Below are 72,089 nucleotides of genomic sequence, written 5' to 3'. Positions count from 1 at the left end.
ATCGTGTACATTGTTCAGCCTTATTATAGCGTCATTAAGCGTCGTAAGCCTGGCCTTGCAGCCTTTATCACACTGGTTGCACACCCAGTGCGTCTCGTGTTTCTGGTTGAGGTGTTTGGAGCGCTTCTTGAAGCGGTAACCTCCGAGGAGGATGATGGCGTTGCCGGCGCGCGACCAGCAGTAGCGCGGTGTGAGGGGATCTGAGGAGAAGAGAACACGGTTAATACACATGGAAGATACTTAGGGCATACTGAAAATTCCTGGACTGGCCACTTAGAAAAAAAAAAGTCTTCTCATATATCAGAATCCAGATTTTTTTTTAGTATGGCTCACGTACAGTACGTGAGATAAGTATCTAGTTTTTATAAACGCTTCGTCTGTCTGTCGTTTGCCGTCGCTGAAGGAAAGTCAGACCCGAATTGGTTTATAGCCAGAAACACATTCTTAAGGTTTTGTAATCAGTAAACGCCGCGCACTGCGCCCACCGTCACATTTCATAGAAAAACAGCAATATTTGTGTTGTATCTACGTGACGTTATACAGCGTACCGGATACCAGGGCCTATTTAAGCTGTATTTCTGTCACGTTCCACTCTTCTCTAATTAATTGTTATTTCAGAGGTTCATGTCTATAAAGATCATAACGACTTTGTTCGCAACTTTAGCTGTCTACTTAACATAAATATAACCCATAGGTATATTGCAAGGTCACGTTACACGTGAAATAAAAACAGCAACATCAATTGGCACATTTCTTACAGTAATTAATTTAAAAAAAACGTAATAAATAACAACATCCACCAACATGCAGGTACAGTTAAGTTAGACTAATCGATATATAAATAATTTAAAGTATAAAAATGAGATCAAGTACACCTATGAACACCACGTTTGTCACAATTCTAACTATACCTAATATTTCAAATTGAATAAAACAAGGTCACACATATGATGTTTTAAGTGTTAAATAACACCTTACACGAGCGAACAGAAGAAAAGGGGGAACTTTCAATCTTTTGTGTCTTAATTATGCTATGGTAAAATCGCTTCAGTACTGCAGAATAAATGATACAAAACTGTAGAATCTACATCAATCAACTGTAGAAACCCCACAACGACTCAGCCCACAAGAAATATTTATTAACCATGGGCCTATTAAACCCGACAGATTTTAACCACGCATATAACCACTTTAACCACGGTGTATATTCTCAATATTTCAATAAGTAATCCGCCTAGCTTTCCTAAGCAGCACTAACGGATCCATCCCAAAAGCCACACACTTGTTAAACCTACAGAACCTGCACCAATACCGACTTTGCTTATTAATAGCACAAGGAACATTCCCAGTCCCAGTACAAATGTAACTAACCCGTCGACTGTACAGCACCGAGCGTTTAAAGAACTCCTTACAGCTCTTGCAGGCTCTGATGCTGTTGTAAAGGCCTCCGGAGAACTCCTCGCTGCATACAACGCATAAGTACTTGCGGTTGGCCAGGATTTCGCGAAGACCTGAGAAGGTAAGTTTGACTTTAAATAACTGGCGGTTTAAAAACACACTTTAATCTCTATGAACGATCAAATGATGCAAAGCCTCATCCCATTATAAGAAGTCAGCCGTACTGGTTTTAAGGCACCAAGGAACCAGATCTTTGTTTTTGAACGTTGTCCACCACGATTGCTTTGATTATACTTTACTTCTTACCTGATTCGGGATAGCATGGCACTTCCTTTCAGTTCGGTCTTCAATAGTTTTTATCTCATCTTATTACATGCCCATATCACCGAACAGCAAATTATAAGTTTTCATCAAAGAAGAGCCGGGTCGATTTGTCATAAAAAGGTATTGTCCACATGTAACTACTTATACTTATATTAGTCACAAAAAGGGAAACACAAAATAGAGACGGTTAAAATAAACTTAGATTGCTCGCGGGAATAAGGTTTTGTGCGTGCAAATTACATAATGCCGGCTGTACACGCTCGTCAAGAAACCCAGAGAAAGGCCGAGAACGAGTGTGTAGTGTACATACTGCTCTGTTCTCGTCTCGCCCGTATCTGATCGGGGTGGTCTGAGATTCACAGCGAGAGGCTCTCGACAGTGTGTACAGCCGACATTACGATCTAAACAATTGCTATGCTCTGCGCTAACTAGTTTATACTATTATTATATATGAACTTTGAAGAAACAGGTGACGCAGTACCCTTTATCACATTGCACACAATATGACTTAATTTTCTTCACTTTATTGTGTGCCTCTTTACTGCTGAATGTAGCGCGCAGCGTTTGGTAGCATCCCACACAAATTTTCCTTTTGTCGCTCTTTTTCTCTAAGGTGTTTTTCCTTCAAAACGACGTCACAATGCAGTTGATGATCTGCAAGAACAATGTGTTTAAAGACATATTCCATATCAACTGTGAAATATTGTTACTTTACAAAATTACTGGCTCCATGAGAAAAATCATGAGCACACTAAACTTTTTATTTCTGATTTGCGTGTTTTCACTGGCGGGCGGTAAAACTATCCCAAGATTTTTATTTTCTTTCATTCTTTCATAGACTTTTTTATGACGGTAACTGAATGGAAGACACATAGTATTTTATAAATATTGGGACACTTTTTTAGTGTACCGCACAAAACTTTGTTCGCGGTACACTTAAATTATGAGATCACTTAGGTCTTGCAAATCAGTTATTTCCTCTATAAGGAGGAAAGGGGTTCTTGATTCTGAGTATAAACATCATAAAAAATCCCAAATCTAAAAAAGAAGTGTAGTGTGCACTGTACAACTTGTAAAAAATGGCCCAGCTATCAATGATACGTATAGAATTATGCGTTCAACTTTAGTATGAATCACAATTTTCATCGAGGATATATAGTGATGGAAAACAAGATGATTATATGTTGAATTCGTTTTATTTAATATTATCATCTATTAAAAATGACATATGGGTTTTGTTGAAACACGAGAGGCAGTACCCTTTATCACATTCCATACAGTATGTGTTAACTTTCTTGACTTTATTATCTGCTTGTCGACTGCTGAGTGTGGCGCGCAGGGTACGGTAGCATTCCACACAACTTCTTCTTTGATAGCTTTTTTTCTCGAAGGTGTGTATCTTCTTTAAGGCAACATTTTGTTGACGATCTGAAAGCATTTAGCGATTATCAACTTTGGCAACTAAACGATGTCTGCTACTATGACCTTCAAGTCTTCAAGAAAAGAGCGTACTCCAATTTTAAAGACTAGCAACGCATTTGCAACTCTGGTGCAGCAGGCGTCCACGGCCGACGGTAATTGCTTATCATCAGACAATTTGTCTGCTCGGTAGATCATAAATTAAACGAAAATTGAGTAAATGATATAGGTACACATCATTATTTTATTTAACTTTTACTTAATGATAAACTTAAAAATAGTTACATTTCCTAAATAGTTAAAAATTTCGCGGTTGTAAGAACATAAAGAAGTTGTAAAAATATTCACAGATATATATATATTATTGCAACGTCATTATAAGTTTTATTATGTGCTAATTATCAAGTAAAAACGTCAAGATCGTGATCATAAAGAGAATTTAAAATTACAGATCAATGTAACTTTTAAAACTTTTGCGTTTGAACACATATTAAAACATATTTATGCTCGGGTCTATCGTGTATTTATTTTTATCTAATCTTACTTAAACATGATGTGATTAGTTTTCAATTAATTCTCTATGAATATTATTCCTAATGTAGTTTTAATTTATCAGTAAAATTATTCGCAATATCATCAGTTAAATTTGATTTGTTTAATAAGTTCAATTGAGTAGATATGATTAAATATTGATTTATATTGATGTATAAAAAACATTAACACTAATGGCAGTAAAAAGTCAGACCATCTTTTTTCTTTCACAAACTTTCTTACACTAATTCATCAGACCACCAGTTCCAGTCCCTTGATATAAAGGCACTATTTAAATTATAAAATAATAACTTTAACTACCCATAACATTAAACATTGTATAAACATTACATTGCATACTTTTAACAAGACCGAAGTGATCCCATAAGTGTTCCGTGAACAAAGTTCTGTACGGAACACTAAAAATGTATTATACACGGTGTGACATGAGGAAACCGAATAATTTTAACCACGCATTTCTGAGGTCAAAAGAAGTAAAAAATGTAATACGAGTTTAGGTCAATTTCGCCAAAAAAAAAACTTCTTTGATTTGTTTTTTCAGTTTTTTGAATGTATTTGTACATAAAAATAAATGTTATTGGTAAACTTGTCACTTAAAATTGATTTTTAATTATTTTTTTTCGTAGAACCTACTTTTTGCAAAGTGTTACTTGTCACTTTTTGACATCTATCAATAAGGATATTTTTCATATCTCATGCTCTGAAAGTGGGTCGTTGTTGTTCTAAAAGGTGCGCAGAAAGTGATACGTTTATGCTCTAGTGCAGAAAAGTGGTGTACTCCTCTGCGTCCCCGTCCCACGAACAACTGGGTGGAAACAAAATGGAAAAATAGTGTCTTTATTTCCTCGCCTGGAACAATTGGTAATTGTTTAATTTTATTATTCCCACGTTGATCCTTTTTTTATAAAAAATGATATAAGTGAATTGTTAAAAACAAATTATTCTTGATTTATTTCGTTGAATTCTATTTACTCGATTTCATAAGGCGGGAACTAAAAGGAATACACCAAAAATATTTTTTTAAACCTTACACTTGCGTAAATGGGCAAAGGCAGAATCTTATACAGCCACAGTCAAACGTTTGTACGATATTAAATTGATTTTTAAAGATATTTAGCACTATATTCATGAAAATAAAATAAAATACAAGAAAAAAATTATTAATTAAATTGTTATTTAATATTTAAAATACTTTTATTATGTTATTACGTGGTGCGGCGCACCAAGGTCGCGGTGCGGTCCGGTAGTCTGTTGCGGCTTTTAGAACGAAAAAGTATAAAATTAAAAAGTAAGAGGCAATCCCGCTGATTTTCATACTATAATGAACAAATCATTTAAAAATTACTGCAGTTTGTTAAAAAATGTGTGTTTTCGTAAATATTGCAATCTAAATGATTTTCGCTAGGGGTTATTAATCACACCTGTAAAGTCTCCGATTGCAAGTAAGTCCTAAGGAAAATAAATCATGGCCGTAGATCTATTAGGTACTTCCATTACTGATTTTGCGAAATTGCCTTGTCTTGTTTGGTTTCCTCGCATTCGATATGAAAAGTAGAGTGTTTAACTCGGGTGAAAGGCACCATTTCTGTCTCGGGCTATTGGCGCTCTCACTGCGTTCGAGCGCCAAACTACCTCGACAGAAATGGGTGCCTTTCCACCCTTGGTTAACAATCTACTATAGACTACGTCCCATAGCAGCAACATCACCATCAAAAAAACCTTTTACACTATGTAACAATAAAAACTTATTATTCTTAAACTTAATAATATCTCTGAAACTAGGCGAATATCAAAAAAGTTTATAGGACATTTTTGTCTCTAAATATGATCAGGAATACGCTGTTAAAATTATTCGGTTTACTCATATTACACCGTGTATATTCCTTTTACGGTACCCATTACATTTTTTCTACCGGTGCAATCACACTGACCCTCGCCGTATCAAGATGACGTCGAACGATCCAGTACGATTGCACCTTTATCCTAGTTAGATAAAGCTAAATAGTTAATATAAAAAGTGTTTACGTTACGTATTGACCAAGTTTAAGTTTCATTTTCGTCAAGTTTTGGCCGAAGGTTTGGTTCGGCCGAAACTAAGCAAGCAGTTTCGTTGACAGAAAAAAATCCGATTTCAGTTGGACACTAGCTGAAATTGATTAAGTCAACTGAACGCTTTTGCTTCCTTTTGACTTTCTTTCAACCAGATGCGGGAACCGAAGTTTCCCCCCTTGCCTTCCCCCCCTTTCCCCGGACGTCCTCACCAGCTCCGTCATCATGCCAACACGCTTGCATTTCTCGAACCTACAAAAACAACAAAACGCATTTATTTATATGATGAATGATTTACAAAACACGTAACCTCTGAGCAATTAGTAATTGGAGACGCCTTGGCTGTCATTTTCTGTACCAAACAGTCTGCCAATTTTTGCGGGGGAGGGGTACGTCAAATGTATGGCTATTTGTACGTAACGTGGCTGTCAGATAAACGCCAGTTCATACAAAAGCTTGCTCAATTGTGCAAGGTTTTCGAAGCTCTTAAAGGCGACTCCGGTTATTAAATGCTCCAAGCACGTAACACAATTTTCGCTCAGTAAGAAAAATGTCAGAGTGCAGCAGCACCCAACCAGCAGGTTGGGTTCAATCATAGATAATAGTTTTTTCACCACACCAGCTTGGGATGGCTTACTTTGCACTTCAAAAACTGATAGCAAAGTTGCATTTTATTCACATGTGAGGCAAAATAATCAAATGCAAATTTTGAGTTGTTTTCTTATGTTTACTGGTATAATTGACTTTTAAATGTTGATTTTGGATGATAAATATTTAATAACATTCATTTGGATTTGATTTGGTTTGATTTTGTTTGATATTTTACATTTAATATTTGCTTCGAGTTGGTGTGGTGAAAAATTTTGTGCTCGTGCTCGTGGTTCCATTTTGGAATCTTTCGCTTGCTCGAGTATCAATATTAGCACGAGCGGTTAAACAACAACTTTGCCCCCTTGTAAAACAAATAACAATTTATTCCTTCGAGATTGTAATACGAGTATAGTTAGATTGACACATCATGTCATCACCGATTATACATATGTATCGAGTCATTGAATTCATATAATTTAGAAAATCTATTGTATTTTTCGGCGAGGACAGTAGACTTATGTAAAGAGATTTATGTAAAGTGCTCTAAACTCGTGGCTAGCCAGTGCCACAACGGCACAGTGGCACGGAGTGTGTGCCACAACGTAAACGCCAGAGCGGTCGGCCTAATAGGAGATGGCGAGACGAGTTGGTTGCCTAGCCAAGACGAAAATCGTACATCGACAAACGCCAAACGAAAAGTAAAAATGTATCGGGATGATGCTACGAAGTCACGTGACTATTAAGTAATTGTCATTCATTATAATATGTATCAACGATTGTCATCTTGAGTGTCTTGACTAGACCCTCTCGACGCATTTCTCAACACTTGGACAGATATTGCATATAATGGGGAGGATTGGACTAGCATTTCCAATCCAAAAAAGATAGATAGATAGATAGCAAAAAGGACACGTTTTTAAACCTAGATAAAAAAAAGTGTCTGAGACTATTCACTCACCTGCAAGACGGACATCTAGTCCTCGTATTGAAATTAATGCGACACTTATCGGTAGCCCTAATGCACTTGTAGATCTTCTGCTGCATCACGCTGCGTTTGAAGAAGGACTTGCAAGACTCGCACGTGAAGATGCCGTAGTGGTAACCATTGGCCACGTCGCCGCAGATGGGGCAGGCCACTAAGCCTGTAGAATGACAGACAGATGTGTTATATATTGCCTAATTTTTGTCCGAAAACGTAGAAAATAACTAACACAAGCAAAAGACTTGAACTCATTGCCTTCTTTTATGGGTGCGTAATTAAGGCTCTCTTAAATTAGGTGTTATTAGGCTTTGGTATTTAGTAGAAATTCAAAAAATTGTATACATTTTATTAAACATCTCAACTGAAGAAATGAAACAATAAAAACAACATCACATTTATAAAATAAATTACAGAAAACTCTTCAAAGATCCATCTAATTAAATAATTAAGTAGAGATATGATTAAATATAGATTTATAAAAAACATTAACACTAATGGCAGTAAAAAGTCACACCATCTTTTTTCTTTCACTAACTTTCTTACACTAATTCATCAGACCACTATTTCCAGTCCCTCGATATAAAAGGCACTATTTAAATTATAAAATAATAACTTTTACTACCCATAACTTTAAACATCGTATAAAAATTACATTGCATACCTAAAAATGTATGTGGGCCATACTGAAAGTTTCTGGATTCTGATATATGAGAAGACTTATTTTTTCTAAGTGGCCAGTCCAGGAATTTTCAGTATGCCCTAAGTATTTTGTATTCATATTACGGTACCCATTACATTTTTTCTACCGGTGCAATCACACTGACCCTCCAAGATGGCGTGAAACGATCCAGTACGACTGCACCTTTATTTTAGTTAGATAAAGCTAAATAGTTAATATGAAAAGTGTTTACGTTACGTATTGATTGACCAAGTATAAGTTTCATTTTCGGCAAGTTTCGGCCGAAGGTTCGGTTCGGCCGAAACTAAGCAAGCAGTTTCGTTGACAGAAAAAAATCCGATTTCAGTTGGACCCTAGCTCAAATTGATTAAGTCAACTTAACGCTTTTGCTTCCTTTTGACTTTCTTTCAACCAGATGCGGGAACCGAAGTTTCCCCCGGACGCCACCAATTTTGGAGGGGAATGAATGACTTCCTCCCCTTTCCCCGGACATTCTCACCAGCTCCGTCATCATGCCAATACGCTTGCATTTCTCGAACCTACAAAAAAAACACAACGCATTTATTTATCAGATGAATGATTACAAAACACGTTGGCTCAGAGCGTTTAGTAACTGGAGATGCCTTGGCTGTCATTTTCTGTACCAAACTGTCAATTTTTGCGGAGGAGGGGCAAATGTATGGCTGATTGTACATAATTTGTACGTAACTTACAAATAGCCATGTTAGATAAACGTCAGACCTAATAGGACGCGAGACGAGCCAAGCTGGAATTCGTACATTCAGAATCCGACAAACGCCAAACGAAAAGTAAAAATGTATCGGGATGATGCTACGAAGTCACGTGACTATTAATTGTCATTCATTATAATATGTATCAACGATTGTCATCTTGAGTGTCTTGACTAGACTCTCTCGACGCATTTCTCAACACTTGGACATATATTGCATATAATGGGGAGGATTGGACTAGCATTTCCAATTCAAAAAGGATAGATAGATAGATAGCAAAAAGGACACGTTTTTAAACCTAGATAAAAAAAAGTGTCTGAGACTATTCACTCACCTGCAAGACGGACATCTAGTCCTCGTATTGACATTAATGCGACACTTATCGGTAGCCCTAATGCACTTGTAGATCTTCTGCTGCATCACGCTGCGTTTGAAGAAGGACTTGCAAGACTCGCACGTGAAGATACCGTAGTGGTAACCATTGGCCATGTCGCCGCAGATGGGGCAGGCCACTAAGCCTGTAGAATGACAAACAGACAGATGTGTTATATATTGCCTAATTTTTGTCCGAAAACGTAGAAAATAACTAACACAAGCAAAAGACTTGAACTCATTGCCTTCTTTTATGGGTGCGTAATTAAGGCTCTCTTAAATTAGGTGTTATTAGGCTTTGGTATTTAGTAGAAATTCAAAAAATTGTATACATTTTATTAAACATCTCAACTGAAGAAATGAAACAATAAAAACAACATCACATTTATAAAATAAATTACAGAAAACTCTTCAAAGATCCATCTAATTAAATAATTAAGTAGAGATATGATTAAATATAGATTTATAAAAAACATTAACACTAATGGCAGTAAAAAGTCACACCATCTTTTTTCTTTCACTAACTTTCTTACACTAATTCATCAGACCACTATTTCCAGTCCCTCGATATAAAAGGCACTATTTAAATTATAAAATAATAACTTTTACTACCCATAACTTTAAACATCGTATAAAAATTACATTGCATACCTAAAAATGTATGTGGGCCATACTGAAAGTTTCTGGATTCTGATATATGAGAAGACTTATTTTTTCTAAGTGGCCAGTCCAGGAATTTTCAGTATGCCCTAAGTATTTTGTATTCATATTACGGTACCCATTACATTTTTTCTACCGGTGCAATCACACTGACCCTCCAAGATGGCGTGAAACGATCCAGTACGACTGCACCTTTATTTTAGTTAGATAAAGCTAAATAGTTAATATGAAAAGTGTTTACGTTACGTATTGATTGACCAAGTATAAGTTTCATTTTCGGCAAGTTTCGGCCGAAGGTTCGGTTCGGCCGAAACTAAGCAAGCAGTTTCGTTGACAGAAAAAAATCCGATTTCAGTTGGACCCTAGCTCAAATTGATTAAGTCAACTTAACGCTTTTGCTTCCTTTTGACTTTCTTTCAACCAGATGCGGGAACCGAAGTTTCCCCCGGACGCCACCAATTTTGGAGGGGAATGAATGACTTCCTCCCCTTTCCCCGGACATTCTCACCAGCTCCGTCATCATGCCAATACGCTTGCATTTCTCGAACCTACAAAAAAAACACAACGCATTTATTTATCAGATGAATGATTACAAAACACGTTGGCTCAGAGCGTTTAGTAACTGGAGATGCCTTGGCTGTCATTTTCTGTACCAAACTGTCAATTTTTGCGGAGGAGGGGCAAATGTATGGCTGATTGTACATAATTTGTACGTAACTTACAAATAGCCATGTTAGATAAACGTCAGACCTAATAGGACGCGAGACGAGCCAAGCTGGAATTCGTACATTCAGAATCCGACAAACGCCAAACGAAAAGTAAAAATGTATCGGGATGATGCTACGAAGTCACGTGACTATTAATTGTCATTCATTATAATATGTATCAACGATTGTCATCTTGAGTGTCTTGACTAGACTCTCTCGACGCATTTCTCAACACTTGGACATATATTGCATATAATGGGGAGGATTGGACTAGCATTTCCAATTCAAAAAGGATAGATAGATAGATAGCAAAAAGGACACGTTTTTAAACCTAGATAAAAAAAAGTGTCTGAGACTATTCACTCACCTGCAAGACGGACATCTAGTCCTCGTATTGACATTAATGCGACACTTATCGGTAGCCCTAATGCACTTGTAGATCTTCTGCTGCATCACGCTGCGTTTGAAGAAGGACTTGCAAGACTCGCACGTGAAGATACCGTAGTGGTAACCATTGGCCATGTCGCCGCAGATGGGGCAGGCCACTAAGCCTGTAGAATGACAAACAGACAGATGTGTTATATATTGCCTAATTTTTGTCCTAAAACGTAGAATAACTAACACAACCAAAAGACTTGAACTCATTGCCTTCTTTTTATGGGTGCCTAATTATGGCTCTCTTAAATTAGGTGTTATTAGGCTTTGGTATTTAGTAGAAATACAAAAAAATGTATACATTTTATTAAACATCTCAACTGAAGAAATGAAACAGTAAAAACAACATCACATTTATAAATTACAGAAAAGTCTTCAAAGATCCATCTAATTAAATAATTCTCACTGTACTCATTACACATAAGCAACAATATTTATAATAAGACAGTTTTAGAAATGACAACGACAACATAAAATAGAATTACTTACGATATATTTACAAATCTCAAACATTTACTTGATGTATGTAGGTTCCTAAATGATATGATGAGGTGGGATTCTTCTTATTCTTCGTTACACTCTTCACAGAGTGGTCGCGGCCATTATGAAAACTTTTGAGCGACTCGTTTAATGACACGTCGCCATTCCTCCCGTAGAGCTGCTTTCCGTGAGCATTCGCTTACTGTGGCCGACACACTGACTTTGATCAAAGTTTGAATTGGTCGGTCTATCTCATTGGCGATCTTCCCCTAACCCTGTCACCTCCCAATCTTCCTTGCACAACTAGATGTTCTATGGATGTTCCGTCTCGCCGAGACACGTGTCCAAAGAAGTTGAGGATCCGAGTTATCACCGTAGAAAGCAACCTCTCTTTAATGTCAAGCTCCTCAAGAATTGATGCGTCGGTCCGGAACTTAGTCCATGATATACTCAGCATTCGTCTACAAACCACATTCGTGTAAAAACTACAGGAACCAAAATAAACTGTAATGTCAAATTTCATCTCGTTTATTTTAGTGACCCTTAAATCCTCGGTCGAACCCTGAAGGTAACATTCTGCTGGCAACGGCAGCTGCATTACTGTTGCGACACTACTGCTGCTCTATCAATTTTCTTGATAAAATAGGTGACCTTCGCCATTCAATCGGTCGCGCTCGGTGCGCGTATGGATAGCCTGTCAAGTCACATGTTCGCGAAGTGCGCGACGCCCGCGAGTGTGGATCACAGCCGGCACTGCCTCCGCTCGTTACTGTAGTGGAGGGACCTATAGCCCACTGTCGTGATAGATACACACGCCGCAGTCACGGGCCGTGTTTAACGTCGATGGACTGCGCGACGCTCTATGTGGACCTTGCAACTGAAATAGTTTCGCCGACTGCACCGCCCCTGCTCGTTGCTGTAAGGAACCTTTCCCCTGTCGTGATTGACTCACACGCGGTCACGGGCTGTGATTATGGCTGGTGTTAGCGAAGTGCGCGACGCCCGCACGCGTGTGAATCACAGCTTTGCAACCGAAGTAGCTTCGTCGACTGCACTGCCATCGCTCGCGCTCGTTTCGTGTGTAATGGAGGGAGAATCTGTAGCCATCCACTATCATGATGGGCTTCTGGTTGCGGGATATCGCGTAGGATACTGAAATTGAAAAAGTGTTTGAGGGTTTGGACGTTACGCACCGTCGAATCTAGTCAACCGTTCCCTCACTTAAAACTATAAGGTCCCTAGTTGACTACGGAACCCAAAAGCGCGAAATTCGTAATTTCCCTAAGTGATAATCCTTCCGCCCTTATATATTTTAATTTGAGAGAAATGGTTGTCCAAACTATACTAAAAGTTCAAACAATCCGTGAGGAGTCAGAAATGATACAACTCTATGGCTCTGCCTTTACGGCCTGGCCACGACATTGGTCTAAGGCGATCGGCGGGGCGGCGGGCGGGGCGGAAAACGCGAGCGACCGCCAGGCATGCCACGTACTGTCAGTAGCGGCGGCAGCGACTAGGAGCGGCTAGCAATGCACGCACGAGAACTTTCGAAAGTTGCGAAACTTTCCACATGAGAAATTCTCGGTAACTTCTGGGAATGTTCTCGAGAACGAGAATTTATTTATTTATCGTAGTTTATACCTTGAATATTCACGACAGTTTAGGTGTAGTCCTTACCCCCAGAAAATTCCGACTTTTGGTCGTCCGCTTCCGGTCAGAAAAATGTATGACGGCCCGGCCAAACGGTCAGACTTAGGTGGGGGGTGCTCGACCAAATGTCATAGAGGGACCCTGGCAGTTTTTGACGCCACCATTTTTTTTCAATATGGCCGACTTTTTTTTTTAACTTTTTTAATTTTGTCCTAGCGCGCTGAAATTTTGGTCACGGAATCTCGGAGTCCCCTAGATACTTATGAAAAAATTTTTTTTGGAAAAATGCTACAATTGCGGGAAAACTGGCCACTTTTATTTTGTATGGCAACTTTTAAACGGTGCGTGATAGGTGGGGGGTGCTCGACCAAATGTCATAGAGAGCCCCGAGACAAAACAATCTGCATTAAAAAAAATCAAAATGGCCGACTTTTTAAAAAAAAAATTTCAAGTTGGTCCGAGCGCGCTGAGATTTGGCATGGCGGGAGATAGAGGCCTCTAGATGCTAATGAAAGAAAAAAAAAATTTGGAAAATATTGTCGAAAGTAGAAATGTTCTCTGATATAAAGTGAGAATTTAAGCAACTTATTGGTAAATTTATCACATGAACAAAATAGCTAACTGTAATAGACAATAATATATGCATAATAACATTTAGTTTAAAGTTATGCCTATTTAAACTTTATTTCAAGTATATTCTCTTGTTTAAACAATAATTTCCATGTTGCAGGAATGTTCTGAGAACATTCTCGAGAACGTTTCCGCTTTTTGGGAATGTTCTGCAATTTGTACATTGCTAGGAGCGGCTGGGACGTAGACGTATTTAAAAGCATGTTTTTTTTTTCAAAAGTGCCTAGAATATATTTCATTGTTTGTCAATGGGTGCATGGGCTAAATACAGGACGACAAATTTATTTACATCTAGTTTAGTATTTTATATATCGTATATATGAAGCACCCAAAAAAACGAGTACTTACACAAGAATAAGTGTGGAGACGTCACAACATACTTAAATACGCGAAAGTACATTTAAAATTTCAATAATAAACCCTTCCGTCTCCATGACGCTCGAAAAAAAAACAAAATGTTTTGTTCCGTATCGCCCCGCTCGATCCGTCGCGCCACCTAGGCCGGTCGCGCCGCTCTAAAGTCGTGGCATCGCCCGCGCTGCTCCATACAAACGTTCGAGTCGCGCCCCTCCCCGCTCGCCGCCGCCGCCGGTCGCCCGGTGCACGCCGCGCGCGTTGCCGCTCGGCGACAAGGCTCGTGGCATGCATTATGCGTCGCCGGGTTATTGTTTTTGCGACTTACCGCCGGTCGCCGCCGCCGATCGCCTTAGACCAATGTCGTGGCCAGGCCGTTACGGCGTCTTAGTTCGCATATCTTTATAGATAACGGTTAAACAAGTCTTATTTTGCGTGTAATTCTTGTAACCTCTGATTTTTGGCCAAACAAAGAAGTGTTTCAATAAAACGAAATAAAATAACGTGACTTTTACAATAGAGTTTATTGCAATATTGATATTCCACAGACTAAAACTACTTACAGCAGTCTATAACTGTGATGCGAATCCGAGATCTTAAGCTTCATATAACTATATTACATAGCTATCAGCTACCATAAATATTCTTATAAACGTACTATTACTTACATTATTATGACTAATATGCGACTAAATGCGTAGAAATGTTTGTAACGAATGTATAATAATATATGTAAAGAAGTTGTATGTAAGACGTTCGTTATGTACAGTCAGCAGCGCGGGCGAGGTGTTGAAAATTTCCTTGACACGCTACGCTCATAAACTCTTAACAATAAAGGCGCGTCAAGATCATTTTGACCACCTGGCCCGCTTAGCAACTTCTGCGGCTGACTGTACCTATAACAAATGGCACGCGCTGAAGGCGTTCAATCTATTGCTTTATCCTAAACGATTCACAAATACTATTGTATATTTAATGACTTGCGAGAAACGTATGATCTGACACCAAAATGTGGTAATATCAAGGTTATTTTTACGAGTTATAATGATGAAGATAAATATATTGAAGTTTGAAGGTTACCGTAAATGCTGTAATACTTACTTATAATTTTAAGAAATAATAATAAATTTAATATCACAAGACCATGACCAGACTTTAACACAACTGTTGACCAAAATGTTCACCTTAAATAACTATAAGTACAAGAAAAAAAAACAGTCTTTTAAATATTCACAAAAATATCACAACCCAAACTTAAACCATAATTATAACTACCTATCAGTGGCGGCGCGTCCATAAAAGCCGATTCCCACCGGCTTGCCTGTTTTTGGACTTTTGGACATTTGAGCAGAGTAGTTGTGAAGGACATATGTAAAGCCAAATTAGCCCCGGCTTGCCTATGGATATGTTTGACGCGCCGCCACTGCTTCCTATTATAAAATTAATAATCACGTGTGTAACATAAAAATCAAAAAAGTTTCTGGAATTTGCCTTCTTTCTTAATGACTACCATTTCTAAAAACTTGAATAGGTAAATGACTAATAAGAAATGCGCTTTTATCTTATTTCAGATCTATGCAATATGATTTGCTATTAAAAACATACGTTCCAAAGAGACACCTCAAGAATAGACTAGATTTTGACCACAACTTTGTAATATGTATATTCATTTAGGGCCACCCCACATCTAGCGTCCCTCGAGCGTCGGCGTCTGGTCAGCGCCACTCAGCGCTATGGAAAATGACGTCGCTGCGCAGTTGCGTCGACGTTGCGTCGACGTTACGTCGAGCAGCGGCCATAGAATAGTAGACGCCGACGCTCGAAAGACGCCAGATGTGGGGTAGCCCTTAGTCTCTCTCCACACATGTTGCTATGCAACTGTATCGAACCGCAATTAAACTTTTTACAAAATATCCTTACAAAGTGAGCCGTTTTCTCCCGACTACACATGCAGAAAGGTGCATCCACACTGTAGCTAACTTTTGTGGAGCATACTCCCATCTTAAAGGCCGGTAAATCACTTACTGACCTGCTATTGCAGGTCTCCATGAGCGACATAATCGCTTACCATTAGTCAATTCGTTTGCCTCCTATATTAGTTACACAGTTACCGTGTTGCACAGTGTTCTTTCACAAAAGTTAACTGCGATGTGTATGCACCTGAAAACTAAAATCCTATCCCACTATTCTACATTAACAATTGGTCTTCACAAGACTTGACAATAATTTGTTCTGACAAGGACAGATTCAGTATCGGCCTCCCCCTATTAATCAGAAGCTCAGCGGCATCATGGTTATGGTAGCCTTTGACTTCAATGATATTGGTTCCTGACGTCTTCACCACAGCCTTGCAGCATTTGTAGGAGTGAGTAGAGCAGGTCCATCTGACTATGCCGTTTCTGACGGAATGTTTGCAGTAGGTGTAGTTCTTGTATACGATCAGTGGCTTGCCTCGGAGCGATTGGATGAAGAATGCTTCCTTGCCTGAAACATGATGCTAGTCAGATGTTGCATACTTTACCCGAGGGCCACAAAACGCTCAGAGCGTCAGGGGCGTACACGGTTGAGGCGCTGACGTCACGTGGCGGGCGAGCACGCGCGCTCGTGACGCTCGAAGCGTGCTTTCCATGAATACCTACCAATACACTTAAGGGCAATAAAACGCTGCAGAAGTGCATGGCCACTTTATGAATGAATTTCATTTATAATGTGTCCATTTTGCAGCTCGCTGCTCGTTTAGTTTTTACCAAGCAATTTATTCAGTAGCAGCATGGATATATTTTTAACAATATTTCCCTTAAAAAATAGAGACAAACAACATATTAATACATTAATTAACATTAATTACTTTTTTAAATATTTATTTAAAAAGAAATGATAGCAAAGGAACACGAGTATGTAATTAATACTGAATGCCGCTTTTGTACTAATTCTAAAAAATACAAGGCAAGATATATTTAAGAGATCACAATTATCAAAGCATGTATCACACAGTTAGCACCTATACGTTAACTTAACTATTCTTAATTTATTTATACTCTAGACTATTCTAGAGCAACCAAACGAAAGTCAGTTTGTATGAAAATTTTAAAGGAATAAACCACGTTTAATTGCTTTTGAGTGTAGTGTGTTGATATTTTTTTTGCATTTCATGCTAGACTTCATTGCTCTGGAAGACTCCAAAGGAATATGTTCTGATTATACAAATATACTATACCAACATTCCACAAATAAGTGGAAGCGTAAAGCTTTCAATTGATACCGTTCTTATTTTTTATTAATCTGAATTAACGCCTATTGTATAAAAGCAAATGTATAAATATAAAATAAGCTTACAAATTATAAATGGTAATAAATGTTGAGATTCATAACTACAATATAAAATTATTGATTTTAAATCTTCATAAAATGATCCTTTTAAAGTCGAATTTTCATAACAAGTCGTCATCGACATCATTATGAGTCATCATCATTAATTAGAACACTATGCCTTGGCAATGAAGAACACTGGGCTACTCGTACCAGTAACAATCAAAGCTAGTTGAGCCCCGTACAGTTTCCATCTGATATATCGCAGCGGCCAAGGTGCTCACAAATATTTGAGCACGCCTCTATTGTCAAGGCGTTAGAGTTTGTCTTCAGATATTTATATTCATGTAGGCCCGTCCGATGTATCTGACTGTGACTGTACCAAAAATCAAAGTTGACGTTGCCCGTGATTCTTGTGGCCTTCGAGTTCAGGTCTAAACTATTTTAAACAGTGTTGCATAGCATATGACGCGATCATCTGTCGTCAACAACTCGGTCACAGATGAATATATACCACTAAGGGCCACCACCCCACTACCACTAACCCGGGTAAAGCGGTTAAGCCGTTAAATCAGTGTCAAATTGGACTGGTAACCATAGTAACTCCAGGTTTAACCGGTTAACCCCTGGTTAGTGGGTTGGTGCAAGTGGCGCTAAGTAATTTATTATTATTGAGTCTTAAATACAATCTTTGTCAAACAAAGAACTCAGTAGGCAAATGGTTGTGCAGATTTTTCGCGTACACTACTTTGTCCTTGTCGGTGTAGACTCTGGCCGGGCAGCCGTGCGTGTGAGTGTGACAGGACCAGCTCCACTTGTCTTCCGTCTCGTTCTCACCAGTGAACGTGAAGTCTCCAAGTTTGAGGAGACGCTCGCCGTCGCGTGATGTCATGAATTTTACTGAAATATTAGAAGGTATTGTAATTGTTTATTTAGTAAAAATACACTAGCTACATTTCCTTTTATCCGTTTTCAATATTATATCGCCCATTCTATCCATATGATGCGTAAAAGTAACGGCACAGTTTTTACTGTTTAGTTGTTCTGTGCAAAACGTTATGACTTTAAAGATACAGACTCTGACATCATAATTTTAAATAAAACAAAAATAAAATTAAAAACAATTCATTACATTGTTAACAACACAAAATGATTGAATGTCACTCCGCCATTTATGACTAAAACAAAATACATATAATTTGTAACCAAACAAATAAGAAACATTATGCGAAAGCAAAATTGAAATCTAAACTCAACTAAATCTCATAAAGTATTTTCGCCCTTACAAATTTTGCAACAACTCAAATACACTTTAATAACTTCTTTAGAAACATTACAATATTTTGTTTTAATTTCATTATCCATAACATCTTTGTCAGCATGGGAAAACAGCAAATGCATAGTATGAAGAACACCAAACAACTGATCCGTAGATACATAGAACTTGATACAATGGTTTACTTCATCTTTCGGTTGAACAAGTCTTTCTTTGCCATTAATTTCTATAACATCATAATTAGCTAACATTTTGTAATCTTCGTAAGTCTTATGACGCTTCTCTTTGATAAGCTTTATCTCCTTTATGAAGTCTTGGTATCTTTCTTGGTTCATAAGATACACGCTGTTGCTTCTTTTCCTTGATATAATCCTGTCCAGTTTGTTATTGAATTCTGTTTTCATTGGTGCTACGTAATTGGGTGAAAAGTATTTGTGAGCTGAAACCACATTAATAATTAGAAAACTAAAGTGTTTTGACAGAAACGGACTGTCCTGCGACCAAATAGGAATTTAATATGAAAAAATAAGCTTCTCATATTAAAAAAATATTTATTTAATACGTATAACAAAATACTTTAATTAGTAATTTTTACAACCACCAAAAAAATGTAAATAAAAAATAACCCATTAACCACTTATTTAAATAAATAAATAAATACCTGGGGACATCTTGCACAGATCAACCTAGCCCCACAAAGCTTGTACTATGACTGCTAGGCGACACATACCATGACGCATAAGGTTGCTTTTTTGGACTTGTAATTATGAATATTAATATAAAAATTATTGAAACTATTTCAACTTTATTTTAGTTTAGTTTTTTACTATATTTTCTAAATCAAATAAAAAATATCAACAAATATATCATATACATTTCAAATGATGCATTTCAAATTCAGATTTATCATTTATGATAATCATGATTCATCTTGTAACATGTTGTCGCCAGATATTATTTAACGAATCAGGGCCGCTAGCCAAGGTTACAATCGCTATCGCTTCGACAACGAAAAGCTTAATGTCTCTCTGTCACTCTTCTGTATAAGTGCGACAGTGACAGTTGCGTTTCGATCGCTACGGAGCGTTAGCGATTGGCAGGTTGGCTACGCGGTCAGTTACTTGCCCGTATTGCTTTTTGTTGCACTTACTGTTGATATTGTTAGATGCTGGTAGTGTCGATACTGTCGATCGTATTTGAGGTTATTGCTCTCACATATCGATTTTATACTTCACTTTTTTGCCTATCCCTTTATGCTTCACAAGCTTGACCAACGTCCCGTCCCTTGTCCGATGCAACACAGGCCGCTCGTGGTTGTGTGGCAAACTGTTGGTCGTCACAACCCCGTCGTCTAGCTGCACGCTGGCTTTGCAACCGTAGTCGCGGCGGCTGCAGTAGTAGTACTTGTTGTTCTTTTTCGAGTGATACGTGTAACCTTGAACTACGAGGACAGGTCTGCCATTTTGTTTCCGACTTGACTCCATGTACTCGTACTGCAGGCCTAGAGACAAACCATGTCGTAAAATTTTAAGTTCGAATAGGGTCAGCATTTTAGTTTATTACGTATTTAGCCAAATATATAATAAACTGTCATAATACTAAATTTTGAATCTCATGAAATCGGATATGAGCCAATGACTTTTCCCTAAATTATATTTGGTTGCACTTACTTACTGATCAATATGCGGTGAATTGCTGTCACATATCAATTTCAATTAAATAAGTTCTAAGACAACAGTGGTCCATATTAATTAATGTTATAGTAGTAGCGGTTGACCAAAATCAGCTGCAAATGGTGTTAAAGGTATGAAAATCGGCACGATTAATCTTTAGGCCATTTGAATCAATTTGACCCGTAGCACCAAAAAATAAAAACAAACGGAAAAGAGGTATGACGCCATCTTTTTTGTAAGGAAAAATAAAAAAAAATTGTTCAGAAACCTATCGTGTATGGAATTAAATGAAAGGGCGTTTTGAGCCGGTTCTAAAAATATATCACATTATTATATTTCCGTCACTTGCATTCAATTGAAATAAAAATAATTTTCAAAACATACCAAGTTTGGGCTCCTCCAGATATGAAACCGTTGAATTATTTTTTGCAAAATATACCTCAAGTAATACCCAATATCCTCATATTGAACCCCAAGAAATTAATTTCGAAAATATTTAGTTTTAGTATTATTTTTTAAATGTTTATTATTACAAATTGTAATCTATCAATCCGTCAATGAAACGGCCTCCTAGCCTAGTCGATAGTGACCCTGCCTATGAAGCAAGAGGTCCCAGGTTCGAATCCTGGTAAGGGCATTTATTTGTGTGTTCATCATCATCATCACACAAATAAATGCCCATATACAAATATATACAAGCCCTGGTAAGGGCATTTATTTGTGTGATGATGATGATGAACACACAAATAAATGCCCTTACCAGGATTCGGACCTGGGACTGCCTGCTTCATAGGCAGGGTCACTATTGACTAGGCTAGGAGGCCATTTCATTGATAGATTGATAGATCACAATTTGTAATAATAAAAAAAATTAAAATAATACTAAAACTAAATATTTTCGAAATTAATTTCTTGGGGTTAGATATGAGGATATTGGGTATTACTTGAGGCATATTTTGAAAAAAATAATTCAACGGTTTCGTATCTGGAGAAGCCCAAACTTGGTATGTTTTGAAAATTATTTTTATTTTAATTGAATGCAAGTGACGGAAATATAATAATGTGATATATTTTTAGAACCGGCTCAAAATGCCCTTTCATTTAATACCACACACGATAGGTTTCTGAACAATTTTTTTAATTTTCCATACAAAAAAAAGATGACGTCATAACTCCTTTTCGTTTGTTTTTTTTTTTGGTGCTACGGGTCAAATTGATTCAAATGGCCTAAAGATTAATCGTGCCGATTTTCATACCTTTAACACCATTTGCAGCTGATTCCCGAATTTCAGGTTGTACCGCTATCGCTATTAGTGGAACAGAACATAACAAAGCAGAGCAACACAATTACCTAGAAGCGGTCATGACTTTCATATTTAGTTCACTTTTCTACCCATCCCTTTCACCAGCGTCCCATCCCTCGTCCGATGTAACAAAGGACGGTCATGGTTGTGTGGCATAATGTTGGTCGTCACAACCCCATCTTCTAGCCGCACGCCTGCTTTGCAACCGTAGTCCCGGCGACTGCAGTAGTAATATTTGTTCTTCTTTTTGGAGTGGAACGTGTAACCTTGGAATACGAGGACGGATCTGCCATGTTGTTTTCGCCTTGACTCCATAAACTCGTACTGTAGATTTCCTAAAGGATAAATATATATTGTGTATTGGTTGGGGTCAGAATTTTAGCTTAGATTTAGACAAATGCGTATGCAGTAAAAACTAGTTGCGAGTTTTAAAACTTTATTAATTTTAGATATCTAAGTAATAAGTACACACATCTTTAAATATTTCAATATTTATTAGTAAAAACCAAAACATTAGATGCCTAATAATTAATTTTAGCACCGCACTGCCGTGAAGTGGCGGCGCGTCTAGTTTGTTCGTAGGCAAGCCGTAGCTGAGTTGCCCTTCTTTTCTTCATAAGTTTAAAGAAAATGGCCCAAGGGCCTGAATATCAGACAAGCCGATGGGAATCGAGTTCTATGGACGCTCCGCCACGCAGTACATTCAATAAATTACACAATGCTCTTAATTTGAATATTACAAAAGGTATACAGTGTGTTTTCTGTAACATGAGCAATAAATTAAACTGTAGGCTGTACTCCTCAAACTGACCAACATTTGTTCAGCAACTTTAATTTATTGCTCCTATTACAGGAAGCACCCTGTATTATACTTAGAAGATATATTTATTAATTGAAGCATTTAGAATTGCTTGTAAATAGGAACAGTTATAAACGCCATTTTGTAATCTGCCGGCAAACTGTGAATATAGTTTTGCAAGGAACTGATTAAAAACTAAATTATGTGGTTACATATCTATACATACATGGTTATGTATAGATAAAAAAATATACGACAACTATTTAGGCACTTATTTACCGTCACTCTTTCGTAACATTGCGTAATACATATCTAATCCCTTATGACCAGGCCCCAATTTCACATCGGTGACAGGTGCGGCGAATTGTAAAATCACTATTGCTGACGTCACAGGCATCCATGGGCTACGATTACCACTTACCATCGGGCGGGCCGTATTCCTGTTTGCCACCATCATTGTATTATTTAAAAAAACTTTATTATATCGGAAAAAAACAGATATTTCTCCTGCGAAGTTTCTGACAATTGTCAAAGATTTAGAAGAATTGTAGGTAATTCTTGACAGGTAATGAGTTATATGTCGGAATTTCGTGACAATTGTAGTGTTTCTTGTGACAATTGTCATAAACTTAGCAAGAGAAATATCTGTTTTTTTCCGATATCATAAAGTTTTTTTTAAATAATACAATGATGGTGGCAAACAGGAATACGGCCCACCCGATGGTAAGCGGTAACCGTAGTTCATGGATGCCTGTGACGTCAGCAACAGTGATTTTACAATTCATCCCACCTGTCACGTTGGTGAAACAGGGGCCTGGAAATCAAAAACTGAATGCAGAGGGCGCTACGGGTATAAAACCTGCCAGTGTCCAAATTAAAAGAAATCACTTTTACATACTCCTCTTTCATAAATAGCGGTGCAATAGCAAAGAGACTGCTCAGTGCGTATGCTCAACATTAAACTTAGACAAATTATTAAACTTGTCGAATATAACTTTAGCCGGACACTGCATTGACTTCCTCTTGGAGCAGTACCAGGCCCTGGAATTCCAGCTGTTGGAGAATGTGTGGTTCTGGAACAGGAGCACCTGGCGTCCACCTCCGATGGTAAGGATCTCGTAGACTGTGGACCAATCACATTTGTTAAGAAAGGTAAATCTTCCAAATCACCGTAACCTAACCTCAAAATCAACGAAATGCCGTAGATAAACGAACGTTAGTCAATTTCATTCGACCGGCAGCTCGCATATTTTGCTCAATATCAGACAGTAAACCGAAAGACTGGATATACTGATCAAGTACCTATCTATCATACAATAAGTTAACTGCGCGAGCAAGCAGAACCCTGGGCAGAAATAAATTTATAGTAAATTATACAATACAAATACTCTTTATTGCACAACTCATTACAGAAAACAATACAAAGAATACAGAAAAGACCGGTAAACAACAGGCGGTTTTATTTATCGCTATGACAAGTTTAAGGTTAGGTAACTGTGGCAAATTTTACTGACCAAATATTATATACTTGAGAGTAAGATAGATTCAGGAACCAAAAAAATAAAGCCTGCTTTATTCTTGCACCATAAAAAAATTACTTAAATTTAGTAAAAAACTGTATTTAAGAATAAGATTTGAACTGTCTATCGTAGAACGGAGATCGTTTTTATACAATGTAAGTACGCCCCATTTTGGTTTTAACGGCTACAGGAGGAGGATGATTATGGTCAAGATCATAGAAGTCGACTTCCCCAGAATCATTTAGCCTAATCCTCGCACTGCATTTAAACTTGCTGTTCTTTTTACTGCAGTTCCAGTAGCGACGGCCACTCGTGGTCTGGGAGAAGGAATATTTTTGCAGCAATAAACGGGGTTTGCCATAATGCATCTTGACAAACTCGTACGTTAAGTCTGAAAGATACACACATTTTAATCACTTTACCAACGGGGGAGATCACGGATTTTTACTTGCTATGCTACAATCCTGGACACCTATTTCGGATACTTTTACTTTTACATTTTATCCTTTCCCTTCACACATATTCGTTGGTTTAGGGCGCTCTTGATAGGGCATAAGATTTTATTTAGGACTTATCTAATTTTATCTAAGAATCTTATGCATAAACTTTAAACTATTGAAATATTTTAAGTAATATTGAAATCTCATCAACCTTTATTATATCTTATTTATGTCGTAACGAAACACACGAGAAAGGAAATATAAATAAAGGAAGCTTACCATTAATATTATATTGCTTAACATCAAACAGTTTAAAAAGTAAGACAAATACAGCAAAAAAATATTACTAATGAACTAATTACGAAATAAATAATATTGTAGCTACCTGCTTTGTAGTATATGACAATTTAAATACTAAAATATTAGCTAGGATGTTTATGTGACACGACGGCTAATATTTTTACACTAACAACATATATTAGTAGGTATATTTAACTTACACAAATTGTTTTCATCTACAAAAAAAATTGTAGTAATTTACCGACATTTTACTATGAATATATGTTATATTTTTTGTTAAAATAATTGTAATAATTTACCGACATTTTACTATGAATATATGACTAAGTTATGCCATTGTGCACATTTGAGATTCATAATAATCGCGCAAGCCCATAAACTCAATTGTTCAGTATCTAAAGAGTCTAGCGCTGATAGAGATCGAACGACCTGTTAAAATTGTATATTGTACAGTCAGCAGCAGAAGTTGCTACGCGGGCGAGGTGTTCAAAATGATCTTGACGCGACTTTATTGTTAAGAGAATAAGAGCGTGTCAAGGTGGTTTTGAACACCGCGCCCGCTTAGCAACTTCTGATGCCAACTGTAACAGGAAAACCACGGAACGTTCATAACGCTCCTCTTTGCCGCGATACAAAATTACAGCCGCACATATTTTCCAGAAGGAGTCTTAAAGTACGAAGGCGGGGTATGGTTATGTGTCAAATCATGGAACACGATGACGCCAGCGTCGTTGAAGCGGAGTCTAGCGGGACACTTGTAAGCTGACTTCTTACTACAATTCCAGTAACGGTGGTCGCTGGTTGTCCTCGCGAACGTGTGGTGCTGGAGCATGAGTAGGGGCTTCTTACTGCTGCCTGAAGCCAGCTCTATGAATTCGAAGGACAAATCTAAAAGGATATGAAGCGTCAGATGGATGGACAACACTTGAAATAATTTTACAACTAACATCAAAAATAAAGCAAAGCAATTAGAGACATCGCGAGCGTTTCGACCAAAGTTGAACGAGATAGTCGTCAAGTGTCGATTAAGATCAAAAGAAATCAACATTTGAACTGCACTAAAACCACCAGAACTGTAGTAAGATATATATTGACACGAAGAATTGAAAATCAATTACATTTGTGACTCTCTCAAAAACAGTTTGTTACAACTTAATATATTTTCCATCAGCCGTCTTATAAAATTTTGTAGGTGGATGGGCGTGGTTCAGATCATGGAACACTATTGCACCACCTTCATTAAACCGTATTCTAGCAGAACACTTGGCAGACCTTCTTCTGGTACAATTCCAATATCTGGAGTCACGGGTGGTTTGAGTAAAAGTGTAGTCTTGGAGCAGCAGAACAGGCTTCTTATAACCTGCCAACTCGATGTATTCATAGGTCATGTTCATGTCTGTTGATGAAATATCCATTGGTTTGTTATTCATTGTTGATTAAGGAACCGGTGTATAGTAGTTTTAAATATAGTTAAATGTGCGATCCTTTTAAAATAATAAAAATCGTCCTTTTGTTAACCACATTTAATCAAATTAAAGAGCTTACTTACTTAAGCTTAGCTTCTAAAATCTACGGATAGGTCATCACTTTACATTAATTTACATATTATAAGTTAAAACAAAAACACATACAAAATAAGAAAATGAAACTAGAGTCTGACCAACATAACTCTGCACGGCATTTGAAAACGTTAACGTTTAACGTCACAATCATCAATTAACGTCACAATCATAAACAAAAATATCGGCAGTGACGATGTTGATATTTATATAAGTGTAGCTTGTAAGCTTAAGACAGTTCGAGGAATGTGTACATTCTGCTTCTTAAAGCTTTATATATTGTCCTCCTGAAGACTTAAACATCTTCGGAGGATCATGGTTATGTTCAAGAACATAGAACACTGGAACTCCTTTGTCATCAAACCGAACCCTTGCTAAACAATTGGAAGAGTTTCTCTGGCTGCAATTCCAATATTTGTGACCGCGGGATGATCGGCCAAAGGTGTAGTTTTGAATTAGCAGAAGTTGATTTTTCTGATTTGCCATCTGAATTAACTCGTAGGACAAATCTGTAAGAAAGTCATAATATAAACTGAAAACATAATATAAACAAATAACATAATACAGGGTGGAAAATTTCTAGAGACTGAGCTGAATCAAGTTATTATAATCGTAAAGCTGGATTAAAAAGTAAAACAAAATCATTATAATTAAATATTTATATATCAGTAACAACCCTGCAATAGTACATTTCGATGCTAGTGCGGAAGGTATGTCATTACTACACGAGTACCGAGATATATTGCCACGAGCCGCAGGCGAGTGGCAAGACTCGGGACGAGTGATGAATGTCATTTCCGCACGTGTATCGAACGACGTTTTTTAATACAGTTGCGAAAAAATAAGAAAAACATTGTTAATCGTACACTAAACAAAAGTGGTAACAGTGACAGCTCGGTTAGACGTCGTCTTTAAGTATATTATATCTATGGGCGTTTGGCAGCTATTCCGTTCCATTCAGTCAACTTATTAAGAACGGAATTTTCAATATTGAATATTAAAAAATAAACGTGTTATAATGATGAAGAGGTAAGTAATTAAATATGAAATATGTAATATTTTTCATATTCTTACATTAACGGTAGGTTTTTATGCTGATTACGACGTTTAAAGGAAACTAATATTAACACTCATCAATAAGTAGTCGTGAATTGGAACAAGTATAAATTTAAAAAAATTGGAAAAGTAAAAACCACTAGTTCGAGATAACCAACTTTCCGCACGCTAAACAGCTACGTAAAGTAGCACTTTTTGAGCAACTGTATTAAAAAGTTATTTACAATTTAAATCTACTTGCTAGGGTTGAAACATACAGATTTTTGCACTAATGTTTAACAAACTGTATCTTAAAAACGGTAAGAAATATGTACGTGATTAATAGTACGTGACCTAAATAATTCCCCATTTGCATAAAAGTCCCTCATTCTGTTCCACCCGATACATATAATGTGTTGTTTGATTCGGGTTCATGCGATGAATTTAGTCTAAACAGAAATACGGATAATATCAAACGGTTTATGTATTAAAAAAAGATTACAAGCTTAAAGTATTTCGAGGAAGGTGTACCATCTGCTTCTTAAAACTTTATGTATTTTCGATCTGGTGATTTAACCAGTTTTGGAGGAGCATTGTTATGTTCAAGCACATGGAACATTAAAACTCCCTGGTTATTAAACCGAACCCTCACTAAACACTTGGAAGAGTACTTCTGGCTGCAGTTCCAACATTTATGACCGTGGGTTTTCCGGCAAGAGGTGTAGTTTTGAATCAGTAGCAGCTGGTTTTTCTTATTCCAAACCACATCTACAAAGAAAGTCACTAGATAAAGAAAAAAATACGTAAAATGTGATCTTTGATGTGGTGCATGGGATGAATTTAGTCTAAACAGAAATCTGGATAAAAACAAACGAGTTTTGTATAAAAAAATAGTTTCAAATTAATATTAACAGTTTACGGAAAGTTCACCTTCGATTATTAATCTTGACATATAATCCTTCTGCAGATTTATAAAACTTTGGAGGATCATGGGTATGCTCGAGCACATAGAACACGGGGACTCCTTGGTCGTCGAACCGAACTCTTGCCATGCACTTCGACGACAGTCTCTGGCTGCAGCTCCAATATTTGTGACCTCCGGTAGTTTGACCAAAGGTGTAGTTCTGGATCAACAGCAATGGGTTTTTCTGATTACTCATCTGTATAAACTCGTAGGACAAATCTGCAAAGAAATTCACATTAATTAAAAAAACATGTATGATGTCGGGTCCATGGGATTAATTTAGTCTAAACAGAAATGCGGATAATAATATCAAACGGTTTATGTACTAAACATAAATTACAAGCTTAAAGTATTTAACAATAGTAAGAAACAGCACAGGACCGGGTTCAGTGGCGAGCAGTCGTGTTGGAGGCCAAGACACACATTGGATCGAGCGCCAGAAGAGTAGTAGAAGAGTAACGTATTTCGAGGAAAGTGTGCCTTTTCCCTCTTAAACTTTTATATATTTTCCATCCGATGATTTAAACATTTTTGGAGGAGCATGGTTATGTTCAAGCACATGGAACACTGGAATTCCTTTGTCATTAAAACGAATCCTTGCTAAACATCTAGAAGAGTATTTCTGGCTGCAATTCCAATATTTGAAACCGCGGGTTGACCGGCAAAAGGTGTAATTTTTAATCAGTAGCAGCTGGTTTTTCTTATTCCCAATTTGAATATAATCGTAGACCACATCTACAAAGAAAGTCACAAGATAAAGAGAAATACACATAAATTCTGGTGTCTGATTCAGGTTCGTGGGATGAAATTAGTCTTAACCGAAATCCGGATAAAGCCATACGATTTATGTATAAAAACGGGTTTTAAATGAAATTTATAGAATATAATAGAATAGAATATATTTTATTTGTATTAATTGTACATCGTCATATTCAAAAATTATCAATGATGGAAATGTAATTAATAATAAGTGCTAATCTTATCTTTAAAATGTTTTGACGTGTAATGTATCCGTGCATTTACGAAATAAATAAATATGAAATATTTACAATTAGGGGAACAAACATATTATTATAATATTAAATGAATGTTACATTTATAACTTCTAGCCGCCCAGACACCTATAAAAAGGTCTCCGGTTCCATTCTAATTATAACTTTGTGTTGACAAAATAAAATTTAATTTTGCTTGGCAACGTTCGACATATGGGCGGCTAGAGGACATACAAGTCAATACGCTTCAACGCAAGTTAATTAGATTACAGTTTAAGGAAAGTGTAGCTTCCATTATTTAAGCTTGACATATAATCCTTCTGATGATTTATAAAACTTTGGTGGATCATGGGTATGTTCGAGCACATAGAACACGGGGACTCCTTGGTCGTCGAACCGAACTCTAGCCATGCACTTCGACGACAGTCTCTGACTGCAGCTCCAATATTTGTGACCTCCGGTAGTTTGGCCAAAGGTGTAGTTCTGGATCAGCAGCAAAGGGTTTTTCTGATTACTCACATGGATAAACTCGTAGGACAAACCTGTAAATAAAAGTCACACCATTAATGTCATAGAGGGAACTGAAGACTTAAAAGAATAAAAGTGGTTATAAATAAAAAGACAAATCTAAATATTTGATAAAATACATTGATTTCATTCCTTAAAGTTATACAACTTAAGTGTTTTTCAAGTTTAAACAGAAACAGTCATCTTTTTATTTAAATTTAAATTAAAAAATAGAAACATAATGTCAGTTGAAGCAAAATTTATCCCCTACGTCTTATAGTTTGATATATTTCCCCTCAGATGATTTAAACAATTTCGGAGGGTGGTTGTGATCAAGATCATAGAACACGATGGCTTGAGTATCGTTGAAGCGGATTCTTGCAGGGCACCTGGTGTGGGTCCTTCTGCTGCAGCTCCAATAGCGCTCGTCGTTGCCCGTCAGCCCGAACGTGTGGCTTTGCAGCATGAGCATAGGTTTCTTTTCCGATGAAGTCAGATTATAGTTGACCTTGCTCTAGATTACTCTAGAGGGACCGAGTTTCATTCTTTAAATGGAAATAGATTTAAACAAATATTTGAATCATATTCTAAAGCAAAATAAAAAAAAAACTCCGTGCGATCATAACAAAAAAATCAACGTCACAATCGTATAAAAGTTAATTTAATTTCTCTAGTTTTGGAGGAGGATGGTTGTGTCGAAGATCGTGGAACACGATAGCTTGATGTTCGTTGAGCTGTATCTTTGCTGGACACCCAGTAAACATTCTTCTGCTGCAGCACCAGTACCGTTTGTCTTTGTCCGTCAAACGAAATGTATGCTTTTGCAGCATCACCCTGGGTTTCTGGCGACTTGCCAGCCGAATAATTTCGTAAGACAAGTCTGGTGGTGACGATTGGGTCAAGTCTGGGAAAGAGAGCCGAAAAAAACACTCATGAAAAAGAATATTAAAACTTAAATCATAAAAAAATATTAAAATAGCAAATAAAATTAAAGAACAAACATAAGTTATGAATTTATTCATACACACAAATCGCGAATCGTATAATTCAAAACAATTTCAATGATTCAAAAGTTTAGGTCAATTATTAAGAGAAAAAGAATAAAGATAAGTTAGTAATATATTCCAGATTTCCAGATCCTGATTCATTGCATTCTAGGTATATATAGACTTAACTATGCTACTATGCTATACTATGCTATGCTATGAACTATGCTAATGCTATATAATCTTAGTCATAGCTATAAGTGCTCCATCTCAAGCATTTATAGCATTCTAGATCTTACTGGTTGAAACGTAGATGACCTGGTTTATATACGTACAAGTAAATGCAACAACATTTTTGAAGAAAAGGTGATTTAATAAACACTAGGATTTATTCAGCAAAAGCATTCTTATTGGATACAAAAGAATAGGTTCACACTAAATTGTTTATATCAATGATTAATTCCAAAAAACAATTAACTACATTTTGATATATTTCCCTGCCGCCGTCTTAAACAATTTAGGAGGAAGATGGTTGTGTTGAAGCTCATAAAACACCACAGCTTTCTTGTCGTTGAACCGAACTCGAGCTTGGCAGTTGCAAGAGAGCTTCTGGCTACACCGCCAATATCTCTCGCAGTTGCCATTCATTGCAAAAGTGTAGTCCTGGAGGAGCAACAGCGGCTTCTTCTGACTTCCTAACTGAATGAACTCGTAATTCAAACCTGGAAATGAAAATATTTTTGTAAAAATACTAGTGGCTCTGTGAGCTGTTGACACCGTAGCTTTAAAACTCAATTAATCGAAAGCATTATTGCCCAAGCTGAAACGGAAGCTGCGCTAATCCTCGGTCCCAGACTAAAATCAATAAAGCTTGTAATGTGGATACCGACGAAAATATACAATTATTCGTTGATATATATTTGTATATATACACTAAGGTATATAAATATATAATAATATAAAGGAGGAAACGCAAAAATTTAAATCATTAAAAAATCGTTTATTGACAAGAAATAATTAAAAAAAAAACACTATCTGGTGGACCCTAAACTAGGCTTAGCCTGATTCTTGGGACCCGGGGTGCAGTGAACCCAGGTCATACTGAAAGTTCGTATAATCTCAAAAACTGTAGTAGATATGCAGTTCAACATTTTGTTTTATAATAGCTTTCCTTAGCTTTTTCTGACAATGCATACAAATTTTCATAACGATGGGATCAACCTGAAAAGACTACGGCCCATTTTTCCTAAAGCACTTTTTATATGAAAATTTGGGTCCACGGTGGTTCTTAATGGGGGTTGTGTGGGGTACCTATTTATATCATCATCATCATTGGCCACAGCATCTTGACAGATGATTGTTGCAGCGACAGTTTATTGAGAAGAGGTCTGTGCGCCGTCGGAGACCGGGGGTGCGGCACACCTTTTCCTATGGCTGTAAAGTCCAATCGCAGCACGACACTTCCTGCCACAAAGATCGCAGGTGAAACGCGAATCCGTTGATGGTTCCTGTGAAGCCCGAAGTCTTTTCTGCTTTAAATCATCGAGCCAGACTTCATCATGCTTCGCTATGCCGTCATGTAAGAGGTTACGCCACTCCGCTCTTTTAAGGGCTTCCGTTTCCCAGGTGTTCGGGTCGATGCCAAAGGACAACATGTCCCGCTTGCAGGAATCCTTAAAGCGAAGCAACGGGCGTCCGACTGGACGTTTGGCGTATGCAATTTCACTCAGCATCACTGCCCGGGGAAGTCTATCTGAGTCCATACGTAAAACATGGCCCAGCCACCGCAGCCTTCTCTGTTTTAGGGTAGCAGTGATACTACAACAGCCAACAAGGTCGAGAACCCTTTCGTTTGTCATACGATCCCTCCAGGTGATGATGTTTTCTGACGTGTATGTGAGTTGGAGGATTTTTTTTCTTGACTCTTTTGGATATCTAATGTGCGTGTTCTTGGATGCGTTTGAACAATATCGTTATTAATTTTGAGACGGTCTAATACTGACATGAAAAAGTAGGTACCTCCTTTACTAAACCAGCACCCAATTTACAGTTAATTTAAGAGGCCAAGCTTTAATTACACAATACTTATTTTGGATAAACCAGTGGTAACAAGTGGTAAGACACCAATTTAGCCATGAAACCATCATTTTCATTAGAGGAGAGGCATAATTGTCTGGGTTCACAAATTTTTTTGGTCATTTGGTCAGCTTAATATATTGGCCGTCACAACCTTTAAACAATTTAGGAGGAGGATGGTTGTGTTCCAGGTTATAGAACACAATTTCTCGAGCATCGTTGAACCGGACCTTAGCACGGCATTTAGTATGCGTTCTTCTGGTACAGCTCCAATGGCGCTCTTCGTTGTTGGTCATCCGGTATGTATGACTTTGTAGCAGTAACATTGGTTTTTTAGCATTTGTTAGCTGGATAAACTCGTATGAAAATTCTGGAAAAGATAAGTATAAAGTCAAGTAGTCAATGCAGACAAAGCAGACAGGGGCATGTTTTAAGAATTTAAAATAACTCGGGCTTCTTATGAACAACATTTACAAAACAATGGGACAATAGTGGTGTGTATGTATAAGTTTTATTGTACGTGGAAAAAGAAACACCACGGAAAAGGAACGCAGTTACACAATTAATCAAATACAACAAATAAATATGAAAATGATTGCACAGATTTCAAAATAATGCCCCGTAATATTACAATACGTACAACTCCATTAAGTACCCGGTAATCATGAATATTTGAAATATATATATATATATTTCAAATATTCATATTTCAATATATATATAATCAAATCTTCACCCATAATAAATTTTACCCATATCAGTCGGACAAACACTCAGTGGTTAATTTCTTGATTTATTTTATTTTCTTTATTGGGGGAAAACAGACAAAAGCAGATAATATAAAAAAGAGGTTATTGGTTTTTACAATAATAAGTGCGATCTAGGTACATCCTCGGCATTGTGCCCATTATCTAAGAATACTTGATGTACGTCCCGTCTGCTGTTTTATAAAATTTTGAGGGCGGATGGTTGTGGTCCAGGTTATAAAATACGACGGACCCAGCTTCATTAAACCTGACCCTCGCTTGACACTTGGTCATGTTCCTTTTGCTGCAACTCCAATACCGTTTGTCAGTCGTTGTCATTCTGAAGGTTTCTCCCTGGACCATCAGCAGGGGTTTCTTTGCTGTGGATAGCTCGATGAATTCGTAGAGAAAATCTAAAAAAACAGTATCGATCGGTTACCACGTCAAGAATTAATCGAGATAGGTACACGAAAGATTGCCACATTACAATTTTTTAATAATTGATGCAACGAGCAACATATGTTGAAAGCAATTTCATACTTACATTTTGCAAAATGATGGTTTAATTGTTTTGTTTGCAACGAGTAGATACCTAGAGTAAGACCAAGAAAAGTCTGCAACGATTTTGATAGCACACGCAGTGCAAATGTTATTTTAAACGTCAAACTTCTATGAAATTATGACGTATAAATAACACTTGCACTGCGTGTGCTATCAAAATCGTTGCAGACTTTTCTTGGTCTAACTCTAAGTAGGTAGATACTTTGAAAAAAAAGGAACTTTCGTTTTAAACACGCCATATATTTATTTTTAAAATAATATATATATTATTTTAAAATTTGTATTGATAAAAAACTAATTGAACAATGAGAAATATAGAATACATTGTACAGCTAGAATAAACTCCAAGTTATAAAAAAATGTTAAGGTAGAATTTGACTAATAATTACACGCGCTTAATTTGAACTAAATAATACAAAACAAGATTTTAATAAAATTTTAGTTGCAACAGACAACATTCATGGTGGATGTATATGTAAAGAAAAAATGGATCAAATATAGCAAGAGAACACAGGAATTGGCAAAACTTGACCACATACAATGTGGTCAAGTTTTGTTTAATAAGATTAGTCCTGACAAATTGTAGAATCATTACCTCATAATTTTGTTGTAGAAATGCATTTCTGCCAACCAATTATGCACAGAAAATTATTTAAAAAAAATTAGCACATCAGCCTAGTTTATACAACTAAACCAACATTTCATAGCTTTTTTGAGTAGAGTATGGCTATGGCTAAGGTTGAGAAAAAAGATCACCCTGGCTTCGTCGAAATTGATCCTAGCCTAGCATCTGACGATAAAAAAGCATCGGCCTTAGCTCTAGTAGCGACTATCCTTGGTGGAAGTGTGGCCTTGCAGTATCACAATCTAACCAACTTCCCATCTAGAGAGGGCTTGTATTTGGGAGGAGGATGGTTATGGCTAAGGTTGAGGAACGAGATCTCCTTGGCCTCGTTGAACCTGATCCTGGCCTGGCATCTGGTGATGGTGCGCCGGCTGCAACTCCAGTAGCGACTGTCCTTGGTGGTCTGCCGGAAGGTGTGGTCTTGGAGCATTATCAATTGGTGCTTGCTTGTGGCCGGTGTGAATAGTAGGTAAGATACCTCACCGCCCGCTAAAAAATAACGTGTTTATTGAGAAACATATCTTATGAAAGCATATACTTAATTAAGATAGATTTTAACTTATACAAGAGCCAATACAGGATTGAATAATAATAAATTTTGTTCAAATGTATTTTATGCAACCACTTCTTCTACTCACTTTGTTAAAAAAATGTTCCGATTTGGTTAAAGATTTGTATTTAATTTATTAATACAAGTATTGTAACAAAACACTTAAAGTAAGCACATATAGTAATTGATTGTAACAATATAAGTAATTTTACTTGTACTCATTCCGTCACATATAGCTATTATGAATACCAAGTATACCAACTAAGTGTCAAGATAAATCTAAAATAGATCCTATCCTTATTCAAGCAATAAACTTTTAATCTCAAATTACGTCATCCTTTTAGTTTGTTAAATCTAGTTTACATTTTACCAATCAAGTACTAGTGCAGCATAATTCACCTAGCATTTAATATATTTTCCATCAGGCGTTTTAAAATACTTCGGAGGTTTATGATTGTGATCTGGGAAGAATTTAGAGATTTTATTATTTTGGTCGAACAAGACCCTGGCTTTGCAGTTTCTAGTAGTCTTGCTGGAGCAGTTCCACCATTTGTAAAGTTTGTTGCCCCTGGAAAACGTGAAGCCCCCTATCATGAGGAGACAGGTGCCTCTTTCGGACTTGATGAACTCTGCCTTAATGCCTGTAAAGAAGAATAAGTCTTCATTGTTTATCTATTCACGAGAATTCAATGAAAGGGTTGACTAAATAATTCTCCTGTTCAAAAGGAAAAGAATACTTATGTACAAGTAATCGAGTATGATCTTGCGACGTGTCGCGCAAGAATAAGCGTAAGATTTACAGTACATTTTTTTTAAACAAATGCTTTTAAGAAAATAATAAATGGGGTACAACTAGCTGGCGTTGTAGCCGATTTATTATGCGCGATATCTCAAATCATTACTGTTACTAATAAGATAGAAAATATCGAACTTATTGAAACAAAATGATTTATTTTATAAATTATACAATATTATACACTGATGAATTTCATTTAGATAGTTAACTTAAGTTTCCTATCCTCTCCTTTCGACTATCGATAAGCCAAGGCACTATACATTATTACTAGTACAGGATATTATACCCGAAGCCTGAGACTAGTACCAGCGCTTGAGATATTAGAATGTCCAAACGGATCGGGTGGGTCTTGTCATATTTTGCTTTGACAGTGAGATTTACATTCAAAGCCACAGCATCGGCTTGTATGTATAACCCCACGAATATCGTACATAATAAGACTACATTACAATAATCGTCATGTGTTGATTTTTTGAATTTTAGAATTTCAAAAAAAAAACTTCAAGTTAATTAGTGAAACCATTAAAGCGTAATATTCAAATTTGCTTTTAAGAAAATTGTTCTAATAATAATATCAATTCATAATGTGAATAATAAATTATAAATACGAAAAAATACTTATTGTAGATTATAAAAAAATGAGCAATTTATTTATAAATAAGGCGGCACGATAACCAGTATTTGCCATTTTAATTGCAACTAACGTTTTGATTGAGGTACATATTTTTATTTATTTCCTCGTAAGCGTATTCAAATCCAATGACTTAATCGGGCGATCCTGTGTTACACAAGAGATTACTATTAAAATATAGATATATAGATTACAATTCTGCACATATGTCCCTATTAGCACTAATATAATTTTAGTCGAGGTGGTCTTTTATAACGCAACTCTTGTGCTAACCTCATCCACTCTTAAAATCTGCTTGTTTCCTTTTGGTCACGGCAAAATGGAATCATAATAGTTAACGGGTTCTATGGTTTCATAGCCATCGTTAATTTTTGGAGGATCATGATTATGATCAAGTCTATACCGCCTGATTTCATAATTTTCAGTAAGGGCTAATTTAGCAGGACATTTCTTAGCAGAGGCGTAGCTAGAAGATATGGCGCCCGGGGCAGGCACCAAATTTGCGCCCCCCCCCCCCCTCCCAAACGAAATGACGAAAGGGTAACTTTTTTTAATTATTAAAGTTAGTAACTTTTAACTGAGACAAATAAGTGTTTTTATTAGTACATCCGTGGCTAACAAGCTTACGACCCACCTGATGGTAAGAGGCCACCGCATCCTATGGACGTCTACATTCTAGAGGCGTTACATGCGCGTTGCCGACCATTTTAAAACTTATACACTTATTTTTTGGAGATCTCCTTAGACTTAAAGCTGGACTTCCGAGCAAAGCGGCTCTGACGCAACGGCCGCAGCGTCAGAGCCACTGCGTCAGTGTCGCAGCGTTAACTGACGCAGATTCGCTTCCGAGCGGCACGATCCGGCGACAGTCGCAGTTGTTATTCCATATGGTGCAGACTTGATATACTTATGATAAACCGATCAATTATGAAAATATTTGTAGAAGAAGAGGAGGATCACGATCTTTTCCTTCGTTACTTTTACAGTATGAAGCGAAGCCTACCCAACTCAATTTTCAAAAGTAGAATAGACGACGGCACTTGTAGCATCTTCAAAAACAAAGCATTTAAACGAGAACGATGACAAATGCAGGAGCTCTTGTCGGTTTAATATTCATGTTTTAGATATTTTAAATACTGACATAGGCTCAAAACCACGTGCGATCGCAGCGACTGCGCGACAGTGCTTGCGCAGACGAAGCACGGCCGCTATCGCAGAACGATACTGACGCGGCGCCACTGTCGCTGCGATAGTGACGCTGCGCTCGGAAGTAAGTTCATACATTTCCATACTGCATAATACTATCGCTCTGTCGCCGCGTCAGTGTCGCTGCGTTAGTGTCGCCGGAGCCGCTTTGCTCGGAAGTCTATATCGCTTGTGAGTAGACTATTCATAGGTACAGCGCGCCTTTGGGCTGATTTGAAGGGTCCAAGGTGGCATCCAGATGCTCCTGCCCAAAGGTGACAGCAGTACTCAATAAATGGGATCTGTCTACCCCAGAGTAAAGTATCGCCTCCCTTTATTGAGCACGCCGAGTTTTTTTGGATACGAGCGCAGGCTACCCAGCAAGGTGTCTACGATATTATTGGACGTCACTGATGAAGATGTCAACACCGAGGCTCCCAATACTCCCTGACATGGGAAGGCTTGTGCCTTGAAAAATGAGGTTTTCTTAGCGCTAAACGCGCAAAATTGAGTCTTGGTGGGATTGAATTGGACTAAATTGTCCCAATCCCACACCGAAACTCTGGATAGAATGCTCTTAATACCCGACACAGGTTTTTCATGACATTCTAGTATCACAGAACGAGCGATGTTAGCACGGCACGTCTTATACAGGGTGGTCCAACCCTTGACGTCCAAACATTTTTTTAAATTCCTCACGCTGTAGGCTAGCAGAATATGTTAGCTGACGTTGCGTAGTTATCGCACTATGATGGCTTTTGTTATATAAAGCGCAGGTTCAACCTCATATGGAGTACTGTTCTCATCTCTGGTCTGGCGCCCCACAATACCAGCTCCTTCCTCTTGACTCCATCCAACGGCGGGCAGTTCGTATTGTCGGCGATCCCGAACTTACTGACGGCTTAGAACCTCTTAGCCTTCGGAGAGACGTTGGCTCTCTTTGCATGTTCTACCGTTTGTATAATGGGGAGTGCTCGGAAGAACTTTTTGATTTGGTGTCATCGTCTCGTTTCTATCCCCGCACCTCCAGCCAAAGGAGCAAAGTTCATCCTCACTTCTTAGATACATGGCACACCAAGAATAAGCGGGCATCTCGCTCGTTTCTCCCCAGAACGTGCAGAATGTGGAATGACTTGCCTCCTGAGGTATTTCCTTTGCGCTACGCCATGGGATACTTCAAGAAGCGGGTATTTAGGGTTCTCAAGAGTCGCCAGCGCTTAAGTGGCTCCTGTGATGTTGCTTATGTCCATGGGCGACGATGACCGCTTCCCATCAGGTGGCTCGTCTGCTCATTTGCTGACTATTACATAAAAAAAATGATTTTTATTACTTTTAACTTTTGTTAAGAAATTCTGGGGTGAAGATTTAATTTATAAAACAAAAACTAAGTATTGAACTTTATTGAATGTTTCTTTTTGTAACATAATCCTTGAAAAACGGCTCAGTTGCTAAAAAACCCGGGCAAGTGCGAGTCGGACTCGCGCACGAAGGGTTCCGTACCATAATGAAAAAAAAAACGAAAAAAAAGGAAAAAAAAAACGGTCACCCATCCAAGTACTGACCACTCCCGACGTTGCTTAACTTTGGTCAAAAATCACGTTTGTTGTATGGGAGCCCCATTTAAATCTTTATTTTATTCTGTTTTTAGTATTTGTTGTTATAGCGGCAACAGAAATACATCACCTGTGAAAATTTCAACTATCTAGCTATCACGGTTCGTGAGATACAGCCTGGTGACAGACGGACGGACGGACGGACAGCGAAGTCTTAGTAATAGGGTCCCGTTTTACCCTTTGGGTACGGAACCCTAAAAACACCTTGGCTGAGTTGGGAAAAAAAAGACAAACTTTTACGTTCAAGCATGTCAAGCTTAGATGTTGCCCTTACCTAAATAAATAAAAAATACAAGCGATTTCAAGGACTTTTTAATATTTTTTTTGAAACTGCTAGACCCTAAGTTTTTTTAAAAGGTCAAAAAAGGGATACTTAATAGTCCTAATTTTTCAGAGTCGCCGGTCAAAGAAACTGAGGTGGAAAGCTTCCAAATTAGTAATTCATTAAAAATAGTCCTCTTTTGTTATTTCTACTATTATTTTATGGGGTCACTTCCCCATCGCTATTTCATGTTATCAGTGCAAATACCACGAACAATTATTCATCATCATAATTTAAGAGCATGGCTCTTGTCGGTGGAGTATGCGCCAGTTTTCGCGGTCCTCGGCCAGGCTAGGAGAGGAAGAGGAAAACCACGAGCAAGCTATATACAACAACTAAAAGCAAAAGCAAATGTCGTGTCTTACAGGGACCTAAAGAACAATTATTAGAAGACATAAAAGCAAAGCAAAGCTTCACCCCGGAATTTCTTAACAAAAGTTAAAAGTTAAACTCGTAAACTACGAAAAATCGGCTAACATACATGGGGTATATTCTTCATAACCCACGACGACGATTCTAAAAAATTTTTTTGACGTCAAGGTTTGGACCATCCTGTATACAGGGTGGCTATAAAATAACTGCATTTCCGTTGCCAGGGAGGTTTTAGGTTTAAACTGAGCAAGTCACGAAAAAAAAATTTGGCTGTGTCCTACATTTTGACTGGTCCATTTTCTATGGGAGGTATTTTGCCCATTTTGGCGCCCCCCCCTTGGACGGCGCCCGGGGCACGTGCCCCCTCCAACCCCCCCCTAGTTACGCCTCTGTTTCTTAGCCATTCTGTTTGAACAATACCACATTCTGGAGGTCTTATTTGTTTTGCAGAACGTGTATTCATGCAGTAGAATGAGTCGACATCTTCGGCGTTCTGAGTAGATGAACTGGAATTGAAAACCTGTAAAAATACAATTTTTAAAGCTCACACAAAATAGTTCATGGAAAATGGATTCCATAATATTAACTTTATTTTATTCTTTAAAAACGATATTATTTTTGTAATTTTAATTCTACAAACAACATAAAGTGTGCAAATAAAAAATACCGTGCAAATCGTCCATAAATCGATTTCAATAAAACGCGGTCAAATTTAGTATGAAAATGTTTTATTTTGGTCATTTATATAGCATTTTTCTAATGTTTTAAGTACAATAGTTATGTAGGTCAGAATAAGCCGCGCAAAATTAAACATATCTAAAACAAATATTCATTATATTTACCTATTGTTTGCCCCCTGCACGTATGTACTAATTTACTACCTGATTTATTTTTACCATTCCGCCTTCGCCCCTTCGGGAAAACTGATTGAAAGACTATGAAATTTTATTTTTTTGACGAACAACAACAATATTTATTTGGTCTTATTTTTCTTAACTTACACCAATGAAATTTGCTTATACATTACAAAACTACCATCAAACTCTCGTTTCATTCTCGCTTAGCACCCATTAGGGTGCGCAACGTTTTCGGCTATTGTGGGGTCAAAATGAACGTGTTAGTCGTAAGTCGTAAGAGCCGGCTATCTCGTTCAAACTTGTGGTCTGCTAGCAATACGTGCTGCAGCTTTCTGGCTTTATTTTTACTATTCATTTTAAACCCAACAACAGTACGATGAACTACCAGTACTGCTGCTGCACAGACCGTATCAAGTTACCATCGTTTGCTCTATAGATCAGAGGCGGAGGGTGGTTATGTTCCAAGAAGCACTTTTTTATAGCGCCACCAGCATATTCCAGGTCCAATCTCGCTTTGCATCCAAATCTTTTCTTGGTTGTGCAACTGAAGTTAGTTTTGTGCTTGGTCTGGAAAGTATAGTTTTTAACTAATATTCGGATTGGGTGTCCATTCTCCCCGGATCTGGATAGGACTTCATATAGCGGAACACTGGCATCTGAAATTATATATAAGCATTGGGAACGCTAGATTAAAAATATTTAGAAGCTATTTAGATGACGATAGAAACAGAAGGCCATTTGAAAACCACTGCATCGTCAAGGAGTCTGGGGATCGTTAGAAATATAAACTGAAATAAATGAATAATTGGAAAAAAAAAACAAAAAACAATATTTTCTGAAAATAATTTCATTTGTTCTTATACTTCTATCTAATAGTATCGTTAGAATTGTTTAAAGTCTGGTTAACGTCGTCCGTTAACGTCGATGGTTTTATTTTTTTCCATGAACGACTGATACCATTAATAAATAATTTGGCCAAGCCCGAGATAGCTCGAGGCATTTAGTGTTCCGTACGGCTACCATCAGTTTGGCATTGACATAAACGATATCGTGAACGTAATTTACTTCCTATAGGTATATCTCTTTCGCACTAATATGTCAGTACGAGCGAGATGCATAGAAAGTAAATTACGTTCACGCCCACGGTAGCGTTTATGTCAATGCCAAACTGATGGTAGCCGTACCGCTCGCATCGTTACATTTTACAGAGGTTGTTTGCCTGTTTTTAGGATACCGTATTCAACTACACACACAGAACAATAGTACAAAGTGTCTAAGTGCGAAGGCCGAAGGCCGAGCTTTAGCAAAATGTCATCGCTTTAGCACAGAGCAATAGTACAAGTGTCTAAATGTGAAGGCCAAAGGCCGACCTCCGCGTAGCCCGAAGGCCCGAAGCGTCCAGGATGTCAGTGCTTTAACACAGAACAATAGTATACAAGTGTCTAAATGCGAAAGCCGAAGGCCGAGCTCCGCGTAGGGCCGAAGGCCCGAAGCGTCCAGGATGTTAGTACTTAAACACAGAACAATAGTATAAGTATCTAAATGCGAAGGCGGAAGGCCGAGCTGCGCGTAGGGCCGAAGGCCCGAAGCGACCAGGCTGTCAGTTCTGTGTTTAACCACTGACATCTTGCAGGCTTCGGGCCTTCGGCCCTACGCGGAGCTCGGCCTCCGGCCTTCGCATTTGGACACTTGTATAAATTACCTGTGTTTAGAACTGACCTCCTGGATGCTTCGGGCTTTCGGCCCAATGCGACTTCAGCCTTTGGATCTTCCGACTTAGACACTTGTACTTAAAAATACTTGGAAAAGTTACGGGAGGCGCGCGTCTGTCGGACGCTTCGGATCTTCGAATCGCTCCTTCGGCCTTTGCATTTAGTTAGATTCTTGTACTATTGCTTTGTGTTTGAATACCGAAGTCGAGCATCTCGCGAATGCTTGATGTATTATAATAATTTAGAGTAAGGCCAAGCGCGCACCACGATTTTTTGTCCTGCGATAATTTTGTCGCAGAAATGCAACGTATGTGTTTATATGTTAGTGCGCGCATATGCGACAAAAAAATCGCAGCGATTTTAAAATTGTGATTTGTCACATTTTTCCGCGATTGTCGCAAAGTGAATTGCAGCATGCGGAGATGTGTGGCCCCGCGCGCACTATGATAATAAAATCGCACCCCGGCCGGACCTCAGTCGGCATTTCGCTCTCCAAACCCCAACATCTCGGCACCTGCATCTCCAATGGAGTCTCAAAATGAGACGCTAGATGTTGACCATTTAATGATGGAAATAGACGGGGATCACCTTTGTGTTATAAATGGTCTAAAGTCATACAGCAATCGCATATTAAAGACACGTTTCATGACAAGCGACTGGTACGAAATCCATGTTGAGAATGAACAAATCGTCGACTTTTTCATCGCAGTGCGCGCAGTGAATTTTCTGCGATATATTACAGCGCGATTCTAAAATCGTGTCGCAAAAATTAATATCGTGGTGCGCGCTTGGCCTATAATACTTTAAATGTTATACTCCTTCAATTTGAATTTAGAACTCATTATTATTTTTTATTTGATTTTGTTTCTAGTTCTATGCCATATATATAGACTTTAATATTATTTAGAACTGCTAAAAAACAAGATCGGCTTACTTTAAATATTTCGTTAATTTTACCTTTGTTTCTAAAAACTGTGATATTTAACTGTCATATACTATTAATGTCTTCCAAAATTATTTTTTAATACAGTTGCTCAAAAAGTGCTACTTTACGTAGCTGTTTAGCGTGCGGAAAGTTGGTTATCTCGAACTAGTGCTTTTTACTTTTCCAATTTTTTTAAATTTATACTTGTTCCAATTCACGACTACTTATTGATGAGTGTTAATATTAGTTTCCTTTAAACGTCGTAATCAGCATAAAAACCTACCGTTAATGTAAGAATACGAAAAGTATTACATATTTCATATTTAATTACTTACCTCTTCATCATTATAACACGTTTATTTTTTAATATTCAATATTGAAAATTCCGTTCTTAATAAGTTGACTGAATGGAACGGAATAGCTGCCAAACGCCCATAGATATAATATACTTAAAGACGACGTCTAACCGAGCTGTCACTGTTACCACTTTTGTTTAGTGTACGATTAACAATGTTTTTCTTATTTTTTCGCAACTGTATTAAAAAACGTCGTTCGATACACGTGCGGAAATGTCATTACTTCCGCACTAGCATCGAAATGTACTATTCTCGTAACAGGACTGAGGGGCTACCGCGAAAACCGAAATTCGCAATTTGCGGGGATCTTTCTCTTTTACTCCAATGAAGGCGTAATTAAAGTGACAGAGAAAAATGCTCGCAATTTGCGAACTTCTATTTTCGCGGTTATAGCCCTGAATCTTGTTGCTCACCGATCCGTTCAAAAATATACATAAGTACTGAATATAATTAATAGATATTATAATTACACAATTAATACAGAAATGTAATGGTACTTAATGAAAAGGAATATTGTGTATATTGTTTCGACGAATCAGATACTCTCAATAAAATCTATACATGAGGCCAAAGCTGTTCATAAATATTAAATGACTTTTTCTCAAAAATGGACGGCAAAGTCGAGTTTGCCGTCTAAAAAATAGGTCGCGAAGCGCGGAGTTTATGGTCAGTCAAAAATTAAAAAGTTAAAAACATTGCAGTCTCGATTTTAGGACTGCAATGTTGCATACAAATTCCATTATTTGTCGAGTTCCAAACTTTTTAAAAGTTGAAATGGCCATATCAAATGAAGGCACAGGCCCATTAAACAGCCAAACAGATGATTAGTACCGCGACTATTTAGTTGTCTCAAATAGGTTGGCGTATTTTCGGCAGAAAAATACACTTCTATTTTTTTATTAAAAAAATAAAAAGGCGGCAAGGACTTTTTTTTGTAAAAATATATACGTAAGAACGTTGGTTTTGTAAAATATTTCTATGATATTTATATTTCTTGCACCATTTTTGAGAAAAGCACTATATATGACTCGGCTGGAAGGCTACTTGCTGGCTTCGGATTCAATTAAACGGACTCCCAAGGTCGTCCGTTTAAAACGAATCCTCAGCCTGCAAGTAGCTACTTCCGAGCCTCGACAATAATGTACTATATTATCTCTATACGCCTTACTAACTCTATGTGTCCTATTGTGGAAAAAAAAACACAACGACAGTCAAGAACGGAATTCTTAATTTGAATTTTGCAGATTTTTTAAATTACCTAGTCCATTGGTTGGAAAGCCCGTTCGAAATTGAAACTTATTTGCAATATAATAAGGTCGGATTTTGTAGATCTCTCGCATACTTATAGTAGGCTATTGAGATAAAATTAAATATCCCACAAAAATAAGCAAGCAGAATTAAACTTTGTGTCAAAGACATAAGTCATAAATTTCAATGCCAAAGTTTTAACTAAGGATGTTTCTCGCCTAATATGAATTGACCAGTGTAAGCATCAGTTAGCTAGCCCTAAGCAACCAAAGGTCAAGCTGCAGTTGAAAAACTAATAAAGATAAAGTTAAGCTGATAATTTTCCCGCCGTCTCCATGCTTCTTTAAGTTGGGTATTGACTGGTCAGCTGCCTGTTAGCTATAGTTTTCGCGAAAATCGCCAGGACAGAGGTGAAAATTTTTGTATGAAAACTTGCAACTTTAAATGCATTTTTTGACGAAACTATTGCAGTCTAAAATGAAGTCAAAATCAGTCCATCGACTCAATTTTTTGCAAGCTTTCTAATGGTACCCCACACGATTCTTACAAATGAAAAAAGTTTCAGCCTACCCCTCTCAACCCCCTAAATTTCCCCCTTTAATAAGAAATAAGCAGTTTTGACTTATTTACAATATGAGTGGTGGTAATTGCTATAACTGTTCCAAATTTTAGGTATCTATGTCAAACGGTCTCTGAGAAAAACGTATTTAACTGATTTGCAAGACCGAAGTGATCCCATAAGTGTTCCGTAAACAAAGTTTTGTACGGAACACTAAAAATTGTCAACTAGCCTATTGTGTCCGGGTTTTGTGACGTTATCTGCAGTCAGCAAAACACCACATGGATGGGTACCACACCCATCCCCCCCACCCCCACACACCCACACACCCTTGGTGGGTGGGTAACCACAAGTACTTAAAAGTACTTCAAGTGTCTAATAAGTAAACTATAAAATAAGGAAAGACGTGTTAAAAATATATACCTATTTATTGATATATTTTTTTTTACAAATCTCATAAGCAACATAATTTTAAAATAAACTATTATCTTAATTAACATAATAACGAAAGGCCCTAATCATAAAACGCGACCTATGTCCACCTTCCAGACCGTTTGTAAAGTATTTAAAGGTATAACGCTCACCGCTGCTTTTCCTTTCCACGTTAAACCGTTAAAGCATTTGCGTCCGAAATGACCCAAGCGAGGGTCATGGCTCTGACTCATAAGTGTCGCCCCACTTCCCCAATAATCACATAAGCGTGACTAAATTAATTATACATACTTTACATAAATATGATATGATAAAGATTTCTTATTACCTACAGAATACTTATATAGGGACCATTTTTAAATTTTACGTAACCGTTCATTAATAGTTAAGACTGATTTAATTATTTATAATAACAAAAATATATTTATAAATGGCGAAATTAATGCCTAATGACCATTTATCCACCTACTTCATTAGAACAAGAGTATTATAAATACGGAGTATGAGACTGTAAATTAAACTAAGAACTATCCCAATTTTCCAACTGGTTAACTGTGACAAAATATCAATAACTATAGGTACCTACTTAGCCAATTTGCCATGTACATTTTCGTAGGCCGATACTACTGTTTATGGAATGCATAAAGTATAACATTAGTTTACACTACAAACGCAAATGAGATTCTTAACTAGCTTTAGAAAATATCTCTAAACTTAAAATAATTCATTGACTAATGAGCGTGAAGACGAAATATTTTGCGTCATACGCCACAAACAACGAACCACCGGTTTTCGCATTTTACGACGCAGCACACCAATACAGGCACTTTGTAATTTCTTGTACTCGCAAGAAGGCTTAACATTACAGTTGACCCCCAAAACACTCAGAAGATAACCTTACTTATTTACACATTTCGTTAACTTAAATCAGTCAACTATAAACAAGGTTTATTTTTTAATTTTAATAATTCAGTAGCCGACCGAAGTCGCGTTGCATTCCTTCAATCATCATGACAACATAGTTGCATTATACTCCAACTTACTTCCGACGTATGCGTACACGTCCATAAGTCCCACAGTCAGACTTCATATAAATAGGTGGAGGGTGGTTATGGCTCGTATCGGCGAAGGTGATCACGCCATGGTCGTCGAGCTTCAGCCTGGCTTCGCAGCGGTTGCTGATTTTCTTGGAGCACTGGAGACGGTTGGTGCCGCGCTGGTGGTAGCAGAAGGTGAAGCCTTGGTACATGATGATCTGACGGCCGCTGTTTAGTGTCAGATATTCGAGGGTTTCTGAAATAGTTGTTAACGAGTTCATTTACGAAGTTAAATGTTTCGAATAAAACTTCTCACAATATACAACGTCGAATGATGCTATTCACAGAGCATCTCTTTTCAAAATTAATGACACAAATCACCCCCCCCCCCCCCTTCACCCTCACTGCACCAAAAAACCAAGGTGGCTACCCTTCCTAAAATAAAGTAATAACTCCCTATGCAAAAGGGAATCTAATCATCATCCAACGCCATAATTCGCATAGCTGTTAAATAGCACAAATTTATTTATTTATTTATTTAAACTTTATTGCACAAAACATAAAAAAAATGTACACATGGCGAACTTAATGCCTAATGGCATTCTCTACCAGTCAACCATCAAACAACAAATGTTACAAATGAGTGTAACATCCGTAATTTACACGAAAAAGTCTGTAAGAAATTTAATAAGATGTACCTAGTGTGATAAAAGGTAATGTAATAAAAGGTAATAAGGGTTTCTAGTTGACTACGGAATCCTAATAAAGCCTATCACTAACACTGTAATATTAGAGTTTGTGCGGAAAGAGAAGAGTCGTAGAATGTAATTGGAGCCCACACATTTCACGACTCTTCTCATTCAACTTAAAGAGTTCAGTACACAATTTATTTATGTATGAAATGAAAATAAAGTAAATACACAATTTATTTATTTACTTTAAACGTACACACATGAGCATCAAACATTAATGTATCTATTTAATGCAAGAATGCTTTGCTATTTTGTCTAAAAGTACATACACGAACCTAATACAAGCCTTATGAATGGTAATATAATAAATTAATTAGAGCTTAAGATAAGAAGTGTTAGACTTTTCAAAGCATTGTTAGCCTATGAATAACAAGTGCTACTTCTAAATCGGTAGTCGTGGGGTCCGATCCCCGGCTCGTACCTACAGGGGCCCACTGATTAACAGTCCGCCGGACGGTATCGTAACCTGTCAGTTGTTCGTAACTGTCAAAATTTTGTTCTGACTGACAGGCTGATAACGTCCGGCGGACTGTTAATCAGTGGGTCCCTTCCCAATAAAGGTTCCTACAAGTTGGAACGCCGGGTCATGTGGCTGTGGTAATTTCGAACCCGGCTGCAGAAGGGTAGCACCATATGCAGTTGGTTTCGATTGAGAGTGAGAGAAGCGATCCACGGTCGGGCGTCTTCGAAAGTCATAGAAATACATGGAAACACGTCGTGTCGCCGCGACATGTCGTCTGCAGTCGCGACACGTCGTCTGCAGTCGCGACAAGTTGCCGGGTTTCAACTTGTACCATAATTGTAACAAACGAAATCGGCTACTCTTCATAAGACGTGAAAAGGATTTGTTACAGGATGATTATGTTATAATTATTATATGTCTTACCTATAATAAAATTGTGCCGTGTGGTGGCCGGCTTCAGAATAGCGCCAACCTTCACATAGGATAGGGTGTCGTACGAGGCGACTAAGTCCACAAACGAAGCAAGAAGCTATTTCGTCACAGGGGAGATGGTCCTCTTAGCATTGTTTTGCAATCCATCTAGGAGAAGGATACTCCAAAATAAAACCCGGCATGGAGTTTCCGTAAGGCGCGAGTAGGGTCCAACCTGAAATATGCGGCAGATTCCTGCAGCTGACCTGTCTCCGCACGTATTGGCTCGCCTTTCCTGTGGCATAAGACAGTGAAGCCGAGAGGGTAATGCAGGTGCTGGGCATCCCTGCGTTTCCTTAATTCCGTCCCAGGCGGTGTAATGTATGTTACACCATAAATCGTCTGCAATAGACGTAAAGGCCAATGATAATAAAATTAAATTCTATTATACTTATAAACTTTACTCTACTTACTTACTTACTCTATAACTACTCGTATTGGCATCTGTTGCGCAAACAGAGGACGCAGGTTCTTTTTCAGCTCTGAACATTGAAGGCCTTGGTCATTTTTAGGGTTCCGTACCCAAAGTGTAAAAACGGGACCCTATCACTAAGACTACACTGTCCGTCTGTCTGTATATCTGTCACCATTATCTGTCTTCTCTAATGGCGAGCTTTACTGCATGTCTTGCGGCCGGAAGTTTAAAACAAAACTCGGTTTCGCAAGTCACGTTCGAGCCCATGCACGTCAGGCTTTACTGAATACCTGATACTGATTTGTCCGGGTGTCGCCGTCGACGGATACGTCATCATCATCATCATCATCATCATATCTGTCACCAGGCTGTATCTCATGAGTTGAATAAACAGATCAGTATTTCCGTTGCCGCTATAAAAACAGTTACCTAAGACTGATTATTTACGGACTTATACTAAAAAGTAACTCGAAACCCTCGGTGGGCGAGTCCGACTCGCATTAGTCCGGTTTTTTCCATCGTATAATATGACATTTATTTGGATTTACGGTAAAAGTAATTGATTACATTACGACCAAGGATGATGCCACCACGGCATTTTCTTCTGTCTGTTTAACTTCATCAGTTGCCGCTGTTTTTCACGAACTTCCTGAAGCTTCTCCGGGTTGTTCTTCAGACGCTCCCTGTACCGCCTCATTTTTTCAGCCGAAGTCAGTCGTCTTTTCCCTAAAAAAGCTGAAACAGGTATACAGATAAATGAGATACGTAAAAGTATTGTATATCGTCGCCTTGTACTAACTAAGCATAGTAAAAGTTTTGTCAATTTGGGGACAAAAGAGGTCAAGCTTAACATAGGAAAAAGGCAAAGTGTATACACATGTATGTGTTGACCAAACATAATAGGTTCAAATGCACAGTCCGCTTCAGATCTGACTCCGCCTCCTTCTATTATGACCTGCAAGAAAAAGAGGGGTCGAACGTCTAGCATAGCAATGCCACATAAGTAGAATAAAGGAAGTGATTTTACTATTTACACTTTTTGTTTAATATTTAAAAATAATAATCCTAAACACTGATTTATTGTTACAAATATGAGTATAATACAGAGGAACAAAAAGTGTCCAATCACAATAATAAATTATATACCATACATAAGTAGAGTAATTCCGTTCCATCTTTTCGTTGTCATTTAAATAAAGAAACCTAACAACCTAAAGTCCTGTCATTGTATCTGCATTCCAAAACATTCATCCGTCTAACGAGTATTGAAAATGCTTTATTTATTTATCCCTTTATAGTTTAATATATTGCCCATCAGAAGTCCTATGTAGCTGCGGCGGCGGATGGTTATGCTCATGGTTGGCATAAACCACTTCCCCCTTCGCGTTGAACTTGACTCGCGCCTGGCAGCGCCCTCTAGCGCGCCGTGAGCAAATCAGCAGGCGGCCGGTAGAGCCGTGGTACGAAAACGTGTAGTTTTGGCACATCACCACGGATTTGTTATTGCGGAGAGGCACTACATAGAAGTCGTTAGCTGTAAAGGGAAAAGTTTGTAGTAAAAAAATACGAGTGAACTTTTAACGCCAGAATAAATATAAGTCACGAAAGATCGAGTTCTTTTTGCTGTCAGTGAATTCAACAAACTTTTAAATGTGGCAAACTCCTTTGATAAGAATGGCTTCTTATTTTATGGCATGCAGCTCAAGCACTTCAAGCGATTCTTTCTATTTTAGAATTTAAAACAAAGTAAACATTTTTCTTTAAACATAGTCCTTTATTTTCACGTTATTTACCTTCACCTTGTCTATAAACTACAAATACTTAATCTTATACTTCTTCTTCTTCTATCCAGACTTTACCCTATTTAATTCTAATACTTATTCTTACTAAAACATCTTAACATTTAAATTTACCGCAAAACGAATACATAAAACAAGTACACCTAAAATAATGTAATTAATTGAAAAATTACTATTATTATTACCTACTTCTACCTACATATTCCAATTATTTTATCAAATAATATAAATAGTATGATTTAGTATATAATATCCAATTAGGTTGTTGTTATTATGGTGAAGTCTAGTAATATATGTACTATTTATAGATTTACACCTACTATTGTATAGATAGTATGTAGAATTCCTCCAACATAACGTAACTAAACATTTTTTCAGCAATATTGCATTTCATGCTATATTCACATTTGACATTAAAGGTACCTACTTGGTACTTCTAACCACGCATACAGATCAGAAAATGAGATCACATCATCACAAACACCGTGGCAATCAGTATAAGATACAAGAGGAAGAAGCTAAATCAATTCTTTCACCAATTTCTTATATCAAGTTATGCATTGAATGGAATTCCTCAAAACATTTCCCCTGACACAATCCTGGAGCATTCGGACATTTAGGACAATAACTAGCTGTGTCGATTCTTTTATTGGTCGTAGTCCAGCAATATACACACCTCTTTCTTCTGATCCTATTGCTTTTTGGATCTCTCGGTAATTTATATGGCGTGTGCAAAGTAAATGACTCGGCTACAGGAATAAACTTAACGTTTTTGTTATCAGAAACCAGAGCATCGATTAGCGCTAATCTGAAATCCTGAATTGCAAGAGGCTTGATAGAAGACTTGTTATAAAGGATATAAGCGTTGCAGAACATCATATTTAAAATATGTAACCCCAATTTCTTGTGCCACTGTATCTTCTTATTTTTATACACAGCTCCATAATACGATACGAAATGATGGTGCTTTTCTATACCTGTCATGTGTTTATCATACTCAAGGAGAAGTTTTGGTTTGTACTTGTTTCCTGTTTTCGTAGTATAAGTTTGCCACGAGTCGTCGTGTTCCGTTGACAATCCCATAACTGTTTGCCGCCCTTGCCATTTTGTAGCGCAAATTCCTTCTTTTGAATACAGTGTAAGTTTTTCATTTGGATTCAACTTGACGTCATTCAAGATTTTAGGTAAGTAGTTTTGATTGAGGCACAAAATACCTGTTACGTGAGTATTATTCAATACTAAATATTTAGCTAATTTCAACGAAGGTTTTACCATGTAAACTGCATGTCCAACTCCCAGTCTTTCCGCAAGCAGGGTTTTGGCAATTTTATCAACTTCTAGTTTTTCTGTACCTGCATAGATTTTCAGTATATAACCATTCTCATCAGAGAGCAGATAAATGTTCACCATTTCACGAGATTTGTTTTTACAACGAATGCTTGTCTCTTTCCAAACAGCTTGACTCTTATCAATGCATAATACTTTATTTGGTTGATATGCTATGGCCATATTGTTGTTGAAACTGTTTATTAATTCAGTAAGTTTATTAAAGTCCCCAACCTTAACTTTTGGATCAAAATCAATACATCGCCACATTCTCAAGAATAAATTGCGTGCCATATGTTTAGTGAAGAAATTAAGTCCAAACTTTTCGCCTTTGTTCCAATAGTCACTCATTCCGTGCATCTGAATTATGCCCATGTGCAGGTACAACGCCAAAAATACTCTCAAATCGTTCATTGTAAACGGTTTCAACTTAGTCATTCTAGCAAAGGCAGGATCTTTGAGCTGAAACAACTTTAGTGCTTGATCGTTCATATTCCTTAGAAGACCTGTAAGAAAATTCTCTGTAAAGATGATATCAAAATAGTCCATTGCCTCATTTGTTTTTATATCCTCGACTTTCAAACCAGTTTTGTTGCTAAAAGGAAGTATATTGCATTTTATCTTTTCTTTACTCCAGTCATCGACTGAATCTTCTTCCTCGGACTCCAAGATTTCAACATTGCATTCGAATCCGAAGTCAAATTCAATATCAGATTCACCTTCGGAGTCTTCGTCACTCGCAACGTCACCATCGGTGCTGCCAGCGTCAACTAAAAGATGAAAACATCGGTTAGTCATTAACATCTGAATCAATAACTAAAAAAAACTGTATAACGATCTATTTTTAGCCAAAGACACGATTGAAAGATTAGATAAGAATAATATTATTTATTTAATATACCCCTGTTCTTTTTTTTTATCTTACACGAATCAATATACCTAATATACAAAAAATATGAGTTCCACACACCTAATTAGCGAATATATTGACGGTGGTGCAGTCTTTATATTTATCTAAATGTGACTCATGGATAAATTTCAATTTTGACTGTTATCTCTCTAAATTCTCAATTTTTCATAGACACTGGTATATTTCCTGCGGCGACACAGCAGGTATATCTACTCTAGATCAGCTAATATGAGTAGCCGAATTATAGTTTAATAAATACCAAAACTGAATCTGATGAATTTTTCAAAACTTAACCTACGACTCAAGTTTAATGTAAGTTCCATCTTCGCTTCTCATATAAACTGGTGCTGGGTGGTTATGCTCGGTGACTGCGAAAATTACATTAAAATCGTCGTCTACTTTCAGCCTGGCTTTGCATTTCCCCCTAAATGCTTTCGAGCATCGCAAGCGATAACTAGTAGCACTGCATTTGGAAAATGTATAGTTCTGGTACATCATAATAGTACCGATGTTCGTATCAAGAAATTGGATACCTGTAAACAATTTTACATACTATATTATTGGTAGGTATTTGTTTTTTAGAGTGAAGAACATTGCGATATCACATCTCAATTGGTTTATTTATTTGTTTATCTTGAAATATCGTTAGGTATTTCTAATGATGCGACATCTAAGTAAATGTTTACATATTATATTATTAAATAAGAAAGTAATACGGGTGCAGTTTCTTATATCAGGCTATAAATCTTATTACAAATATATGCATTATTTATACATGTATTTATATTTATAAGTATGTACTAGCCTTATCACAGACCTTGATAATTAATAGTACCTCGTTCGTACGTAATTTATCGTACAGTCTGCAAAATAATTAGCTTAACATCTTAACATATATACTGGTGTGCTACGCGAATGCGACATTAAGCCGACTGTGCATTCGATAAATTCTATTATTACGGTAAGCAAATATAAGTAGTGATATAATAAAATAAAAATCGAGACAAGAATGTCATTTCACATTTATTCCTCAATACATCACTAATGACTTGTTTAATAATAACATACGCAATAAATCAATTCTTACTTACTTAATAGGTATACGATATGATTCACTTTTATACACTGTAACTACATTTTCGACATGCTTTTCACTACAAGTTCAATTTCTAAATATAAGATGCCCATGAACAGAGCTCGGCAGGGGTGAGCCATTTTGACGTCACTTATGTCAAGTGTAGATATTAATATAGATACACCTTAGAAAGAAATATTAAAATAAAGCTTCTTAGAAGAAGAAGAAGAAGAAAATAAAACTTTATTAATTATAATTAAACTAAAATAACAATGCCTTATGTACAAACAAACTTTAATAGTAGTATATGGATGAATATAAATATTATTTGAAGAGGTTTACTAAAAAAGCTTGCTATAAAATTCATTTGATTTAATGGCGATGTAAAGATCGTAGCGGAAAGGCAGCCTAAATAAAATAATTTCTTTAGCCCCTCAGCTGTGGGAGATGAATATGGCCGCTCCCCCTCATGTGTGGCAGCCTAAGGGGTCTGCTCCACAGACAGGGTTTCTAGGTCCACGTGCAAGTGGAAAATTGCGATTTATTCCGTTTTTTACAATGATACAGTCTATAGTTTGTATTTTGTCTGCCCTTTATTTAATTATCTAACTGCTACTTAAAATTACGACCATTAAACTAACATAAAATAACTGTACAGTCGAATTCAAATTATAGGTACCGAAATGTATCTTTCATTTTCTATTGTAATAAAAAAATTAACAGTTTTTAGGCGTATCTGTTACTCTAATTATGTACATAATGTAATCATACACATCAAAAAAACATAAAATGTCAGGCTTATCAATTAAATACATGATATATACCATTTGAAAACTATATTGAAATTATGTCTGCCCTAGAAATGGCGCACGTAAATAAGTTTCTAATTACATGCATTGTGGAGTCCTACCACACCCTATGTTATAATTTTATACATAAATAAGAAATTTAAGTTGTAAACTATCTGTGGCCAAAGTAATGGTAATGCAGGTGCAGTAGTTCAAGGTAAGAAATGTTTAAAAAAATGCTTCTATTTATTCATGCACCATTGATAGCCCACAAAATGTTGAAAAATCACAGCAACCAGCAGCTTTAATCCAAAGATATTCCGTTTCTCAGGGTATTAATGAAACAATATTTAATAATAAATAATCGCACTTGTTCATATTAAACAAAAAACATCTAAAAACTTAATGTGAAAACAAGACATATATAGACCAAATCACATCTATATGGTTTGATTAATATGGACATACCTAGACCGTAAGAGCAATAAAGGGATATTTCAGAATGTGTGAAGAGTAACACTTAAAATCTTAGTAGCAAACCCCACCACCATCATTATTATTATCATCATCATCATCATCATCATCACTGTCGCCTAGTACCCATATTAAAAGCCTTGCATAATTATTAATTTATATTAAATTTTTTCTACTCGTCAATCTCAGTATAAAGACTTCATGGACCAAACTATAATCTTACAAATTAAATGTCCAGCCCTTGCTCTCACTCATCACAGTTGCGCTGAGCTGTGTTATTATAGCCTATGTGGAAAGAGAAGTATCGTAGAATGTATTAGTCCCCATACAAACCGCGACACTTCCCTAAATCATTCACTCAGTCGCCCTCCCGAACGCCACGGCTGGCGGGGCACGTCCGGCCGCGCGCGGGTTCGTTTCTTCGTTTGCGTTCTCCAACATCTATATTTGTAAGATTGAGTTGTATGTGTACTACTTATGTATTGTTTTTGACTTGTAGAAAAAGTAATGTATGCAACTGTACATAATTAGGCCATAAACACTCGTGTATAATGCAAGTCGCTTCGCTCGTTGCATTAAATCACACTCGTGTTTTAAGGCTTATCATTATGTATCAGTTGCATAAACTACTATTATACCATCCAAGTGTGAGTCAAACTCGCGTACTAAGGGTTTCTAACCACAGGTGCACGATAATCAAATCAAAAATCAAATCAAAATCATTTATTTACACACTACAGTACAACAGTAACTAGTTAACCTGTGAAGTACAAAAATAAAAAACCGGGCAAGTGCGAGTCGAACTCGCGCACGATGGGTTCCGTATCATAATGCAAAAAAAAAAAACAAAAAAAAGCAAAAAAAAAGCTGTCACCCATCCAAGTAGTGAACACTCCCGACGTTGCTTAACTTTGGTAAAAAATCACGTTTGTTGTATGGGAGCCCCATTTAAATCTTTATTTTATTCTGTTTTTAGTATTTGTTGTTATAGCGGCAACAGAAATACATCATCTGTGAAAATTTCAACTTTCTAGCTATCACGGTTCGTGAGATACAGCCTGGTGACAGACGGACGGACGGACGGATGGACGGACGGACGGACGGACAGCGAAGTCTTAGTAATAGGGTCCCGTTTTACCCTTTGGGTACGGAACCCTAAAAAAACGAACATTACAGAAAGGACTGCTAACCTAAAGACTATAGGATGAGAATCTTTATTATTACAGCTGTGACCTCTAAGGATGATACAGTGAAAAGCATGACGATACGCACAAAGCCTTGCCATCACACCCTTCGCAGTATGAAATTGTGGGTTTGCGGCACACAACACATTTCCTTCGTCGATGCCGGGTGTAACCAGCTTGTTGTAACACTTTTTCAAAATATTTAGGCATATGCCTTCCGGGTGTGGTTAAAATTGCCGGTGGACGTGGCGAGACTGGCTTGTGACGCTGAAGCAACTGAATCACCAAGTTTTTACGAAAATTTCGGTGTGTCATTAACGGGTCGTTTTGTTTGAGCATTATAAACGCGTTTAATGTGCTAGCATTTAGTAGCCGTTTGAAAAAAAATTTATACCACACTTTTGTGCGTGTCCGTTCTATGGGGTACATGGCTAGCATTTGATCTTTTTTATCTACCCCTCCCATACAGATATTATAATCGTGTATGAGAGCAGGTTTGACTATGCCACCGCATTCCAGAGTTGTTAAGCCATGGTATGTCGAAATAAGAGCAATACGCTTCTTATCTCGCCATACAATGAGATCAACATCTCCGGATGTGCAACCGCACACCTGGCCGACATTCATGTCCCTATTTGTCAAATTTGTCAACTCAACGGGAACGAATTGACGATTTGTGCGTAGAGTACCAACGCAGTCAAACCCCAAAAGCTTCAACTCCCTCGCTAGAGCAGGGGAGTTGTAATAGTTATCCATCCAAACTGTGTGACCATTGTGCTCCAAACCACGGAGAAGTTTAAGCACAAGAGTCGGTATTTTTCCAGATATGGGATCCTGTTCATTCTGGTTTGTGACGCCCTGTTTTGCCTCTACCTCAAATCGCCATAGGTAGCCCGTTTGGGATTCGCATATTTCGTAGGTTTTAATGCCTACTTGTGCTGCCTTGTTAGGTATGTGGTTTTTAATATTTAGCCAACCCTTCCATTGTGTTAAACTTTCGTCTAATGCAATATTTTGGCCTAAAGTGTACAATGAAGAGAATTTCATATTGAGATGCTGCACAATAGGCAACAATTTATGCAATTTCGCTTCATCATTTGAAAGTCTGTCAGCGGTACATGTGGCATTGTCGTTAAAGTGCAAACACTTGCTCAGCAGTAAAAAGCGGTCGATAGACATATTGGTGGAGAATTCTGGAGTACAAAATATGTCTTTGGTGGTGTTCCAATACTCGTCTAGACGGCTTTTCACTACGATACCCATGGCCAAAATTAAAGCAAAATAAGTGTATAACTCGTCCACTGTTGTGTCTACCCATCTTGTTATTCTGCTATTGGGAGCAATTCCCTGCAGCAGCATTGCCGCTGCTAACTGCTGAGCGTATTTATTTGTTTCGTTGGCTACATGCTCAATAATAGAACGATCCCATATTGCAACGAATGCTTCGTAAGGGTTGGTATAAAGAGCAGTGCGTCTATTAGCCTGGGAGAAGCTTTCCCTTCTTAAGTTTGGTGAAACTTGAGGCTGTGGGAACTGTCTCCATTCAAACCTAAATTTCGCTGGATAAGGAGCTGGACAATCTGCGGCTGTTGTTGGCTGCTCTGTGGGCTCTATAATTGGGGCTGGTGCTGGCTCCGTAGGTTCGACAACCGAAGTAGCAGGGACTGGATTTGGAGGTGGCCAAGAGTACTCCACGGTTGTTGATGACTCTATTTCGTCATCACTGTCGACGTCAGATAAGTACACCCGGGATACTCTTGGCAAAACTATAGGAAACCGTTCTTCGTCTTCATCGTCTTCGCTGTCGTCTGCGTCACTGCCTGTGCAAATAATAACCAAGTGAATATACAGCAGTATGTATTTACAGTCACCTGCAGTGGACGCTAACACCCTCCTCGAACTATCGATTATTTCTTATTGGGCCCAAAATTAACGATCTCCTATGTATGAAGAGAGCGTTAATTTTATTCTGCAGACTGTACTATAAGGAAAATTATGTGAGAACGGTGTATTGTTTAATAACTATATTGAAATACTTACCATAAAAGAGAACGTTTTCTATTTCATTATCCCGCATTGGGCGGCGGCGGATCGCGGCAGAAACGGTTGCTTCAGATGTTCTGAAATAAACGAATATATTAAAAAAAAAAGTTAAAGCCAACAACTGTATTAAAAAAAACGGAAAAAAATGCAAAAAGAAAACAGTCACCCATCCAAGTACTGACCACGCCCGACGTTGCTTAACTTTGGTCAAAAATCACGTTTGCTGTATGGGAGCCCCACTTAAATATTTATTTTATTCTGTTTTTAGTATTTGTTGTTATAGCGGCAACAGAAATACATCATCTGTGAAAATTTCAACTGTCTAGCTATCACGGTTCGTGAGATACAGCCTGGTGACAGACGGACGGACGGACGGACGGACGGACGGACGGATAGCGAAGTCTTAGTAATAGGGTCCCGTTTTACCCTTTGGGTACGGAACCCTAAAAACGAAACTTACGTTTTTGTCTCTCGGCGTATGGCTCCTAATTGCGCCGTTGATTTTGAAACTTGTGTCCCTTGCGGGTGTGGTTCCTGAGGTATGGTACTTGTACTAAACGCATCTGGCGATGTCGATTCTAAAACGGTTGCTTCAGATGTTCTGAAATAAACGAATATATAAAAAAAAAAAAGTTAAAGCCAACAACTGTATTAAAAAACCGGGCAAGTGCGAGTCGGACTCGCGCACGAAGGGTTCCGTACCATGCAAAAAAAAAAAAACAAAAAAAAAGTAAAAAAAACGGTCACCCATCCAAGTACTGACCACTCCCGACGTTGCTTAACTTTGGTCAAAAATCACGTTTGTTGTATGGGAGCCCCATTTCAATCTATATTTTATTCTGTTTTTAGTATTTGTTGTTACAGCGGCAACAGAAATACATCATCTGTGAAAATTTCAACTGTCTAGCTATCACGGTTCGTGAGATACAGCCTGGTGACAGACGGACAGACGGACGGACGGACAGCGAAGTCTTAGTAATAGGGTCCCGTTTTACCCTTTGGGTACGGAACCCTAAAAACACCCTGTTTACAAGGTGCATGGCCAAAAAAGAGGGTCATTCCCCTTCATCATCCCCTTTAAGGGTATATTAATTTGGTATCGTACTCTGGTTGGGAAATCATATAAAAAAAAATATATTCGCGAAAAAATTTTGAAGTGAAAACTTCTTTAGCGGCGCTGAGCACTTTTTGAGGTGGGGAAAAAATGATAAACTCGATTCAGCGTAACACGTAACGCGTAACGTAACGCTGACGTCATGTGTCACGGACAATGTTATTCCCCAAAGAACTTTAGTCATAACGTATCATAATCAGGTCAATTATTTAAAACTGGACTTTTATATTAAGCAATAAAGCTCAATGTTTTAATCTTGTACGGGCTGAAATACGAGGATCTCACAGTTACATTCTAACTTTATATCACTCAAATATAATTCAATAAAGCTACATCTTGATGAAATCGCTAATAAAAGTGAACTCTAGTACTGGTGAATAAAACTCAAAATATCATTACCAAATATATTTAGATGCGAGATCTGCAAGGTTACTTTACAATTTCTATTCGAATTTTAAACAATTAACGCTACAAATTTAAGCTCACTGGCCAGCAATTTCGGAAGTAAAGTTTTTCAATAGAAAAGAGGATGGGTCAATGATAGTACATAGTGCTGCAGACATTTTAGACTAGTCATTGAGTTTTCACTTCTGTCGGCACTCCCGGAGTGCAACCCGTTTTTTTTTGTATGGGGCTGGATCATCTTTAAGTGGGCCAACTATCCATAGAAAAAAAAAATTCGCGTCAAAAATATTATTATTCAATTTTTTTAAATCAGATTATTATACCAAATCTGCCCATAAAAGAAATGACCCTCTTTTTTTGGCCACCTTGTATACTTACATAGGTGTTAAAAAATTATAAATATCTCACCTACAATAAAATCTCTCAAACTAGTACTTTTATCTTAAAAAGAAAACACGATAAAAAAAACTGTGAATATTCGGCGATCAGATTATTAGTAAAGTTAGTAAGTGGAATGTGCTATGCAAACATGCGTTAGTAACATGACAGCGCCGTCTGTGGCGACAGCCTAGCAGGTGCTCGTCCAGTCTGTTGCGACAGCCCGAGAGGTTATGTGCCGACCGTTATTTAGTTTGATAGCTATTATTCACTTTAAACAGATTTTAAACTAATTTCATTGTATTTAATATAATCTATATGAACTACGACATATTATGATTGTTTTAAGACATAGTAAAACTTATACAAATAATAAGAAACCGAGCAAGAAAATTTCGGCTATGACTTGGCATGTCATTTCTTCACACCTTTAGCACTTATATTATTCTAAAAACACACCCAAACATAATATTAACAAAAGTTTACTTACAGTCAAGGAATTTAAATTCCGACCCATTTCGTACTTTGTCACAGTGACAATCAATATGAAACCGCTAGAGACCTCATACGGTTGTCACTGTGACAAAGTACGAAATGGGTCGGAATTTAAATTCCTTGACTGTACATTTCCTCAGCTTTTTAAAGGTTTCACCATAAAAATCTACAATTTTACTATAACAACACGCAACATCCTACTCGTCACAGTGGCTGTTTTTGACTGACGAAACTTAACGACTTTTTCAACCGTTGAACATTCAAATGTTCGCTTGCTAGCTGTCTTGCTTCATTCACTCCACGATTAAATATGTCAGAGCGAGTTAAACATATGTTTCACTGATATTTTACCTTAAGTTTAGGCGCGAATTATGCGAACCTGGCAGGTTGAGCCACAGATAAACCGCCAATTTTATGACCGCCTGAAAGGCGCTCCCACAGTTGAGGGGTTAGTTATTAAATTAAACCACATATACCATCGAATGACACGGCATGTCCATGTTGTGCAAACTCTGAAAACAGCTCAGCCCCGCCGAGCTCTGCCCATGAAGCTGAGAGACACTTGCGCGTTCCAGGGTTAGCCGACTCTCGGAATTAATCAACAATTCAGAACTGTATAAACGGTTAACCCCGAGTTAGTTGGCAAACCCCAGAACGCGCAAGTGGCCCTTATACATTCTTTGAATAATTTATTATCTAGTCAAATAAGTAAACATAAGAAAAATGGTTTAAACCTATAGACACAAGAGAATAGAAATAACTCGTAAAACGTAGCTACTTTGATTTAGCCAATTTTAATGTATTTTCCTCCAAAATTTTTATACATCGGCGGATCATGATTATGGTCCGTATGGGCTTGCATAATCTGTCCAAATTTGTCCAAGGTAACTCGGGCCTTGCATTTGCTAGCAAGGCTCTTTGAGCAATAGTAGTACCTGCCGTTTTTCGGCCCCCTTTCCGAAAATGTGTACCCTTGGTACAACATCAGTTTGGTTTTTCCTGTGTCAATAAATTCATACTCGTAGTCATATTGAACATCTGGAAATCAGAAACAATAAATGGATGTTCATTTTCTTACTGAAATACTTCTAAAACTTTAGGAATGTGATTTTAAATACGAAAAATTCTAAAAAACACACTGTATTCTACACTTTCCATTTATATAAATAATCGAACAAAAATATTCAAATTGAAAGAATTACAATACTTGTATATTAAGAGTTTGGCTTAAGAAACCTAAGGCCCTGCCGCAAAAAATTAAAATCGAAATTTCCTGTGGGTTGCAACGTGATCAATTTGATTTCGTTTGCTAAAATTCCTTATAAAAACTCCCGTTCTCATGCGATTTTCACGTGTATTCCTCCTACATCCGTATACACAGGCGGACCGTGATTGTGCTCTGCCAAGTCGTGTGCGATGTGTCCAAATTTGTCCAAAATAAGTCGGGCCTTGCACTTAGTACTGAGAGATCTCGAACAGTAATAGTACCTGCCGTTTTTTGGTCCCTTCTCCGAAAACGTATAGTTTCGGTAGAGAAGCAGTTTTGATTTCCTCGTCTGTATAAATTGGTAGTCAGCTGGAAACCCAAATATAACAGAGTTATAATAAATGTTTGCTATAAAATTTTGTTAAATAATCATTTTTCACTGTTATTTCTATACTACAACACCGGAACAAAAAACAAGAGCGTTTTTAACGCAAGTTTCTTTAATGTAAATTATTGAGATATTACATAAATAGGCATTAACTCTTGTACAGGAGACTACTTGTTACTTATATTTTTTTTATTTACAATATATAAATAAAAGTAACGAATATAAAATGAATAAAATTAGGAAATGTTTATATACCGATCGCCGATCTTCGTATAAACCGGTTGTTTGTGGTTATGCTCCGTGGATGCTCTCGCGATATAGTCACGTTCGTCCAGAGTGATACGCGCCGGACACCGGCCACGTATCATCCTAGACATGTTATGTCGCTTGTACTACTATACGAAGTAGTAATGAGGTTTAAAGTACAAATAAAAAAATAATAAAATTAGGAAATTTTTATATACTGATCATCGATCTTCGTATAAACCGGTTGTTTGTGGTTATGCTCCGTGGATGCTCTCGCGATATAGCCACGTTCGTCCAGAGTGATACGCGCCGGACACCGGCCACGTATCATCCTAGACATGTTATGTCGCTTGTACTACTATACGAAGTAGTAATGAGGTTTAAAGTACAAATAAAAAAATAATAAAATTAGGAAATTTTTATATACTGATCACCGATCTTCGTATAAACCGGGTGTTTGTGGTTATGCTCCGTGGATGCTCTCGCGATATAGCCACGTTCGTCCAGGGTGATACGCGCAGGACACCGGCCACTTATCATCTTAGAACAGTAGTAGTGTCTCCCGGTCTTCGGCCCTTTGCTGGAGAAAGTATAGCCTTCGTATAGGAGTAGTCTTGTCTTCCCCACGGTTATAAACTCGTAAAATTGATCTACAAAAAAACAACCGAATAGATAACCTCCTTCTTTGACATTTGGAAGTCGGTTAAAAGTTATATAATATATAATTTATATAGTAACAAAACTCAAAACACTGGAATACCTAGTTATTTACGATACAAGTGCGGAAAAGAGGTTATCCAAAACGGGTGGCGATAAATTAAAACACGACAGAGTTGCGAAGTACCTATTCCCACAAGTATTGTGCAACGATTTACAGTACATATGCCCCTTAACATTTTTTACATAGTTGCGTAATGTGGTAATAGTGCGTAATTTGTTCAGAAATGGTCGTCTGATATTATGCTTGAAAAACTTTATTTTCTCAAAAGAAATTGTACATTTAATTTCATGAGAATACATACTAAAATAAAAAGAAATCAGTGTCAATCAATATTGCCCTGAGTTACATAAATATAGTTTATAGGCAAGTAGGCTGCAATGTGCTTATGAACGCCAAACAAAGCTACACCGGCTCTAACCCTACACCTCTGCCCGGGAAGATTCCCTACTCGATTCGAGGAGGGTATCCCAATATGGGTCCGGCTAGAAACTCTACAGGACACATCTTTTCACATCACATTATATCTTATAATATAAACATGCATTAATTTATAAAATACAATTTACGCGTTTTAAATATCTGAACTACCATTCCACACACTACACTTTTTTACCAGATTCGCACAATCTGTAGTTATGTCAATATTTCATTTGATTTTCACATACCACGGCCCGCATTTCTTATAAACAGGTTTGCCGTGATTATGATCAATACAAGCCTTCGTGATTTTACCCTCAGCATCGAGAATAATGTGAGCTGGGCACAGATTGCGCCTTTTCCTTGAGCAATAGAAACCTCTTCCTTTTTTAGATCCCAGGGAATAAGAGTAGCCTTGGCACATTAATAGTGTCGATTTTTCCGTTTTTATGAATTCGTATTGCAAACCTGTGAAGAAATATAAAACATTACAGGAAAATATCTATAAATTTACAAGTTGTATTCCTTTCTGTGTACCTAACCTACGACCATATCCATTATACGCAGCACTCTCAAAAAAGGTCAAGCTCAAATAGAAAAAAACGAATTTATAATTGTGCTTTTTTTAGCGGACGGGATTCGGGAGCGGTAGGATTTTTTTACCTTTTGAACATATGGATCAACTAAGAAAAATCAACACAAGCAGCTTTTCAAAGCCATGTGTATGTATACGGCGTCACTGTACAGCTATCATTTCAAGATATAGGATATAGTGAAATAGGGTGATGAATGTCCTTACATAACGTGTCGCTTTATTATTCGGGCATTGTGTATTACTGCTTAATAAAATCTAAGATTACACAAATTTTATATTTTTAGGGTCTCAGGTGCGGTGTGTAAAAAGGTTCTACCATCTTGACTTGTGGCCAAAATCGAAAACTAAAACTGAATATTGACACAGATGATGTCAATATATTTAAGCGATTTTCACATGCCACGGTCCGCATTTCTTATAAATAGGTTTCTCGTGATTATGCTCAACATAAGCCTTTGTGATATTGCCTTCAGCATCAAGAACAATACGAGCTGGGCACAAATTGCGCTTTTTCCTGGAGCAATAGAAACTTTTGCTGTGTTTAGATCCCAGGGAATAAGAGTAGCCTTGGCACATTAATAGTGTAGATTTTTCCGTTTGTATGAATTCGTAGTGCAAACCTATGAAGAAATTATGATTATTAATTTAGCATATAAAATATTACAGGAAAATATCTACATATTACAAGTTACTTGTATTCCATTGTGTGTACCTAACCTAGGACCATATCCAATATAGGTACGCAGCACTCACAAAAAAGCCAAAACGGCCGAACTTAGTTTAGTTTGTGTGCGTTGTCTTTATATGTGATAGTAAGTTTCTTTGGAGGAGCTCGTCGCTTGTACATACATGGTTACTGAAACGATATTTTGTTAGAGAACCAAGGTGACCGACATAGCTTTGAAAGTTAGTACGCTGAAGTGGCAATGGGCTGGCCACATATGTCGCAGAACCGATAATCGCTGGAGTAAGCGTGTTCTGGAGTGAAGACCGCGTCTGGGCAAACGTAGCGTGACTAGCGTGGGACGCCCTCTGGCCAGGTGGCGGGATGACTTGCACAGGAGGGCTAGCAGCGACTGGATGTATAAAGCGGCAGACCGGGCCACGTGACGTACCTACTGAAACGGGCTGATGATGATGAAAACGATTTTTCTCCAATACGCTCGGAAATGTTCACTTTATTGTAGCAAAAATAGAACAGGAAGTTATTCATTATATCAAACCAAATATAATAGTACATTATTGTCGAGGCTCGGAAGTAGCTACTTGCAGGCTGAGGATTCGTTTTAAACGGACGACCTTGGTAGTCCGTTTAATTGAATCCGAAGCCAGCAAGTAGCCTTCCAGCCGAGTCATATATAGTGCTTTTCTCAAAAATGGTGCAAGAAATATATATATATCATAGAAATATTTTACAAAACCAACGTTCTTACGTATATATTTTCACAGAAAATAGCCCTTGCGGCCTTTTTATTTTTTTAATAAAAAAATTGATGTGTATTTTTCTGCCGAAAATACGCCAAGCTATTTGAGACAGCTAAATAGTCGCCGTACTAATCATCTGTTTGGCTGTTTAATGGGCCTGTGCCTTCATTTGATATGGTCATTTCAACTTTTAAAAAGTTTGGAACTCGACAAATAATGGAATTTGTATGCAACATTGCAGTCCCAAAATCGAGACTGCAATGTTTTTAACTTTTTAATTTTTGACTGACCATAAACTACTCGCTTCGCGACCTATTTTTTAGACGGCAAATTCGACTTTGCCGTCCATTTTTGAGAAAAAATCCTTAATTCATAATTGTGCTAATTAGAAGACGGGAGTTTTTACCTTTTGAACATATGGATCAACTATGAAAATCAGAAGCCTATGGAAGAGACTGGTCAGCAACATTAGGACATGATGTCACGATCCTCAGCATTGAGGGAACGACTGATTATGATGAAAATCAACATAAACAGCCAATTATTAAAGCCCGACCCCGTACAACTATCATTTTAAGATATCGGATAAAGTGAAATAGGGTGATAAATGACCTTACATTACATGTCGCTTGTGTATTCGAGCGTTGTCTATGATCGTCTGAATATCTACCACTGAATAAAATCAAAGATTACATAAATTTGATTTCTAACGATCTCAGGTGCGGTGTGTAAAAACAGCTTGAACGGTTCTACCATCTTGACTAATGGCCAAAATTGAAAACGTAAACTGGATATTGACACGGATGATGTTAATATATTTATGCGATTTTTACATGCCACGGTCCGCATTTCTTATAAATAGGTTTTTCATGATTATACACAACACAAGCCAATGAGTCGTATCGGCCGACGTCTGCCGACGCTGCAGCGTGTTTTTGTTATAAATCAAACCAAAAGTACGAAAATCGATAATTAAGTATAATATTGAAAAATTAGCTATGGGAGATACTTTTGATTGTTAGGTATTCTAAAAACCAAAATCATCAGTTCAAGTTTCAAGAATTATAAAACCTTTCTATTATGATAGGTCAGACAAAGGAACTGAATTGGCAAAACGGCCAAAATTTTCTTCAAGAAATTTTTATATACTGATCATGGATCTTTTTGTACACTGGTTTTTCATGGTTGTGATTAGTAAGAGCTTTTATTATATTGCCATCCACATCTAGGGCCAAACGCGCTTGGCACTTACTTCTCGTGTTCCTTCTTGAGCAGTAAAAGTTTCTGCCCTTCTTTGGCCCCTGGTGAGAAAATGTGTATCCTTTATACATTAGTAATTTTGTCTTTCCCACATCAATGTATTCGTAGTGCGTGTCTGTAAATATAAGGTTGTAACAAAAATATAATAATTTACTACTTTCAGGGTGAAAACTGAAAAATCTTAGAACAGTAGTAGTGTCTCCCGGTCTTCGGCCCTTTGCTGGAGAAAGTATAGCCTTCGTATAGGAGTAGTCTTGTCTTCCCCACGGTTATAAACTCGTAAAATTGATCTACAAAAAAACAACCGAATAGATAACCTCCTTCTTTGACATTTGGAAGTCGGTTAAAAGTTATATAATATATAATTTACATATATAGTAACAAAACTCAAAACACTGGAATACCTAGTTATTTACGATACAAGTGCGGAAAAGAGGTTATCCAAAACGGGTGGCGATAAATTAAAACACGACAGAGTTGCGAAGTACCTATTCCCACAAGTATTGTGCAACGATTTACAGTACATATGCCCCTTAACATTTTTTACATAGTTGCGTAATGTGGTAATAGTGCGTAATTTGTTCAGAAATGGTCGTCTGATATTATGCTTGAAAAACTTTATTTTCTCAAAAGAAATTGTACATTTAATTTCATGAGAATACATACTAAAATAAAAAGAAATCAGTGTCAATCAATATTGCCCTGAGTTACATAAATATAGTTTATAGGCAAGTAGGCTGCAATGTGCTTATGAACGCCAAACAAAGCTACACCGGCTCTAACCCTACACCTCTGCCCGGGAAGATTCCCTACTCGATTCGAGGAGGGTATCCCAATATGGGTCCGGCTAGAAACTCTACAGGACACATCTTTTCACATCACATTATATCTTATAATATAAACATGCATTAATTTATAAAATACAATTTACGCGTTTTAAATATCTGAACTACCATTCCACACACTACACTTTTTTACCAGATTCGCACAATCTGTAGTTATGTCAATATTTCATTTGATTTTCACATACCACGGCCCGCATTTCTTATAAACAGGTTTGCCGTGATTATGATCAATACAAGCCTTCGTGATTTTACCCTCAGCATCGAGAATAATGTGAGCTGGGCACAGATTGCGCCTTTTCCTTGAGCAATAGAAACCTCTTCCTTTTTTAGATCCCAGGGAATAAGAGTAGCCTTGGCACATTAATAGTGTCGATTTTTCCGTTTTTATGAATTCGTATTGCAAACCTGTGAAGAAATATAAAACATTACAGGAAAATATCTATAAATTTACAAGTTGTATTCCTTTCTGTGTACCTAACCTACGACCATATCCATTATACGCAGCACTCTCAAAAAAGGTCAAGCTCAAATAGAAAAAAACGAATTTATAATTGTGCTTTTTTTAGCGGACGGGATTCGGGAGCGGTAGGATTTTTTTACCTTTTGAACATATGGATCAACTAAGAAAAATCAACACAAGCAGCTTTTCAAAGCCATGTGTATGTATACGGCGTCACTGTACAGCTATCATTTCAAGATATAGGATATAGTGAAATAGGGTGATGAATGTCCTTACATAACGTGTCGCTTTATTATTCGGGCATTGTGTATTACTGCTTAATAAAATCTAAGATTACACAAATTTTATATTTTTAGGGTCTCAGGTGCGGTGTGTAAAAAGGTTCTACCATCTTGACTTGTGGCCAAAATCGAAAACTAAAACTGAATATTGACACAGATGATGTCAATATATTTAAGCGATTTTCACATGCCACGGTCCGCATTTCTTATAAATAGGTTTCTCGTGATTATGCTCAACATAAGCCTTTGTGATATTGCCTTCAGCATCAAGAACAATACGAGCTGGGCACAAATTGCGCTTTTTCCTGGAGCAATAGAAACTTTTGCTGTGTTTAGATCCCAGGGAATAAGAGTAGCCTTGGCACATTAATAGTGTAGATTTTTCCGTTTGTATGAATTCGTAGTGCAAACCTATGAAGAAATTATGATTATTAATTTAGCATATAAAATATTACAGGAAAATATCTACATATTACAAGTTACTTGTATTCCATTGTGTGTACCTAACCTAGGACCATATCCAATATAGGTACGCAGCACTCACAAAAAAGCCAAAACGGCCGAACTTAGTTTAGTTTGTGTGCGTTGTCTTTATATGTGATAGTAAGTTTCTTTGGAGGAGCTCGTCGCTTGTACATACATGGTTACTGAAACGATATTTTGTTAGAGAACCAAGGTGACCGACATAGCTTTGAAAGTTAGTACGCTGAAGTGGCAATGGGCTGGCCACATATGTCGCAGAACCGATAATCGCTGGAGTAAGCGTGTTCTGGAGTGAAGACCGCGTCTGGGCAAACGTAGCGTGACTAGCGTGGGACGCCCTCTGGCCAGGTGGCGGGATGACTTGCACAGGAGGGCTAGCAGCGACTGGATGTATAAAGCGGCAGACCGGGCCACGTGACGTACCTACTGAAACGGGCTGATGATGATGAAAACGATTTTTCTCCAATACGCTCGGAAATGTTCACTTTATTGTAGCAAAAATAGAACAGGAAGTTATTCATTATATCAAACCAAATATAATAGTACATTATTGTCGAGGCTCGGAAGTAGCTACTTGCAGGCTGAGGATTCGTTTTAAACGGACGACCTTGGTAGTCCGTTTAATTGAATCCGAAGCCAGCAAGTAGCCTTCCAGCCGAGTCATATATAGTGCTTTTCTCAAAAATGGTGCAAGAAATATATATATATCATAGAAATATTTTACAAAACCAACGTTCTTACGTATATATTTTCACAGAAAATAGCCCTTGCGGCCTTTTTATTTTTTTAATAAAAAAATTGATGTGTATTTTTCTGCCGAAAATACGCCAAGCTATTTGAGACAGCTAAATAGTCGCCGTACTAATCATCTGTTTGGCTGTTTAATGGGCCTGTGCCTTCATTTGATATGGTCATTTCAACTTTTAAAAAGTTTGGAACTCGACAAATAATGGAATTTGTATGCAACATTGCAGTCCCAAAATCGAGACTGCAATGTTTTTAACTTTTTAATTTTTGACTGACCATAAACTACTCGCTTCGCGACCTATTTTTTAGACGGCAAATTCGACTTTGCCGTCCATTTTTGAGAAAAAATCCTTAATTCATAATTGTGCTAATTAGAAGACGGGAGTTTTTACCTTTTGAACATATGGATCAACTATGAAAATCAGAAGCCTATGGAAGAGACTGGTCAGCAACATTAGGACATGATGTCACGATCCTCAGCATTGAGGGAACGACTGATTATGATGAAAATCAACATAAACAGCCAATTATTAAAGCCCGACCCCGTACAACTATCATTTTAAGATATCGGATAAAGTGAAATAGGGTGATAAATGACCTTACATTACATGTCGCTTGTGTATTCGAGCGTTGTCTATGATCGTCTGAATATCTACCACTGAATAAAATCAAAGATTACATAAATTTGATTTCTAACGATCTCAGGTGCGGTGTGTAAAAACAGCTTGAACGGTTCTACCATCTTGACTAATGGCCAAAATTGAAAACGTAAACTGGATATTGACACGGATGATGTTAATATATTTATGCGATTTTTACATGCCACGGTCCGCATTTCTTATAAATAGGTTTTTCATGATTATACACAACACAAGCCAATGAGTCGTATCGGCCGACGTCTGCCGACGCTGCAGCGTGTTTTTGTTATAAATCAAACCAAAAGTACGAAAATCGATAATTAAGTATAATATTGAAAAATTAGCTATGGGAGATACTTTTGATTGTTAGGTATTCTAAAAACCAAAATCATCAGTTCAAGTTTCAAGAATTATAAAACCTTTCTATTATGATAGGTCAGACAAAGGAACTGAATTGGCAAAACGGCCAAAATTTTCTTCAAGAAATTTTTATATACTGATCATGGATCTTTTTGTACACTGGTTTTTCATGGTTGTGATTAGTAAGAGCTTTTATTATATTGCCATCCACATCTAGGGCCAAACGCGCTTGGCACTTACTTCTCGTGTTCCTTCTTGAGCAGTAAAAGTTTCTGCCCTTCTTTGGCCCCTGGTGAGAAAATGTGTATCCTTTATACATTAGTAATTTTGTCTTTCCCACATCAATGTATTCGTAGTGCGTGTCTGTAAATATAAGGTTGTAACAAAAATATAATAATTTACTACTTTCAGGGTGGAAACTGAATTTAGGGTAAAAATTTAATTTAATAATATGTACATGCACTGCGCTTAGTAATAAATCTCCTGCTAAGTAGGTACATAAAATAAAATACACGACAATTTAAGTAGTAGTAGTAGTAATCACTTTAGTGTACACAACACAGGTTTACTAAAATATATTAGAAAGACATTGTAACAGTTTTTCGATCAGGTCACGTGTCCGTCTTACAAATCTTACGCTCACT

General features: G+C 37.4%; 3 protein-coding genes across 3 annotated transcripts; all 3 read right to left on the bottom strand.

Moving 5' to 3' along the window:
* Positions 1–8,220: 8,220 nt before the first annotated feature.
* On the bottom strand, positions 8,221–9,239 carry LOC134679588 (nuclear hormone receptor FTZ-F1-like). Its single transcript, XM_063538540.1, has 2 exons — positions 9,060–9,239; positions 8,221–8,533 (listed from the first exon to the last, which is right to left on the bottom strand). The coding sequence occupies exons 1-2, from the start codon at positions 9,212–9,214 to the stop codon at positions 8,362–8,364; spliced, it is 327 nt and encodes a 108-aa protein (XP_063394610.1). The 5' UTR covers positions 9,215–9,239; the 3' UTR covers positions 8,221–8,361.
* Positions 9,240–9,992: 753 nt separating this feature from the next.
* On the bottom strand, positions 9,993–11,024 carry LOC134679587 (nuclear hormone receptor FTZ-F1-like). The gene is made up of 2 exons (XM_063538539.1): positions 10,832–11,024; positions 9,993–10,305 (listed from the first exon to the last, which is right to left on the bottom strand). Exons 1-2 carry the CDS (start codon positions 10,984–10,986, stop codon positions 10,134–10,136), a joined length of 327 nt encoding a protein of 108 aa, XP_063394609.1. The 5' UTR covers positions 10,987–11,024; the 3' UTR covers positions 9,993–10,133.
* Positions 11,025–56,682: 45,658 nt separating this feature from the next.
* LOC134679586 (piggyBac transposable element-derived protein 4-like) lies at positions 56,683–59,977 on the bottom strand. Its single transcript, XM_063538538.1, has 3 exons — positions 59,441–59,977; positions 58,978–59,057; positions 56,683–58,757 (listed from the first exon to the last, which is right to left on the bottom strand). Exons 2-3 carry the CDS (start codon positions 59,012–59,014, stop codon positions 56,989–56,991), a joined length of 1,806 nt encoding a protein of 601 aa, XP_063394608.1. The 5' UTR covers positions 59,015–59,057; positions 59,441–59,977; the 3' UTR covers positions 56,683–56,988.
* Between the last annotated feature and the right edge of the window lie 12,112 nt (positions 59,978–72,089).

The sequence above is a fragment of the Cydia fagiglandana genome, chromosome 2, assembly GCF_963556715.1.
Source record: "Cydia fagiglandana chromosome 2, ilCydFagi1.1, whole genome shotgun sequence".
Classification (NCBI taxonomy): domain Eukaryota; kingdom Metazoa; phylum Arthropoda; class Insecta; order Lepidoptera; family Tortricidae; genus Cydia; species Cydia fagiglandana.
Note: the sequence above shows the minus strand (reverse complement) of the source record. Positions and strands in the feature narration are given on the sequence as shown.

Coding starts and splice junctions, on each gene's coding strand:
- LOC134679588 (XM_063538540.1), bottom strand. CDS start 9,214: ATGGCCAATGGTTACCACTACGGTATCTTCACGTGCGAGTCTTGCAAG. Junction 8,534..9,059: donor ACTAGATGTCCGTCTTGCAG/GTGAGTGAATAG, acceptor TTTTTTTTGTAG/GTTCGAGAAATGCAAGCGTA.
- LOC134679587 (XM_063538539.1), bottom strand. CDS start 10,986: ATGGCCAATGGTTACCACTACGGTATCTTCACGTGCGAGTCTTGCAAG. Junction 10,306..10,831: donor ACTAGATGTCCGTCTTGCAG/GTGAGTGAATAG, acceptor TTTTTTTTGTAG/GTTCGAGAAATGCAAGCGTA.
- LOC134679586 (XM_063538538.1), bottom strand. CDS start 59,014: ATGCGGGATAATGAAATAGAAAACGTTCTCTTTTATG. Junction 58,758..58,977: donor AGAAAACGTTCTCTTTTATG/GTAAGTATTTCA, acceptor TTATTTGCACAG/GCAGTGACGCAGACGACAGC.